This window comes from Asparagus officinalis, chromosome 5 (genome assembly GCF_001876935.1).
Source record: "Asparagus officinalis chromosome 5, Aspof.V1, whole genome shotgun sequence".
Classification (NCBI taxonomy): Eukaryota; Viridiplantae; Streptophyta; class Magnoliopsida; order Asparagales; family Asparagaceae; genus Asparagus; species Asparagus officinalis.
In genome coordinates this window covers 11924715-11995994 of record NC_033798.1, presented here as the reverse complement: position 1 = coordinate 11995994, position 71280 = coordinate 11924715, and the positions used below count along the sequence as shown (strand labels likewise).

The following is a 71280-nucleotide window of genomic DNA, read 5'->3' as shown; positions in this document are numbered from 1 at the left end:
GAATGTGAGATGAGTCAGATTTCCGATAGAAGTGGGGATCGGACCCGTGAAATTGTTCTCCGAGAGGTCTAAATATGTGAGCTGGGTAAGATTCCCGATGGAAGATGGTATCATCCCGGTCAGACCGAATTCATAGAAACCCAGAGTAGTCAGGTGCTTGAGATTAGAAATAGAGTCTGGTATGTTCCCGGATAAATTCATCCCAAAAAAGCTCAAACTTTGCAACGCATTGTTGCTTGGAAAATCCGGCAGATTCCCAGAAAGCATCGGATTCATTGTTAGGTCGAGAAGAGTCAGGTTGGCGTGTGATGTCAAGATGTCTGTCGGCAACAATCCTGCGACTCCAAATATATATACTATATAATAAATAAGGAAATAATGCTTGAATATAAAACTGATTAGATAAAGAAGTACAGCTTTACCTGGGAGATTACAGTCGCTCAAACCGAGCACTTGAAGGTGAGGCATCGAGGTGGACAAAGCACTTCCCCAGTCTAGGTTCGAGGACATGTCGACGCCGTCGAGACGGAGATCCCTCAGATTGCTAAGGTTTCCAACTAGAGTCCGGAAACTTGGATGGCAGAGTTGTGAGTAATTGCTGAGGTAGTATCCTTCCATGTAGAGGCCGTCAGGTGAGTAGATGACCATTGCAACGCTGAGGTCGAGGGAGATGAGGTTGGTTAAGAGAGAGATGCCGACAGGAATCTGACCACTGAATCCGGCTAATGAGAGATCGAGACGGGTGAGTTGTGTAAGGTTCTCAAACCCCACCTGAGGAAAGTCTCCTTGAAAGAAATTGCCGGAGAGGTCGAGAGTTCGGAGGGAGGTGAGATTGAAGAGGCTAGCACTGAGTTTACCATTGATACCACGTTGACTGAGGTCGAGGCCGCTGACGTGGCCAGATTTGGGGTCGCAAGTGACTCCCTCCCAGCCGCAGCAGTTGGAGCCAGGTTTCCATGAAACCGGGGGGCCGCGAGCTTTGGGATAATCATGTATTTCAATGCCCATGCCGAAGGAGACACCGTGTATTATGTCGAGGAGGGAAGACCTGTCGGATGGGAGGCAGTCGACGGTGGTATTGGTATGACGAGCAGCAGCGCATGCGGACGGGATCAGCAGCAGCGACACTATTAGAAATAGTATACAATGGACAAGTAGCCGATCAAGTATTGCAGTGCCCATGCTGACTAGTTAATTAATACTCTGATACCCAAAGGTGAATGAGCAGTTAACGGATATATATAAGTAGGGGGAGATCGAAGATGAAGACGGAAGATGGAAGGAGCAGGCTGGAGCGGTCTTCCTGGCTTGGCTTGGCTTGGCTTGGTGAATGGGATCGAGATTGGTAGCTATAGCGATCTGGTGGGAAGCAGAGGAAATTAAGAAGGCCCCCCAGAAAAGAGGGGGTTGGAGACCCCGGAACGATGTACGAAAGAGACAGCGTGGAAAATGGGCAGATAGAGTGCTGCTTCTTATGAAAAAGCCCTCGATCGATGCTGTACGTGTGAAAGAGCGGCGGGGAATGTCTGGGCTCAGGAGTGGAAAAGACTTCTAGTGTGGAAAATGTGGGACGACTGTGTGGAGAAGAACTTGAAAAAGCTGATTTTTGGGCATAAGTCGACTCATGCACAGAGGGCAAGTCGACTTATGCTAAGTCGACTGTAAGTCGACTTATGGCAAGTCGACTTATCAGGTTTTATAAGTCGACGATCTGTTCTCCAGTTGTTGTTTTTCGCTCTGCCAAGTCGACTTATGCAGACTGATAAGTCGACTTATGACGGGTTTTTTGGAAAGTTCAGGTTCCTATTTGCAGTCTGTTTGGGTTTCTGTTTTGGTATAAATACCAATACGATTTGAGGGTTTTGTAGGAGCAAATCTGGGGATTTTGGAGCACAGAAAAGAGAGATCTTTCTGAGCTATTTGTTAGGGTTATTGGTTGAGAGATTGAGAGATTTGTTGGTGAGATTAGTTGGTTCGTTTGAGCGATTTGTAATCTCAATTTGTACTCTCCTTCTCTATTAGTGAAAACCCTCCCCCTTCTTGCCCCGTGGACGTAGGCAATTGCCGAACCACGTTAAAATTGGTGTTTGGTTTGTGCATTGATATTGGTTTGCTTTTGGCCTTCTTTCTTCGGCGTTTGTTTTGGTTCCTCGGCGCCGCCGTCGGCACAACGAGTGGTATCAGAGCATATCGCTGTCGTTGGGCACTACAAGTGGTATCAGAGCTCGGGCAACGCTTGGGCTATTTGGAGGAGTGGATCGCTTTGGAAGTTCGTTTAGGGCTTCGTTTGGTGATAAAGGTGGGATCTTTTTGGTAAAAATCTCGTCTTTTTCAGTTTGGATCTATTTCTCGTTTGTTTCCGCATTGGTTTGGTGGTGCTTTGAGGATTATGGCCGAGAAAGAAGGAGTTGTGGGCAGTACTTCCGGCGTGAAGACCGTCCAAAGCTTGAATATCCACTCAATGAAGATTGATGTGGAAAAGTTCAATGGCACAAACAATTTTGGACTTTGGCGATGCGAAGTCATGGATGCGCTCAACGCGCAAAATTTGGAAGATACGTTGGAGTTGGACGGGAAACCGGACAACATTGATGAGAAGGTTTGGAAAAAGATGAATCGAACGGCGTGTGGTGTGATTAGGTCTTGTCTCACTCAAGATCTAAAGTATGATGTGATCAATGAGACTTCTGCTAAGAAGATTTGGGAGATCCTTGAGAGCAAGTATTTGACCAAGAGTGTGGAGAATCGCTTGCATTTGAAGAGGAGGCTTTACCGCTTCCAGTTGAAGAAAGGAACCTCCATTGGTGATCACATGAACCACTACACGAAGCTTCTTGCGGATTTGGCGAATGTAGACGTGGTGATTGAAGATGAGGACAAGGCGTTGTTGTTGTTGAGTTCCTTGCCCGACGAGGAATATGAGACCTTCGTTCTTACTCTTATTAATGGGAAGGCATCTCTTTCGTATAGTGAGGTCACCGCTGCACTTGTGAATTATCAGCTTCGAAAGAAGGATAAGGAGACTTCGTTTGAGCCGGTAGCGGGGGCGTTGGTCGCAAGAGCAAAGGGTCCAAACCGTAGTGGGAGGTCGCAGTCTAGAGGGGCACATCTTGGAGTTCGTAAGAATCAATGTGCCTTTTGCAAAGAAGATGGACATTGGAAAGCCGATTGCCCAAAGTTAGTTGATCGAGCCGGGAAGAATAAGGGAAAAGCTATTCAAGCTTCAGAGGCGAATGTTGTCAAGGCTAGTGGCAACGATTCAGATTCGGATTCTTCGGGCTACTCGTTATCTGCACTGCCGTCAGTTTGTGTTGCCTACTCTACAGAGTGGATATTGGATTCGGGTGCTACATACCACATTTGCCCTAGGAGGGATTGGTTCTCCAGCTTTCAGGAGTTGGAAAGAGGGGATTTCGTGCTCATGGGGAATGATCACAAATGCTCTATTGGTGGTATTGGTACTGTTCGGATCAGGATGAGTGACGGGGTGATTCGGGAGTTGGTTGGAGTGAGGTTCGTTCCTCAGTTGAGGAAGAACATCATTTCACTTGGAGCTTTGGAGGCAGTAGGCTATAGGGTGATCTTGGCGGATGCACGCTTGAAGGTTACATTTGGGTCCATGATTGTGATGAAGGGCGTCAGAAGAAGAAATTTGTATTATTTGCACGGAAGCACGGTGATTGATAGGGAAATGACGACTTCATCAGATTCGGCTAGACTGTGGCATTGTTTGGTGCTGGGGTATATGATTGGTAATGCCGTGCATTGGTTGTTGAGGAGTGCTTTGACCTGCAGTTTGAAGTCCTGTGAACCCATTGGGATGAGCAAGAAGACCGAGGTGGAGTTTGGCACTTCTATCCATCATTCGAGGGGTCTTTTAGGAGGGGTTCAGTCAGGCATTTGGGGGCCTTCCAAGGAGGCATCATTGGGAGGTAATCGTATCTTAGTTTCCGCAGTTGGTGATTGTTCTAGGCATTATTGGGTCACGACCAGTTTCCGTTGGTGTAAAGTCCTAGAAGTCAACAATAATTGGAAGAAGTGTATTGGCAGAAAGGTAACTCGTTGTTCTAGATTTAGTAGGAGTCCTTTCTTGCATTTGTGCCGAGCTCACGGCAATAGGAGACACTTCATTGGTGTGGAGACTTTGGGGCGACGAGATGAGATGACAGTTTCGATGGGTCGTTCCTTTCTGGAGGAGGATCGGCGTTGGCTGTCGAGCATTGGTTCTGGTGCTTCGACATATTTGGGTCATCTTAGTCATAGGTCGCCGACTGCTGCATTAGGAGTTATTGGATCTGGTGGAGCTGCTTCAGATTTTGGGTTCGCGTCGGATATTTGGATACCCAGTATTTGGTCACATCGAGGATGTGAGATTTGATCCGATTGCGCGTTTGGGGTTCGGAGGCTCAGTTGATTATCGTTTGGGAGCTTCTGATTTTGTTCTGAGCAGGTATGTCACTTTTGACTCTCGGCAGGGGGGGGGTTCGGAGGCTCAGTTGATTATCGTTTGGGAGCTTCTGATTTTGTTCTGAGCAGGTATGTCACTTTTGACTCTCGGCAGGTGGAGAGTGTTGATCAGATCGTTTGGATATCGCAGCAGGTGGAGAGTGATGCTACTCCACGTTGGGTGGAGATTACTCCACGTACTTCAGATCATACTGCGTCATTTGGGATTCCAGCTGAAGTGACACAGGTTGGGAATCATTTGATTTCGGATGCAGATGATAGATTGGTTTTGGACTCGGTTGTAGCTGGCGGACATGATTTGGATACGGCCATTGGTTTACCTCAGATGGAGGTGTTTGATTTGTATCAGTTTGGGACCGCTATCAGTTGCAGATCCGTCGGTGATATTGGGGAAGAGTTGCAGACTTTTCTATTTGTTTGAGGGCCTTTGGAGGTCGTTTGGTGAACTACGTGAAGGCTTGATTCCTTGGGCAAGAGGATACGTAGGCAGTCTTTATGATGCAGCCGATTTGGTGAGGAGGATACGTAGGCAGTCAGTTTTGATGCAGCCGATTTGGTGAGTAGATACCGACATTTGGGTGAGTGTTTGCACTTCCGTTTGGGTCTCAACTTGTGTGGATGGAATCCGTTGTCATGAGTTCGTTGTCGTGGCGTACTGGATGCAACAAGTGAGGCATTTGTTTTGGTTGGTGTCGGTTCAGTTTTGGTAGAAACTTCGTCGAGATGGAGAATTGAAGAAACCGCAAACGATTTGGTGAAGAACAGGTTTTGAAGACTACAGGAGTCACATTTGGAGCTTCACGGTCGACCGCGACGCAAGGCTGGTCGACCGCGAACGTGCACAGACTCTGGGAGGAGTCTGGCTTTGGCACGGTCGACCGCCGCGGTCGTCGGCGTTTGTTTTGGTTCCTCGGCGCCGCCGTCGGCACAACGAGTGGTATCAGAGCATATCGCTGTCGTTGGGCACTACAGACTGGGCTCAGGCGTGGAAAATGTGGGACGACGACGACGAAGACTTGGAAAATGCCCTCGATGCTGTACGTGTGAAAGAGCGGCGGGGAATGACTGGGCTCAGGAGTAAAGTCTAACATAGTGTGGAAAATGGGGTCGACCTTCTAGTGCCTTTTATTTATTTTTTTATTTTTTATTTTTGGGGGGGTGGGGAAGACCTTCGAAGTGGACAACAGAGCCCTTGATGCTGTGTGAAAGAGCGGACGACGACGACTAAGACTTGGAAAATGGGGTCGACCTTCTAGTGCGGAAAATGGGGTCGAACATAGTGTGGAAAATGGGGTCGACCTTCTAGTGCCTTTTATTTTTTATTATTATTATTTTTGGGGTGGTGGGGGCCTCCAAGTCAATAGTCCAACTATATTATATAAATTGAGTGGCTAAGATTAAGTTAATGATATGGTTAGTTGAAGGATACCTAATAAAATGTTTGTTTTTCTGATATAATTTAATGGACACGCTAACGTGTTGGAAACGTTTGCAAGAGACAGCGTGGAGAAGACTTCCACGGACGACGACGACGATGAAGACGAAGACTTGGAATTGAAGGCTTTAATTTCATTGGTTGTACGTACAATTCCTGTTCATTCGTTATGCGTGTTATAATAAAATTAATGAAAACTACAAGGGAAGATACTTAAACAAAAAACTATATACATTTGTGTCATATACACACAAAAGCCATGATCAGCCAATCTTTACTCAAATGATTGTACTACAAATATTTTGCATTCGTTATGCATCCAATCAAGGCTTTCTGGTTTTTTCTGGAACTGGGTTTACATGAAGAATATGAATTTAAAATTAAATATTTGCAAAGCTGCACCTATACTGAGGTGGAATAAGTTTGCAAGTGACGAGATGCAGAAGAACTTCCTTAGGCCCCATGAATTGTTTTTCCTCCTGATGACCATCCCATAATATAATTGAATGGCTACGATTAAATTAACTATGCGATCAATTTAAATATTCTTATTGATAATCATATGCTTGTTTTTCACAATATAGTTTAACAAATGCAAATGCAGCGATGTTAGTTCTGCAAGCAGATAAAATGAGGATTGCACATGACATTTAGATATTCACATCACGATATCTATACTTATACTTTTCTCAATAAAAAATATCTATACTTGTACACCTTCATCCAACATGGTGCGCTGTTATATAATAATCCGGAGCCTTTCATCATTATATTATTAACGGCTATGCTCATCAGTAATTCACCAGAGAATACCTTTCACAACATCTCAAGGACACACACAGCAAATTAAAAGTAAAACTATTGGATGCAGTAAAAAGGGTAAAACTATTAGATATTAGAATACAGTAACACAAGGCGTCATTAATAAGAAAATTAGGTATTTAAGCTAATTTTAAAAAAAAACTTGCACTATTATAAATGAGCTCAACCATCCCATCCGCCTCTTCAACGATAAGGAATACAAAAATACTACATATTGTGAGCAAACCCACGGTCCAAGGAGCATTGTCTCCTTAAATCATCCAAATACTAAAGTAAAAAGGTTACACAAACTAAAATTACACAGCAACTTATAACATTCATAGGCTGCTTTGCGCAAAGAGGGTTCAAACTGATACTTTACCTCTGTAAAGTTACCGAGATTAACAAAAAAAATTCTCGGTTGTAACATGAATCAATTTGAGAGTCATTGATCTATTAGGTATGTCTATCTAAGAACTCAATTAGAACTGAGAATGTAGCAAAGCCAGCTCATACGACACATGCAGCCTTCGGGCCACCTACAAAGGAAATAAACATATAATGGATTGGTGACATGTAAAATCCAACATATAACAAATGCACTGATTTATTCAGATAAAAAGGGTACATTTCAATTTATCGTAAATCAGATATTTCCGTGTTTAACAGTAAATGTATTTATACAAATTAAACATCATCAATGAAGAAAATTCAAAGTTCACTTATGACCTAGATGACCTGGCGCAAAAAAGTTTAAGGTTAACTGCAGAAACAGCCCTTTTACGTACTATGACAGTATAACCGCTTATATCCTCTAATCCTTTTTATTAGCACTTGCATCACGCGAACTCAGAAGACATATGCTCTCTTGCCCTCAATTTATAGAGCAATTCAGTATCTTTTCAGTTAAACTGAAGCAAGAGATAATTCATCATAGTATTCCCACATGAAACTACTAAATTGGGAAATAATGCCATCTCGAGTTAATGAGGTCTACGTGATCGTGCATTTGTGATTAACCTTCACATTATGATTTTGTTTTCATCCAACAGAAGTTCATAACAAAGGATTAAATGGTTAAGTATACTTATCCCTCCTTATCCTACAATGAACAAATCTAAGATAATTACGCAAAAAGATGTGCTGCATGCAAGGATATATTCAAGTTTCTGACATCACTGTTTACAAGTATAGGTAAGGCATGAAGTTGAGAATAAATGCAGTTCATTTTCCAAAATCCAGTGTTGAATTGTAAATAAAAAATAGTGTTAATTGCGAATAGACCACTGCACTATATGTTTTCATGTTTTCCATTAATTTTTTATGTGAATTCATGTTTTCCAATTGCTCAAGTTACACCCAAAAACTTTGTGAAATGGGAGATTGGTAGCTAGCGATCTGGTGGAGACCCCGGAACGATGTACGAAAGAGACAGCAGAGTGCTGCTTCTTATGAAAAAGCCCTCGATCGATGCTGCACGTGTGAAAGAGCGGCGGGGAATGACTGGGCTCAGGAGTAAAGTCTAACATAGTGTGGAAAATGGGCAGATAGAGAAGGAAGGGCCAATATTCGTTTTTGGAGTTTTGAAAAGTAAGGTGATGTTAGCTCATGTGGGGTGTATGCCTCATTCAGTTTTTTTTAATAGTCCAACGACGACGACGACGAAGACTTGGAAACGTTTGCAAGTCTTCCACGGCAACGACTTGGAAATGCTAGTTGAATTATCGGGCATGAATTATTGGGCGTGTTGGAAACGTTTGCAAGAGATAGCGTGGAGAAGACTTCCACGGACGACGACGACGAAGACTTGGAAACGTTTGCAAGTCTTCCACGGACGAGACGACTTGGAAATGCTAGTTGAATTATCGGGCATGAATTATTGGGCGTGTTGGAAACGTTTGCAAGTGACAGCGTGGAGAAGACTTCCACGGACGACGATGACGACGAAGACTGGGAAGGCTTTAATTTCATTGGTCGTACGTACAAAGCCTATCCATTCACTATGCACGTTATAATTAAAATGAAAACTACAAAGGAAGATATTTCATAAATAAATAAATAAACTATATACGTTCTGTTGTATATACAAAATTAGCCATGACCGACCAATCTTTACTCGAATGATTGTGCAAAAATAAAAATAAAAAAACTATATACGGATAAAGACTTATTACCTAGCAATAGTAACTAAATTATCCGTTAAGTATAAAATAATGATGCTTTTAGTTCATACTGACACAATTTAGCTATTATTACTCTGTAATAAGTCTTTATATGTTAAAATATAATAGCAGAGGAAATTAAGAAGGCCCGCCAGAAAGAGGGGTTGGAGACCCCCGGAACGATGTAGGAAAGAGACAGCGTGGAAAATGGGCAGATAGAGTGCTGCTTCTTATGAAAAAGCCCTCGATCGATGCTGTGTGAAAGAGCGGCGGGGAATGACTGGGCTCAGGAGTAGAGTCTAACATAGTGTGGAAAATGGGCAGATAGAGAAGGAAGGGCCAATACTATTCATTGAAATGAATGGTAATACTATTCGTTTTTGGAGTTTTGAAAAGTAAGGTGATGTTAGCTCATGTGGTGATGTTTATAGCGATTATACCTTTTGTCAATGCCAACAAACTGGATATTTTATGTATCCCTTTCATTCCATATATAATGAAATCCATCTTAGGATTTGTGGTTCCAACTTATCCCATAGATACCACTCACACGACATGATTTGGAGAGAGGAAAATGGAAGGGACAGTCTGGGACCATTCAAATTCCACTTTATCAAGAATAAAAGATGATACAAAATTTGAAGTCTTAAGTGATATCCTCTCTGCATGTATGCAAATATGGTATGACCTCCCACATGTTACAATCTTTTATTTATCTTCCCTTGTAGTTTTCATTTTGAGCGGTCTTCCTCAAAATGGGCAGATAGAGAAGGAAGGGCCAATATTCGTTTTTGGAGTTTTGAAAAGTAAAAGGTGATGTTAGCTCATGTGGTGTGTATGCCTCATTCAGTTTTTTTTTAATAGTCCAACGGACGACGACGACGAAGACTTGGAAACGTTTGCAAGTCTTCCACGGACGACGACCTGGAAATGCTAGTTGAATTATCGGGCATGAATTATTGGGCGTGTTGGAAACGTTTGCAAGTGACAGCGTGGAGAAGACTTCCACGGACGACGACGACGAAGACGAAGACTTGGAATTGAAGGCTTTAATTTCTTTGGTTGTATGTACAAATTAATCCTATCCATTCATTATGCGTGTTATAATAAAATGAAAACTACAAGGGAAGATATTTAAAAAAAAAAACTATATATGTTCTGTGATATATACAAAATTAGCCATGACCGACCAATCTTTACTCGAATGATTGTGCAAAAATAAAAATAAAAAAACTATATACGGATAAAGACTTATTACCTAGCAATAGTAACTAAATTATCCGTTAAGTATAAAATAATGATGCTTTTAGTTCATACTGACACAATTTAGCTATTATTACTCTGTAATAAGTCTTTATATGTTAAAATATAATAGCAGAGGAAATTAAGAAGGCCCGCCAGAAAGAGGGGTTGGAGACTATTCGTTTGAAATGAATGGTAATACTATTCATTGAAAATAGTGTGGAAAATGGGCAGATAGAGAAGGAAGGGCCAATATTCGTTTTTGGAGTTTTGAAAAGTAAGGTGATGTTAGCTCATGTGGTGTATGCCTCATTCAGTTTTTTTTAATAGTCCAACGGACGACGACGACGAAGACTTGGAAACGTTTGCAAGTCTTCCACGGCGACGACTTGGAAATGCTAGTTGAATTATCGGGCATGAATTACTGGGCGTGTTGGAAACATTTGCAAGAGACAGCGTGGAGAAGACTTACACGGACGACGACAACGAAGACTTGGAAACGTTTGCAAGTCTTCGACGGACGACGACTTGGAAATGCCAGTTGAATTATCGAGCATGAATTATTGGGCGTGTTGGAAACGTTTGCAAGAGACAGCGTGGAGAAGACTTCCACGGACGACGACGATGAAGACTTGGAAACGTTTGCAAGTCTTCCACGGACGACGACTTGGAAATGCTAGTTGAATTATCGGGCAAGAATTATTGGGCGTGTTGGAAACGTTTGCAAGAGACAGCGTGGAGAAGACTTTCAGGGACGACGACGACGAAGACGAAGACTTGGAATTGAAGGCTTTAATTTCTTTGGTTGTATGTACAAATTAATCCTATCCATTCATTATGCGTGTTATAATAAAATGAAAACTACAAGGGAAGATATTTTTATAGAAAAACTATATACGTTCTGTGATATATACAAAATTAGCCATGACCGACCAATCTTTACTCGAATGATTGTGCAAAAATAAAAATAAAAATTACTTAGTATGCATATGATGAAAATCCTTTCTTATTAGTCACAAAACTACCCTTTAATTTAGTAAAAAGTCCATGGCGCGTTATCTTAGCATCGATGGTGCTAATTTGAAGATTAAATTAGAGTTTAAGTAAGAATTTTTTAAATAAAATTTAGTGAAATAAAACAGTTCATGGATGTTATGTGCAACTCTCCAAAGTTCATAGGGGTTTGATGTCACAAAAAAATTTAATGGGGGTTTATTGCAACTCCCTAAAGATCATGGGGGTTTTCTGTAACTAACCCTTAAATAACGTTAGGTGTGGGGTCGAACATAGTGTGGAAAATGGGGTCGACCTTCTAGTGCCTTTTATTTTTTATTATTATTATTTTTGGGGTGGTGGGGGCCTCCAAGTCAATAGTCCAACTATATTATATAAATTGAGTGGCTAAAATTAAGTTAATGATATGGTTGGTTGAAGGATACCTAGTAAAATGCTTGTTTTTCCATATAATTTAATGGACACACTGACGTGTTGGAAACGTTTGCAAGAGACAGCGTGGAGAAGACTTCTATGGACGACAACAACGACGAAGACTTGGAAGGCTTTAATTTCAATGGTTGTACATACAAATCATGTTCATTCATTATGCATGTTATAATAAAATGAAAACTACAAGGGAAGATACTTAAACAAAAAACTATATACATACATTGTGTCATATACACACAAATATCATGATCAGCCAATCTTTACTCAAATGATTGTACTACAAATATTTTGCATTCGTTATGCATCCAATCAAGGCTTTCTGGTTTTTTCTGGAGCTGGGTTTACATGAAGAATATGAATTTAAAATTAAATATTTGCAAAGCTGCACCTATACTAAGGTGGAATAAGTTTGCAAGTGACGAGATGCAGAAGAACTTCCTTAGGCCCCATGAATTGTTTTTCCTCCTGATGACCATCCCATAATATAATTGAATGGCTACGATTAAATTAACTATGCGATCAATTTAAATATTCTTATTGATAATCATATGCTTGTTTTTCACAATATAGTTTAACAAATGCAAATGCAGCGATGTTAGTTCTGTATGCTTGTTTTTCACAATATAGTTTAACAAATGCAAATGCAGCGATGTTAGTTCTGCAAGCAGATAAAATGAGGATTGCACATGACATTTAGATATTCACATCACGATATCTATACTTATACTTTTCTCAATAAAAAAATATCTATACTTGTACACCTTCATCCAACATGTAGTACACTGTTATATAATAATCCGGAGCCTTCCATCATTATATTATTAACGGCTATGATCATCCGTAACTCACCAGAGAATACCTTTCGCAACATCTCAAGGACACACACAGCAAATTAAAAGTAAAACTATTGGATGCGGTAAAAAGGGTAAAACTATTAGATATTAGAATACAGTAACACAAGGCGTCATTAATAAGAAAACTAGGTATTTAAGCTAATTTAAACCCAAAAAAAACCTTGCACTATTATAAATGAGCTCAACCACCCCATCCGCCTCTTCAACGATAAGGAATACAAAAATACTACATACTGTGAGCAAACCCACGGTCCAAGGAGCATTGACTCCTTAAGTCATCCAACACTAAAGTAAAAAGGTTACACAAACTAAAATTACACAGCAACTTATAACATTCATAGGCTGCTTTGCGCAAAGAGGGTTCAAACTGATACTTTACCTCTGTAAAGTTACCGAGATTAACAAAAAAAAATTCTCGGTTGTACATGAATCAATTTGAGAGTCATTGATCTATTAGGTATGTCTATCTAAGAACTTCTCAATTAGAACTGAGAATGTAGCAAAGCCAGCGCATCCGACACATGCAGCCTTCGGGCCACCTACAAAGGAAATAACCATACAACGGATTGGTGACATGTAAAATCCAACATATAACAAATGCACTGATTTATTCAGATAAAAAGGGTACATTTCAATTTATCGTAAATCAGATATTTCCGTGTTTAACAGTAAATGTATTTATACAAATTAAACATCATCAATGAAGAAAATTCAAAGTTCACTTATGACCTAGATGACCTGGCGCAAAAAAGGTTTAAGGTTAACTGTAGAAACAGCCCTTTTACGTACTATGACAGTATAACCGCTTATATCCTCTAATCCTTTTTATTAGCACTTGCATCACCCGAACTCAGAAGACATATGCTCTCTTGCCCTCAATTTATAGAGCAATTCAGTATCTTTTCAGTTAAACTGAAGCAAGAGATAATTCATCATAGTATTCCCACATGAAAACTACTAAATTGGGAAATGATGCCATATCGAGAAAATGAGGCCTACGTGATCGCGCATTTGTGATTAACCTTCACATTATGATTTTGTTTTCATCCAACAGAAGTTCATAACAAAGGATTAAATGGTTAAGTATACTTATCCCTCCTTATCCTACAATGAACAAATCTAAGATAATTACGCAAAAAGATGTGCTGCATGCAAGGATATATTCAAGTTTCTGACGTCACTGTTTACAAGTATAGGTAAGGCATGAAGTTGAGAATAAATGCAGTTCATTTTCCAAAATCCAGTGTTGAATTATAAATAAAAAATAGTGTTAATTGCGAATAGACCACTGCACTCACCCGATTGTGGATGGAACCTCTGCAATTCTATTCATGCCGATTAGACCCCTTGAGTGAAAATTTTGTTACTCTTTTACCTTAGAAAGAGATTTTTTTTCTCTTTTATTTTTTGACAATCAACCTCCTCAGGTTAAAAGAGTCAAAAAATCACTAAGGGAGTCTATCTGTAACAATAGAACTACAAGGGGTCCATCTGCATTCAGTCAGTCAGAGAGGCAGGAATTTCGCCAAGATGGTGAATTGCTATTGCAACCCTCAAATCTAACTATTATTATCAAATTTCCTTTTACATCCTTAATTTCAAAGTTAATGTTTAGGTCATTTCAATATTAGTCCCTCTAATCTTTAATATTTCCAAAGTAGTCCCTCAAATCTTCAATATTTCAAAATTAGTCACTCAAATAATGAAATTTCTATTACATCCCTCAAATCATCACAATGTTTACAATTAGGCCACCTGGTTAACACCGGTTAGATTTAAAAAAATATTTATTTAAATTTAACTATTATTACCAGTTTCCCTTGACTTTTAATTATAAGAAACTGGACCCATTAAAAATCCTCATCGGTTCCCACTATGTATAACTAAAAATGATATCCTCAATCTAGTGACATGGTCTTTAGGTAAACGTTTTGTAGAAATATCTAAAAATTGTTGATCAGTGGAGATAAAGTCAATCTAAATATTCTCCTTAATAATGTGGTCTCTAACAAAGTAATGTCGAACAACTATGTGTTTTGTGCGTGAATGGTAGATTCGGATGTTGCTCAAGTTAATAGCACTCTTATTGTCACATCTAAGAGGAACTTTATTAAAGGTGATGTCATGATCCTACACATCTAAGTAAAAACATCCAAAGGGCTTGTGCATAACAACTACCCAATGCAATGTACTTAGCCTCTATATTAGAAAAAGTTATACAGTTTTATTTCCTACTAAACCAAAAAACCATAGAATGCTCTAAAAGATGTACCGTAACACTAACACTCTTCTTATCTGCATGACACCGAGTATATAACTATCTGAATCTAATCAAATCAAAAGCATTACACATAGGAAACCATAAATTGAACTTTTACGTGCCAATTAAATATTAAAAAAATCATTTACAGCTTTTATATGTGATTCTTTATGATTGGCTTGAAACTTTGCACACAAACATATAGAAAATATAATATCAAGATGAGAAGCAGTAAGATTAAAAGACTACCAATCATTACACCGTATCTCTTTTCATCAATTAGTTCTTAAGTTTGTAGAAGGACTCATTGGGATTAAAGTTGCTTTTAAATTATCCATATTGGATCATTTTCTCTAAACTAATCAAAGATGAAGCCAAAAACTCACAAATATGACATCATATATGCAATAATACAAATAATAACATGTGATAAATTTTAAACGAATATTTAATAAACAAACGAATCGAATATACATCTGGTCAAATTTTAATCGTTAGCAAACTTGAACGTGTTAAATGAACTACCGAATCAAATATGACTGAATAGTTATTTGAACAATTATCGAATTATTTGTTAATTATTTGGTTCATTTACATCCCTAGATGTAGAAATTTACATCACACTTTTAAAATATTATAGATTTGAGGGACTAATATTAAAATAATTCTTAATTTTATTATGGGGGCCACTCATTAACAATGGGATAATCAATCACTAATGTTAATTTTTTACGATGGGCACATTAGCATAAGCGACGAAACATATACGTCGCCAATGAGTATTGGTGACGGATTCGATCCGTGGCCAATAAGTATTGGCCATGGAATGCATCCGTAGCCAATAAGTATTGGCAACGGGGCAAATCCGTCGCCAATACTCATTGGCGACGGATGCGTTCTGTCGCCAATGTTATCCGATCCCGTCGCCAATGAGTATTGGCGACGGGAAAACATTGGCGACGGGGTTGTTCCCGTCGCCAATGTTTGTATTGGCAACAGATTCGAAACCATCGCCAATACCCCATCGTCAATACACAGTTTTTTACTAGTGAGTAAATATAATCAACAAGTTTAGGATTTACCAAACATGTCGTTTCTATATGATCGTTATGCCTTTTTTTGAACAACGGCAAGATGGCAACCACATTGTGCAACAAGCGAGAAGCCCCCACATATCACGCTGTGACTATTGCATAAAGCACGAAATTAAAAAATTGAGAAGGAGATGACAATTATATGAAGGTTTATGGTGTATATCGCCTTTAGTTTCATGAAAATCCCTAGATCTATAAATAAGGGATTAGAGATAAAATCCTATAGTATTCATTAGAAGTACGAATGCCTTATCTCTAAAATAATATATTATTCACCCATTGGATATCTATCTCATAACCATGACCAACAAATGCTTTGTGAAGTTGATACTATCGCAAACAAGTTTATCCGGAAATTTGCTTTTTTCTATTTCTAATCTCAAGTACTTGACATATTTGGAAATCTCATCCTGTAGGATGATTGGGAAGATACCTTCTTCCATTTCGAATATCAACTGGCTTGTATATTTAGATCTTTCATTCAATAATTTTTTAGGTGAATCCCCACTTCTATCAGGAACTTGACTGGACTGTCATATATAGATTTTAGTCATAACTTTCCTTCTAGATTTACCTGTGTCCTTGCTTACTCTTCCTAAGTTGAGGTACTTGAATCTCTATAATAACCAATTATTCAGTCCATTAGAAAAGTTTTTAAACCCTTCATATATAATCGATAACATGTATCAATTTGCATAAAAACAAATTGCGAGCTCAGCCCTTGAATGGGTCGACTTGTCATCTAACGAATTCAACGGAACGATGGAGTAAGACATGCTAAGGAACCTCACTTGACCTTTCACGAAATAGATTATTAATTCAAGAAGTTAGTGAAAATTATTCTGACAGATATACTAGCTTTGAATATGTAGCCTTGGCTCCGTGCAACCTTATCAAGGTGCCCGTCTTTCTTGATACCGCAATAGCAACTTCAGATCTTTCAGATAACAAGATTGATGGTGGATTGCTAGAATGTGGATATGGAGACTTAGCGAGACGAAGAAGTTGAATCTCTCCTTCAATAAATTCACACATTTCGAATGGCTACATAATCGTTCTGTAACAACGTCACTACTTCTGTTGAATTCTGCTCAAATGCGCCTCAAAAGGTAACTTTAGGTACTTCAGCATCGTCAAGGTATTTGGACTATTCAAACAATAACATCTCATCCGTTATCCGATCTAACATTTCCTCTTATTTTCTCTTCACACTGATGTTTTCCTAAAAAAACAATAATCTCACAAGAGAAATTCTGACATCTATATGCAATGTACAAGTTCTCCAAGTCTCGATTTGTCTAGACATAGTTTAAGCCGTCTAATCCCACCACGCCTTTAATAGCAATTGTCTTCTGGTGTTGAATCTTAAAGGGAACTAGCTTCAAGAGGCCGTTCCTCCATTTTTAAATGAAGGATGCATGTTGGAGAATTTGATACCTAGTGACAACCATTTTAAAGGTCTACGATCTCCTGAACCTTGCTCAATTGTAGGTTGCTAATGATTCTAGTCCTCCAAAATAATCATATGGATAATGCTTTTCCATTTTGGTAAGGAAATACATTTCATGGACCAATGGACATGATGGAAATACATTTCATGGACTGATGGACAAGATGGAAAGTCACGAGGCTAACGACGCATTTCCGAAACTTCAATATTTGACCTTTCCTCCAACCACTTGGATGGAAATTTACCTTCAAAATTTTTCAATAGCTTGAAATCCAAGAGATTATGGATCTTCCACGTATGATTATGAGGTTTTAGTCATAAATATACGCAATGAATTTATCGATATCTTATCCGTCTACTGATTTCTCAAGCAACAATTTTGAAGGTGGTATTCCTGAGGTGATAGGTGAACTCCAAAGCCCCGTCTACTGATTTCTCAAGCAACAATTTTGAAGGTGGTATTCCTGAGGTGATAGGTGAACTCCAAAGCCTTTACATGTTGAACTTTTTGAATAATGCTATCATAGAAGAGACTCCTCCAACAATTAGAAACACGAGACAACTTGAACAATGAGACCATCTACGAACTATCTATCAAGATAGATTCCTCAAGAACTTACTTTTTGGACATTCTTGTATTTTCTAAACCTTTCAAACAAGTTGATGAGAAGAATTCCTCAAGGAAAATAATTTATTACCTTCTCAACTGCATCTTACTTGGAGAATGGAGAATTATGTGGGATTCTGTTATCAAAACAATGTGGGAATATTTTCCCAAACACACCAAGCATAGTGCCACTTGCAATCTCTAATTATTCATCATCGAGTATTACATATATCATTGAGCTTGTACTATTTATCGGTATGGTTCTTGGAGCGGGCATGACAGCAGTCTTTGTACTTCAACTCTGGGAAAATTTTGGAAAAGAAAAAATATTATTAGTAATCAGTACCTAGATGTCCACGAGTTGTTAGCAATTCTAGTTATTGAGAAAATGATAAGATCTAATTAACTATTCATACTAAATAGAAATCGTTTTTAGGGATGATCTTGGAATTTTTTTCATTTCACATATGCAATAGCTATCGTATAAGTAGAGTATGAGTAAAAATTGTTAGCCTTTCTAGTATGTACTTTTTAACTCGCTAGCCTTTCTAGTATGTACTTTTTAACTCGCTGTCGTGGCCCGGATTGTTAGGATGTTCTAATATGACTCCAACAACCTTCTATTCAACTCCGACCTAGATTATAAAAAAGTATCTGCATTTTAGATCTTAGTCCCTCAAATGTTCAGTAGTTTTATTTTATCCCTTAAATCTTTGAATTTCTTATTAGTCCCTTATAGGGTTTTTGCAAATTAGTTCCTCTAGTAAACTTGTGTTAGATTTTGAGGGGATGTCCCTAAATCTAACTGTTTAAGGAGAAGTTATCATTTTACCCTTTTATTAAGTTCTTGACTTTTCTCTAAACTAGTTTAAAACGAAAAAAGCCCAAATTCATTGAATCATCTCCTCTAACAGTTAGAAAGTTACTCTGGCCTATTTCTGAGATTCCTAATGGTCATATCCCCTCTGAAAATCTATATAATCATCTAAACGAAGAGTAATTTGTTAATAAAGGGTGTTGGATTAGGAGCTAAACAACCAAAGGTTTGAAATTTTAATTGAAAAAACTAAAACATGACTAAGTTGCAAGACCTAATGGTATTTGAGGGAGTAATAAGCAATTCAAAGATTTGAGGTGCTACTATGGAATTATTGAAGATGTGAGGGACTAATACCTAAAAACCCTTTTGGTCGTTATGTTTAGTTTTTTTTTCATGATAACCACATAAGAGCAAGTGCAGCAAGCTCCCAGTTGGGAGTCCTAGTCAGCATGCTCTCAAAAGCTCTCAAGCATTTTAGAATAAAAAATTAACAAATTAAGCCTTGAGAGGCACTCCTTCTTTTATGGAGCTCCAACAAGCTCCTAGTTAGGAGCTCCAACAATATCAAAAAAACGCCTCTTCTATTTTAATATTTTTACCCATTAAAAAAACACAACAAAAGAGAAGCCTGCCCCCCAAGAAAAAAACGAAACAAAATCTCCGGCTTCCCCAACCCCAAACCCTCTCCCACAACATCTCCGGCTTACCCTCCAAGAACCTCTCCGGCTACATCCAGGAGTAATTTGTTAATAAAGGGTGTTGGATTAGGAGCTAAACAACCAAAGGTTTGAAATTTTAATTGAAAAAACTAAAACATGACTAAGTTGCAAGACCTAATGGTATTTGAGGGAGTAATAAGCAATTCAAAGATTTGAGGGGCTACTATAGAATTATTGAAGAGGTGAAGGACTAATACCTAAAAACCCTTTTGGTCGTTATGTTTAGGTTTTTTTTTCATGATAACCACATAAGCACCCGCACCCGTGACCCCCCCTCACTTGCAGCACCCGTGACTGACCCCCCTGAAATCGCGACTTGCCCTCAAACAACGACCCTCCCCTCTCCCGACCTCGCCTCCCCGCCGACCCCACAACAGAGCTTGCCTCCCCGCCGATCAAGCTCCGATCAAGGTTAACTTTTTTTAATTTTGTTGTTAATTTTTATGAGGGATATGAATTGGGTAGGATTAGGGTTTTGATGAATGATATAGATTGATTAGGGTTTATGATTTTGGATATGAAATTTTTTACTTTTTATTTTGTGAAATATGATGAATAATGTAATATGGGAGTTAGGGCTTAGCCATTATTTGCTTTTCAGTTGAGATTAGGGGTTTAAGTTTGATTTTAAATTAAGATTAATATTTTCAATTATAATAGATTAAGCTATCGTATAAGTAGAGTATGAGTAAAAATTGTTAGCCTTTCTAGTATGTACCTTTTAACTCGCTGTTGTGGCCCGGATTGTTAGGATGTTCTAATATGACTCCAACAACCTTCTATTCAACTCCGACCTAGATTATAAAAAAGTATCTGCATTTTAGATCTTAGTCCCTCAAATGTTCAGTAGTTTTATTTTATCCCTTAAATCTTTGAATTTCTTATTAGTCCCTCATAGGGTTTTTGCAAATTAGTTCCTCTAGTAAACTCGTGTTAGATTTTGAGGGGATGTCCCTAAATCTAACTGTTTTAGAAGAAGTTATCATTTTACCCCTTTATTAAGTTCCTTGATTTGTCTCTTAACTAGTTTAAAACAAAAAAAACCCAAATTCATTGAATCATCTCCTCTAACAGTTAGAAAGTTACTCTGACCTATTTTTGAGATTCCTAATGGTCATATCCCCTCTAAAAATCTATATAATCATCTAAATGAGGAGTAATTTGTTAATAAAGGGTGTTGGATTAGGAGCTAAACAACCAAAGGTTTGAAATTTTAATTGAAAAAACTAAAACATGACTAAGTTGCAAGACCTAATGGTATTTGAGGGAGTAATAAGCAATTCAAAGATTTGAGGGGCTACTATAGAATTATTGAAGAGGTGAAGGACTAATACCTAAAAACCCTTTTGGTCGTTATGTTTAGGTTTTTTTTTCATGATAACCACATAAGCACCCGCACCCGTGACCCCCCCTCACTTGCAGCACCCGTGACTGACCCCCCTGAAATCGCGACTTGCCCTCAAACAACGACCCTCCCCTCTCCCGACCTCGCCTCCCCGCCGACCCCACAACAGAGCTTGCCTCCCCGCCGATCAAGCTCCGATCAAGGTTAACTTTTTTTAATTTTGTTGTTAATTTTTATGAGGGATATGAATTGGGTAGGATTAGGGTTTTGATGAATGATATAGATTGATTAGGGTTTATGATTTTGGATATGAAATTTTTTACTTTTTATTTTGTGAAATATGATGAATAATGTAATATGGGAGTTAGGGCTTAGCCATTATTTGCTTTTCAGTTGAGATTAGGGGTTTAAGTTTGATTTTAAATTAAGATTAATATTTTCAATTATAATAGATTATTTACATGTGATGGACTATTGATTTTCAGTTTTGATGGCAAACTATATACCTATTATTTGCTTCTTCAATGGGAGCTCGGCGTCGGAGTGAATAGTATGCCTATGTATGAGGAAGGTTCTATGAAAATTGTATGCTATCTAAGTCATGTAATTTTGATGGAATGATGAAGGAAATATACAGAGTTACTAAAATTAATAAAGTAGAGCATGCAATTAAGGTGTTCTTCAACTGTCCGATAAATGAGAGTAGAACTATTGCCGTGGAGATTACCGACGATGAGGAATTGAATGACATGAAACAATTAGTTGAGAAGAAAGTGTCAATTCAGTTGTTCATTGAGAAGTATTCGATTCACGAATTTTCCCAAGTTTCACGACCTCAAGGAGAGTTTTCTCGGATGCTTGACTTAGACAATGAGTCGAGTGGTTTTATGACATCTCCAAGTCAATAGTCGTGGTTTCAACTACAACATTTAAGTGGGCATTCTCTTGGTGGTTACCACTCCTCGAGGACTTGGACACATGTGGTGCGTTATCGTGGGGTAGTGCCGTTTTGACGTACCTATATAGAGAGATGTCCAAAGTGGCTTTCATGAAAAACAATGACTTTAAAGGGTGTCTAAGCTTACTACAAGTATGGGCATAGGAGAGACTTCATTTGAAACCGAGACTATGCGTGAATTTACAATTAGATGGATAAATTCCACTGGGATGCAGGTATTATATTTTTTAATGTAGCAAATATAATTGTGATTATCATTGTGATACTAAATTTTGAAAACAACACAGATGGAATATCCAAAAATGTTATGATGAGACCCCGACTAGACAATTAGATTTCTACCGAAATGAGCTTGACCATATGAAAATTTTTCAGGTATCATTTCTATAAAAATGAGCTTTTTCTTCTATATATCAACTTTAATTTTAATGATATGCAACAATTATATGAAATACTTTGTAGATGGAGTGGGAGCTCTACACCCAATTTCTCAATCATCTATCTCCCGGTATGCACAGAATACCCAGTTACATGGAGAGCCATAGTTCCTCTAATATGTTTCGAGATAGTAGAAATGCATGTACCGGACCGCGTGCTTCGACAATTTGGTCTTGCACAATATGTTCCGGAATTTGTTGAAAAAATGGGGAGAGGAAGGCAAAGAAAGGAGGACAACAAAAGGACTGGGCAGCTGAGCATCAAAATTATATACACAGATGGCATGATAGATATTTTTGTATTATTGAGAAAATTGACCCAACTCCCCGGGAATCAGATTACTACACTTTGTATTGGGGGATAACCCGAAGATGGATACTCCATACGATCACAACACCAGTTGAGTTGCAAAAAGGATATGTGCCCCGGGGTATAGATGAGAGAGAATTAGTAAGTATTTCAGATTTTGATTTAAGTCCATTTTTATTGATATCTCAATATTGCTAACATGTGTTTTTTGAAAAATTTACAGGTATCAGCAATAAATGATGTTCAAACCATTGCAAATCGTGGCATGGAATTGGCTTGAGTAGGTAATATAGAAGTAAATATCAAATTTACATTCTGTAATTTAAATTTTAAAGTAATTTTTCTATTTCGAATTTTTGTAATTATCTCTCGCAGGTACATATCCCGAAGCACAGGATCATGTATCAATATATCAGTCAATAATGCGGAGGCTTCACCAAGCCTTACACCGAACTCACGAAGATCTTCATGATGGACGAGAGGTAACGCAATTCGTATACACACGTCAACCATGACAAAATCAAGGACGATGCAGAAACGACAATGAAGCTGAACCTTCCCAACGTGTTGACGATGGAGCTGGACCGTCACAACGACAAACGCAACCGGATCACGAACTCGTCGAAGATCGGGGTGGAGGAGGACGAAGACAAAGGAGGAGGATGAGAGTTCTTGGATGTATGTAAACTAATCATTATTGTTATATACATTACTAACATATTTTGGTATGTACATTACAAACCTATTTCATGTAAACTAATCATTATTGTTATATACATTACTAACATATTTTGGTATGTACATTACAAACCTATTTCGGGATGTGAGATGGTTTTGGATTTGTAGCCAAGACTGTGGTGTGATTTGTTGGATTTGTAAATGAGTTTGTGGTGTGATTTATGATTTTAGATTTGTAAATGAGTTTATGGTGTTATATAAATTGCATTTAAGTTTATACAGGGAATTGACAGGAAATGCAGCAGAAAACATGCACAGGATATGCACGGGACTACTAGTCCCGTGCATTTCGTTTTCTGTCTACGAAAAGCACGGGATGCTAGTCCCGTGCACTTTGTTTTCAGTTCAAAAATGTCTCTGCTTAAAAGTCGGGACTGATAGTCCCGACTTTTAAACAGATAGTTTTGAAAAGAAAACAAAATGCACGGGACGGCTAATCCCGTGCAATTCGAAAAACACTTCACCAGCAAAACCGACCCATTTCAATGAAAAGGGTCGGTTTTGCTGATTTTTGTTAGAAAATGTCAATTTTGCTGAATAGATTTTAAAAATGGGAGTTTTCAAAAATTTGTCCTTCCACAAATCATTAAAAATACTTTTAGATTCCAATTTCTTAAGCTATTTCAAAATTAGTCCCTCAAGTCATGAACTTGCTATTACTTCCGCTATTTCTAAAGTTACTTTGAAGTTAGTTACAATCAATAGTAGAGATAATAACTAAAAGTGCTAATTTAAACAGCTTATGAGAATATGACAGCAATTTTAATGATTTAATGCATAATTTCAAAATATAAATTACACAAGGCACTAATATGGAAAAAAGAACCCTTTTCTTACTTGTTTCCGGAGACTTTGGTTCCGCTCACCACCGGTATGACTCCAAACCCCGTCCCTAAAACTCAAACCTACCCTCTCTTTTCACGGGTCACGTTACCGTCCGGTGCCTACAGATGCTTTCGACTGACGACGACTCCCCCTCTCTCCCAAAATCCCCAATTCTCTATTTCACCCCTAAACCCTAACCCTAACCCTAGATCATGCCCCCCGCCGGCGGCGGCCGAGAGGACTGCTGGAGCGAGGGCGGCACCACCTGCCTCGTCGACGCGTGGGGCGACCACTACCTGTTAGACCCTAGAGGGCGGGTGAATAGGGTATTATGCTAATGTAATCCGATTTTATGCCAATAAAAACTAATTAATAAATATCGTAGCAAGTATAATATGTGACAAGATATATAAGCAAGGATATATAAATAACACAAGGGTGAAACAAACAAATGTAAACAATATAGTGGACAAACTAAATAATGTGACAATGGCTATATGAGCAATGAGCACAAAAAATAATGAACGCCAATGCAAACTCAAACACAATCAAATGATCACGGAGTTCGGACCTTCCGTCCTACATCTCCGCTCCCCACTCCCGGGGAGAAATCCACTATCACATCGGGTTTTCAACGTTCACCCGAAAACTTCTACACCTCACAATATCGGTTTTCAAAGCTCACTGATCAACGTTCACAATCACACTCATGCAATCCACTCTACACCCTCTAAGTGTTGGTCTCTAGCCCGTCTCTCCCTCAAGTGCTCGGAATTACGACCTAACTCTAGGCTTTACTACCGACGCCACTCCTCTTGGCGTCTCTCCCTCAAGTGCTCGGAATTACGACCTAACTCTAGGCTTTACTACCGACGCCACTCCTCTTGGGACAACCCCGTCTCTCACCACACACTCATCTCGGTGTACAAGTGTATTACAAAGTGTATCCTCACAATTAGGCTCAATACAACAAATGTTTGTTCTCTACTATGGATGAGAACACAATGAAGGCTCACACTCTAAGTCACACAAACCCACAACCCAAATTATACAATGTATGAAAATACAATAAGCTCAATGGTTGTGTGTGTAAGCAAAGAGTAAAACAATTATAAACTCAATATAAAACCTACCTTATGGAAATTAAGATTAAAAACACTAAATAGCTAGAATGGAGTTTAAGGAAACTTCTCTATAATGACAAGAGAGAGAGGGAGATGAGTTGAATGCCCAAACACCAAAGATTATCTCCTCAAGCCATTGTGAAAATTTCTTCACAAACCAAACTCTTAAACACACTTTTAAAACCCTTAAACAAACTTGTAAAACTCTTTAAAACTTTTCTCTTAGTTGGTGGGAGAGATAAATACAATGGGGTATTTATAACCTCACAACATACCAGCCCAAAGCAAAAGAAAGTGACCAAAAACCCAACCAAAAACAGAATCTGGAAATAGTCATTACTGTGCAACGGTCATATTTATAAGTCAACTTAACAATGGCATAAGTCGACTTGCTAGAGAAAAATAATACACAAAAAACTGGGCATAAGTCGCCTTGTATTCGACTTGCCATAAGTCGACTTATCCCATCTGATAAGTCGACTTATGAACATGCACATGGACTATGCATGTCCAGAAATTGACTTTCAAAGTGCCTTAAAAAATAGTAAATAAATTCAGAAAAATGTAAAACTTTAGGAAATGATTATAAACATGATAATAAACACTTATTTTTCAAATATGTCCAAAATATATTTTTGTCATCATTTGTAAAACATATTTTTGTCATTTGTCCAAAACATATTTTTCAAATTGACTTTCAAATTGACTTCCCATTTGTAAAACCTCATCATTTTTCAAATATGTCCAAAACATGAAAATATGAAACACTTATTTTTGTCATTTTGACTTAAACAATATTTTGAAACATGTATATATATTACAAAACACATTAGTTTTTCCAAAAGCAATAGAATATGAAACATGTGAAAGTGTATATGAATATAATTATTGTTTCATATCTACAAAGCTAAACCAAAACAAAACAATAAATATGAAATATGTAACTTCATATTTATATAAACATGAAAATCAAAAACTAAAATGTGTATATATATATAACTATATATATACATGGAAACCAATAATATGTGTATGTATATGATATTGAGCTTAGAGTATTAAACACACATAATATAACACCTAAACTATTTACCCAAACTTGTGATCTTCAATGAAGCTCTTCTAGGTGAACATTGCTGATGAAGCTTGAACTTAGATCTTGACTTTATTTGCATTGGCTTCATACTGATATTCCGCCAACCTTCATTTGATGTGATCGTTATGCCGCAATTTCATCCAACCTCCAACTCATTGTTTGTCTACGATAAATAAAAACACACCAACACTAGACAAACAATATTAGTTATAAATTATTTGTTAAAACATTATCAAAACAAAAAGGCCAGCGCTACCTCCATCTCAACCGCGGGAACCTCCGCCAGAGCGACTGGTCGGAGGTCGCCGACGCCGTCAACGACCGCTAGGATCTCCTCGGCCGACCGAGGAGGACCGACGTCCAGTGCAGGAACAGGATCGACACGGTGAAGAAGAAGTACAAGCTTGAGAAGTCGAAGCCCCCGGGGACCTCTCAGTGGCCTCTCTTTGATAAGTTCGATGCTTTCATGGGCCCCAGCTCGTCGTCCGCGGGCAAGAGATCGCCGGTGATCTCTCCGCCTCGGCGTCCGAGGCTGATGTTTACGGTTAAGCCCCGAAAACCTAACCCTAGTTCTAGCTCTAATGTGGGTGGATTTTCGGGTGGATCTTGGAGGTTTGGGCCACAGGAGTCGTCTAGTGAGAGCTCTGTTAGGCGAGAATGACAAAGAGTTGGATGGTGATGAGGGGGAGGATCGAGGGGGTGAGAAGAGGAAATGGGAGGGTTTGGTTGGATGCGAGAGGGAGAGGGGAGGAGGAGGAGGAGGAGGAGAAATGGGACAGCTTGCGAGGGCGATTGTGAATTTTGCGGGGGTTTACGAGAGGGTGGAGAGTGCGAAGCAGCAGCAGATGATGGAGCTGGAGAGGCACAGGATGGAGTTTGTGAAGGAGTTGGAGTTGAAGAGGATGAAGATGTTTATGGAGGTGCAGCTCGAGATGGAGAGGATGAAGATGAAGCGGAGGAAGAAGAGCAGTTCTCGGTTAGGTGAGATCAGAATCCGTTAATGTTTTTCTTGCTCCTTGGATGCTTCCTGGGATTGATTGGTTAAGCTTCAATGGTTTGCCTCTGTGTATGATTTGCCTTAGTAAGGAATGCTAATATCTTTTGCTACTGGCTTTTGATATCACCGAAAGAAATTGGTTTGCACTTTGATTGCAATATGTGATGTGAATTGGTTTTTTGCTAGATTGATCATAGTGTTTCTTAAAAAAGGAATTGGCACAAAGGTATTAGCATTTAAGTTGAGCATGTACGTATTTCTCATCTTATGTTTCTCTTAACATTATCGAGTTCAATGTGATGGTAGGAAGAGCATAGATTGAGAAATGATAAGGTAGATGGGGAGGATGACTAGATGAAAGAAATGAGGAAAGGGGATTTGAATTTTGGAAACATTAATGTAGATATGTCCCAAAGCTTTAGGATTGTCCACATAGATCCTATCATAGTCCTCTGATCGCATTTTCCCGTTAAAGAAAAAGGCAAAACTTAAGTTTAGTCCCCTAGTGTTTTAGCGAAATTTCATTTATGTTCTTAAACTTGTCATCAAAAGAGATCTTTAACATTAATCTCATCATCAATTTAAGTACTTTTTAAAGTTTTCCGTTGATAATTGCTTATGTGGCATGATTTTTTTTTGTCATTTTCCTTTTTCTTTACTGATTGGACACTTAGTGGACAGCTCTCTCTCATTGTTTTTTAAATAGACCAGAATGAATCCCTAATCCCCATTATCTCTATCATCTAAAGAAACCCCTTTTTAAACACTAAATCCCCTTTATCATTTAAAGAAACCCCCCTCTCAGACCCTAAATCCCCTTTCTCGAATCCTAAATCCCCTGTCTCCAAATTGAAATGAGTGCAAGCTTTAGTTTAGATAACATGTCCACTTATCATCGTGGGAGAAGGACTGCCATTATGACATCAAAGAAAAAGAGGGTGGGGGTGGGGGTGGGGGTGGGGAAGCAATGAGAGAATGTTCTTTTGGGTGTTCTGTGTGATTTTAGCTTGGTGTGAATTTTTAAGGTTAAGGGTGCCTTTTTGTTGATTTAGGATTTTGGAGAAAGGAGCAATTTTTTTGGGTGTTCTTCTGTTTGAGAATAGGGGCTGCAAAGAGAGTTACCATTTAAATTCCGGTCTATGTAAATGGGAGAGACCATGTGGCAAAGAGGAGAGCGAGAGAGAGAAAAGGCAGTCCAATCAACAAAGAAAATAAAAAGATAAAAAGTTTCTGCTGCATCAGCAATTGTTAACGGAAAAAATTTAAAAATACTTATGTCAATGACTTTCAAAGTCTATGGAGCCGTATGAAATTTTGGCTAAAACATTAGGCACCTACACTAAAGTTTTGCCAAAAAAGAATGGCACTAGCTAGGTCCATCTTTGACAAGTTGAATATAATTTTTAATCTAGCTAGTTTAATTGCATATGCATAATGTGCACGATATAAGAAATAGAAACTATATTAGTGTAGCTTCAAAGAAATTAATACAAAAATATTTTATTAAAAGTAATTTATATTACAAAACATCTGTGCAAAAACATTTTTCATAATTTATAGGAGTGGCTGTTTGTCAACTTGGGCATAATATTATTTCTTAATTTCTTAATTTATTAATATATTTTAAACATTAAAATGTATCTTTTACTTATTTATGTGGTGAACAATGAACATAACTTTTTGCTATGATGATTTTAAATCTTTATTCTCTCTTTTCTACACCATTCTATACATCACTAATTTGAATATCAAAAGAATTTCTCATGTCAACTCCCTATAAATCTTCTTCAACAAATCTTGACCATTGCAACTAATATTTAAAATATTATATTCCAAGATTTAGCATTAATAGAAGTACTTTATGATTTGAAAAAAAAACCACCTTACTTTTAAAATCTCTAGTATTTAATGTCTTTTTTGTACTTGTGGTTGAAAATTTCTATTCTTGAAGGGTTGTTATTGGAGGCTTTAGAGTTTTTATTATTATTAGAGTCGTTCCATTCAATTTTTTCTCAAATTGACCAATTTTCCCGAAACCAATCACAATTTTCCCTAAAAAATCAACTACGGAATCGTGAACTTCCAACATTCCTTCTACCCTTATTAAGATTTTTCTAGAGTAGTATAGTTATAGATGAGCCATTTCTTAGTCTTAAACTATCCAAGGATTGCAAACTCTAAAAAGATGATAACCAAAGTAGTACATGAACCAAGAGGATTCCTTATGAGTAATGAGGAAAGTTATGATAAAAATGGTAAGTCCACTTTGACATTGGCTTGGTCTCGCGCCAAATATTGTATCTGGTCTATTATGAATTTATGATGCATTGAAGTCCATAATGACCCCCCTGAGAGTTCGGTGGTGTGTCATGGATCTCATAAATGACAGAGAAATGAATATCAGAAGTCGGGCTTGCCATCACTCTTGTTTTCGTAGAGGAAGATATCATGTTTCTTGGTGGTGTTTGGCGGAAGGAAATAATGCTGGAATAGTTGATCATTAAATTGAATGAAGAAGGAATCAGTAGTTTGCATCTCAGAGCTAACCGTCAGTCTGCCTTGGCTATGACAAGAGAGAATATAGTAGATTCCTTAAGTAGGAGAGAAAAGTGTCGGCAACCTTGTTAGTCCGCCCTTTCTTTTACTTCATCACATAAGAAAACCCATGAAGCTTAGTGATATAATGATGTTGATGATGTTTTAAGAATCATGCCGGTCCAGTATATACGTAAGAGGTATGTAGTTGGTGAGTATAGTATAATGATTGACCATATATAGGTATTATCACTTTTTTGTCCGCGAGAAGAATGATCAACATTTCTTTGTCGTATGCAGAGTCTAGTTTGCCATTAACTTTTAAGGACTGGCTGATATAAGCAATAGGATGACTCTTATGCACCAATGTTGCCTTAATGCTGCCTTGTTAAGCATCATATTCAATGCGAAAATGCCTATAGAAGTCTGGAAGTTTGAGGATAGAGGAAGAAGTTAATGCTTTGCTTAAGTTATGGAAAAGTACATTGGGCCTCAATTGACCAATGTAAGGTGTCTGTGTTGGTTAGCGTAGTGAGGAACGACAATGATGTTGAATCCTCGTGAGTTCCACTGATCCCCTTAGAGCCTTTACAGTCTTTCGCACAGGCCTAAAGATAACTTCTATTTTCAATTATCCATTGCTATTCTTACCTACACGATCCAGATAGACAACTTGTAGTTGAGCAAAGCAACATCGGAGAACTCCATTGCTATTCTTACCTACACGATCCAGATAGACAACTTGTAGTTGAGCAAAGCAACATCGGAGAACTTGGCATATAATAGATGCTCACCAGATAGACAACTTGTAGTTGAGCAAAGCAACATCGGAGAACTTGGCATATAATAGATGCTCACTCAAGTCAAGGTGTGTAATACTAGTGTGCAATGTGTTTTTTTCCATGATGAGTTGTAGATTATTATGTTCGAATGAAGTGCTACTGTGCTAGAGATATCACTGAAATAAATCACTCATCAGAGATCGAAATGTAGTAAGCCCATAGCGTATGACTAGGTGCTTGTAGTGTCCAAAATGAGTCCTGAAAGTTGATAACCTGTTTAGGAATCCCGTTTAGAAGAGAATCTTAAGCCGTGCAACTCATCAAGAAGATCACCAATTAATTGAAGTATAATTTGGAAGTAATTATCAGAGAACTTGAGCTTGTTTGATGTCTTTGGGAAAATATTGATTAAAGAGGGAGGGAAGGGCAAACTTGTGTTGTTAGAAGAAATATCCCATGAGAAAACTGAGCAAGAAGTAGACACACACTTTAGTCTGCCGTTGTAAACTTAAGACGCACACTGTTGAGGTCAAGATTGACACATTTCAATTGAGCACATCCGTTATGGCGCCAAACACTTCTTGGTAATCATTAATTGTTATGACTAAAAAAGTCAGTCAAGAAGGAAATACTTTGCCCAAGGAGGTTGATATTAGTGCAACTGCTTGCGCAATTTATATCTTTCTTCCTCCTGCAATGTGAGCTATACATGGATTTGTATAAGCCAGTGAGAGGCTGAATTTTTAGACTAGTTGAGCATCAATATAATTATGAGAAGCCCTACTGGTAATAAGGATATATATGGAAATCCATTTAATGGTATTCAAGAGAGTTAAGGAATGTGAGATCCTTTCCTTGTATAGCATGTTAAATAATTCCGGACAAACTCTTCAAACTCAAGGACCTCCTTTGTAAGAGGGCTACCCTCATCACCATCATAGTCACTGGGCCATATTTAAACTCAAGGACCTCCTTTGTAAGAGGGCTACCCTCATCACCATCATAGTCACTGGGCCATATTTGTTCAACCAACATAAGCTGCTTAACTTGATACTTGTAGCCTGATTGGGATTTATTTTAGCTGTTCATGGCTACATATGCATAGGAATATGTGGTAAATGCCCTTCTGATGATTGCTTGTTCCGTATATTTATCTTCTGATGATGATTGTTTTGTTTTGTGGATTGGTTTTCCTTCAGATTTTGACAGAATTGTCAGAGCTGGTTTTATTCGAGTCCTGTTAGTTTTTTGGTGATGGAAGCAACTCAAGAAAGACCTTGTTATGGTTATTTTAATAGAGAAGGTAACCCTAAAGGAAATTAATGATAGAGTAATATTCATATAGCCGATCCAAAAGATTCGTAATAAAGGCTTTGTGCTCACCTATACATCATATCATAACAATGAAAAAAGAATGTAGATGCCTCGTTTTATCTTCACAGATACCATAGCTTTCTCAAATCTAATTGGCACATATTTGACATACATTTGACAGGGAGAAGATTGTAGGGCGAAATCCAGAGCACTTTCTTTTTTTGTCCATGCGTTCTGGTGCCTTTTAGGAGCTTACGAGCTAAATTCTACCTCTAGCAGCAGTGAAGCATTTGCTGGTGTCTATTAATCAGTATATATGAATGACGTATGATATTCTACCTCTAGCAGCAGTGAAGCATTTGCTGGTGTCTATTAATCAGTATATATGAATGACGTATGATACGCACTGCTTGCTATATTTTTGGTCACGTACCCCGTTCTAGTTATCAAAGTTTGTCTTTTAAAAAAAAAAAAAAAATCTAAAAATACCAGATTTCACGGCTGAATATATAAAATTTTAGTTTCGTGATAGAAGAGCTCCGTTGGGATTAACTGAGAAAATTATGTTATATATTCGGATCCTGTTACTAGGATTGTCATCCGCACTTCAGCAGAAAATTGAACTACGGCATGCAACGAAACGTCTCAGTGTTAGAGAAGTCTAAACGGCATGCAACGAAACGTCTCAGTGTTAGAGAAGTCTAATGAATATACAGTTAATTTACGTATTTGTATTTTACCGATAAAAGAATATGTCTACATATAGTGCACTAGAACTACCACTTTCTACCTATCCATGCACAAGAGGAACATAAATAGGGATTTCTAGAAACCACGGTAGTTACACAAAAACATCTCTGAATTTCAACTTATGTATAAACGTTTAAAGTGGGGTTGTGTTGCAATCAACTTCCTCCTAGTTAAAAATTTTATTAAAAATCCAAAATTACCCGTTCACGCTCAAGACATGTGACTGATTTTGTTAATATTTAGGTCTAGTTAAGATGCAAGTTACGTATCTTGAATATGATAATTTTAAGGCTATTCTTTTTTTTTTCTATACAATTAGACTTTTTGTAGATGGTTTCTTAGCGGGAAAAAAGGCTTATTAGCTGCACTTAAATATCACAAGGTTTCCTATTTTTACATTTATGTACCATGAGTTGGTTTTCTGGCAAATAAATATTATAAGTCAGTTTGAAATTGACATACTAGTCCCCTTAATCATGCAAACATGAAAATGTTCACCCGAATGTTTCTTAATTTTAAAACTTTATAACTATTAAAATTTATGTTAAATGTGCTATTAAGTCTTTTTTTTTTTAAAACATAACTTAATTCAATTTTAAAATAGAGATGATATACGTTTAATATAAATTTGACAAATATTAATGGTGTAGAAAGTTATAAAATTAACAGGTTAATGTTATATGAGAATATTTTGGTAAAAATTTTCACGTTTGTATAATCGAAAGTACTAACATGTTAATTTAAAAGCGACTTACTCTATTTATTTGTAAAAAAACCGGTTTATGATACACACACGCCGAAACTGAGAAACTTTATAGTATTGAAGTGCAATTTAGCGGGGGAAAACCCATATAAATAACTAGGGTTTCTTTAATCTTTTAATAATCAGGATTATTGACGGTGTGCAATAACGCAACGAATTTACACTTAACTCCTCATCTACACTGCTTAAACAATAATTAATACAAGAGTAATCTAAACCTAACGTCTAATCCAACTCTCCTTACTGACAAAAATACCCTTAACTCCACAACAAATCCTGCTCCAAACTTTTTCGTAATTACATCGAAACCACAGTGCCATTATCGTCATTAAAGTGCACCAGTGAGAAATCTCCGGATCCTGACACGTTGCTTTTGTCTTCTCCTCTCCCGCGGACGAAATCCAATCGCCCACAAAACGCTCGACGAAATTCCCACTCCCAAAATCTCACTGGATTTCGACTCAAAACCCTAACCCTAATGCCATGAACTGAATAGAACTCCAATGGCTTTATCTTCTCCGTTCAGCTCCTCTCTCCACCTCCGTCTCCGCTTCCCCCTCCCTCGTCTTAGGGCTTCAAAAACCACCAGATTCGTTAGGGTTTCGCCGAAATCGGTCAGATTCGATCGGATCCTCACGAGCGAGTCCGAATCCGAGATGACCAACGGATTCTTTGAAGCCATCGAAGAGCTCGAGCGAATGGCTCGAGACCCTTCCGAGGTGCTCAATGAGATGATCGAACGGCTCTCATCTCGGGAGCTGCAGCTTGTTTTGGTCTACTTCTCCCAAGAAGGAAGGGACTCGTACTGTGCATTGGAAGTGTTCGATTGGTTGAAGAAGGAAAGCAGGGGCGATGGGGAGACGATGGAGCTGATGGTTTCGATAGCTTGTGGTTGGATCGAGAGGTTGGTTTTGGGCGAGCACGCGGTTGATGTAGTGGTGGGGCTTTTGAATGAGATGGAGTGCGTTGGGGTCGAGCTGGGGTTTAGTATGGTGGAAAAGGTGGTGAGTTTGTATTGGGAGAGGGGAAAGAAGGAGGTGGGTGTGGAGTTTGTGAAGAGTGTGATGAGGAGAGGGGGAGTTGGAGGGTATGTGATTGGTGGGGATGGGGATAAGGGATGAGGTGGGCCGGTTGGGTATCTTGCGTGGAAGATGATGGTGAGTTTGCTTATGCATCGATTTAGATTCATTGCTGAGTTATCTTCCTTATTTTGAGCTTTGCAAAGTAAATTCCAAATATGATATGGACACAATTATTGATAGAAACAACAACAATAACAATCAATCGCAAATTTTTGGGTTACCTACATGAATCATATTCTTCTATTCATTTCTTAGACTATGTACTTCTAATCACTATAATATCCTACTTAGTAGCTTCACCAAGTTGACTTATGCCTACCTTTAGTGCTTCATGTTCCATTAATTATTATTTACCTTTCATGATGCATGTGGTTTATGTGGCACTAGTGTTTGGAAAGGCATTTTGAAATTCACTTAGAAACTTTTTGAATGATAAAAGATTCAAATCTCATAACTGAAGCTATCCCTTGGAATCTATGCCTCATCACTTAAAGCATAACTAAAGTGTGCGCTCCACAAACACCATGAAGCACTTCTCTTTTGAAGCGCACGTTTTAGACAATATAGGAGGATATAAAGATTATTTGGCTAAAATTAAAATGCTCCTAGCTTTTTATTTTCTTTCCCCACCAGGATTTTCCCTTTAATAAGGAAATTTAACTTTAGGCGCATGTATCTTTTAGCATGACCATCTGACTGGAAATAAGACATGTATCACTAGTACAAAACAGGACAGCCCAAACGGTTGGAACCGTTTGGGAAAACACAGTCCCAAACGGTTACAACCGTTTGGGCTGTAAAAAGAACCGTTTGGGCTAAAGTCGTTGGGGAAAAGTCTACCCCAACGGTCGCCCAAACGGTTACAACCGTTTGGGCAAAATCCCAAACGATTATAACCGTTTGGACAGAGTAATATTGTCCAAACGTTGCAACCGTTTGACCAGATTTCTGTCCAAACGGTTACAACCGTTTGGACTAATTTTCGGCCAAACGGTTGTAATCGTTTGGACTGTGTATTTTAATATTTTTTAAATTTTAACTATTTTATTTATCTACCTGTTTATATTTAATATACACATCTCACACAATGATTATTCAATATCTTACAATGAAATCAAAAACATATACATACACAAAAATGTCTCAAAAGGTGCTGAAATTCCAATTCAAATATATAATATAATATTAAAGATAAAACATATACATACACAATGATTACTTAATATCTCACAATAAAAAGCATCCAATTTTATATATTTGTCTCTAATATCCATTCAAATAACAAGAAAAAGATAATATAGAAATGCGAGAGCCAGCATCAAAGTTCTTCATGTAATGGCTGCACTCGAGGTCTTCTCTAACATATCCTTTGCCTACAAAATGAAACATGTAATAGCATTAATGAGATAATTGAGTTTTTCTTCTACACGAAGGAATACTTCAGTTCGATGAAATTCTAAATTGGTAAAGTGATAATATACAAACAAAAGAATTATCATATTATGAAAAAAAACTGATGCAAAACAAAGACAAGGGGTCTGTCCGAATCAGCGATTTAATTCGAACAACGCACCGTTTCGCCAAAAAAATGATATTCGGTAGGAAAATAATTTAAAAACAACTAATGTGACTGATGGATTTTAATAAGATTTGCATAAGTAGTGATCAATGTTGAAAAAAACGCGTTATTTAATTGCAGTATTCATTATCATTGTACACGTTCTAAAATCAATATCAAATTTTCAACAGTCACATGTTCAGTTATTCACAACTCACAAATTTAATTTAAGCAGTGAATATATGATTTCCTTTTTTCCTTCAGCTACAGTAAAAAATAATTGGAACGGAATAGTTGCATACTTTTAATTTGTTATCTTAATTACTGTAACTATTTTACTGTAAAATTAAGTTAATTAACAGTAAAAAATTAACTATATTTAGGTTATAATTTGGTTCAAGTATATGAAAATTAAATACTGTAAATTGTGATATATTGATTTGTGAAATATTGATAAGTAAAATGAGAGTGAGAATGAAATGTTTTTTTTCATTTTGATGATATATTGATTTATAAAATTGTGATGATATATTGATTTGTGAAATTGAGAATTGCGATGATTATTCATATTTTTTTTATTTTGAATGTTATATATCTATAAATTATTTAAATAACAATAAATTATTTAACCTACGTTACGCTATGCGTTATTGCTACTGTAACTTAACCGGAGGTAAGCGTTACGCTATGCGTTATCGCTATTTTCAACATTGGTAGTGATGAATATTTCCAATCCCGATCAATTTAATTGCAGTATTCATTATCATTGTACACGTTCTAAAATCAATATCAAATTTTCAACAGTCACATGTTCAGTTATTCACAACTCACAAATTTAATTTAAGCAGTGAATATATGATAAGAATTTAGAGATGCAATACTCATGCAATTAACTAATAAATTGAAATCAACGGAAAAATACTGAGTTGAGAGAAACGAAACCTCAGTGAATTACTATTCAGAAATGTTGAGAGAAATCCAAAAGCCCATTAGCTTCTACAGTGAAGCCCACAACCCAACTTATCAACAAACCCATCAATATATTCTGATCTCTGTTCTTCTTCGATCTCAGGGAAGGGAAGCCGACGGTTGTTCGGTGCAGCTTCGATCTGAGGAGAGGTGGACGGTGGCTGCTCGAGGGCGAAGAACGATGGCTACTGTCGACGGTTGAGGGAGAGCAGGGAGGAGGGGACCGCAGGGTTGGGGTGGCGCTGGATGTCGACGGGCGCCGTGAGGAGGTGCCTGGGATGGCGGTGGCTGTTCGACGGTGGGCTGAGGGTGGCGTAACGACAACGTGGACGACATGATGGCGCGGGCGAAGGGCAGGACGTCGTCGGTGAGGCTGTTCGGAGGTGACGGAGATCAGGGGGTCGTCGGGACTGTTGGAAGGTGGAGGGGAGTAGGGGTGTTGGCGAGTGGAGGCTGCTCGTTGTTGAAGGGGGGCAGGGAAGTCGGGACGATGACGGCTTGAAGTGGGGCTTGCGGCCTGTAGAGAGAGTGATGACGGGGAGATGGGGTGGTGGCTGATCGGAACGATGGAGGAGAGGAGAGCATAGGGGCTCTAGGTTTCACACCCAAATTAAGCCAACCCAATTTTCATTTCAATTTTCAATTCGTTCAATGATTTTTCATTCTGATTACAGCAATCCTTTTAAAAGAAAAAAATTACAAATTTGGAAATCTCACAGAATCCCTCAAATCTCTCACTGATTAACTACTAAATTAAACAACAATTCAAAATTTAAAAATTCAAAATTTAAAAATTAAAACTAAGCTAGTATGGAAGATTTTCAATTCTTGTTCTCATCAAAAACTCTTAACATTTCTGTTAACAGAGCATTTTCATGATCCTTGCAACTTCCTATAATTGCTCATGATATATGATTATAGTTAGTTTGCAACTCCATGGGAGCATGAGGATCAGTTAGAGTTGCATACAAAGATTTCACTATCAGATTTCTTCAGAACGAATGGTCACTATTATAAACTTGCTTGCGTTTTCGTTCCCTTCTGGGTGGCTCAATCCAATTCTCACTAACAATTTTCTTAAAGTCCACCTTGTTTTCATCCTTTGGTACAAGTCAGAAATAATTAGTCAAGCAATAACTATCTAAAATATATGACATTAGTCAAGAGTTAATGTATTCATAATAACATAGAAGATCATAAAATGCTTACACTTTTGGTCGGCCAATCTGCCTTATTGAATAACTAAAGCATCAAAAGCAAGCTTCTTATATGCCCTCTCAATAACTTTTTCCTCAATGGTGTACGGCGATATCAAGGGGAAAATGACAGTAACTTACAAGAGATTTCACATTAACATAAGAAGAGTCAGTAAACTTCATTTAGTAAAGCTAAATCAGTGCAAAACCGGAACACTTCTTTCTTTTGATCAATTCTATGTGCACAATCTTGGGCTTGCGGATCAACTTGCGGATTCCTGAGATTAATAACAATAGGACACCATATTGAGAACTGTGCTAAATAGTAAAACGACAAAAAAATACAGAAAAACATGTCTACCAATCACTGTCATAAAGAATAACCACATTGGCAGTGTCAAGGTTAATCCCCAGCCCCCTTGCTCTTGTTGAAAGCAAGAAAATGAATTTTTTACTTCCTGGCTGATTGAAGGCTTCAATCGAAGCATCACGATCTTCCCCACCCGTATTCCCATCAATACGACAATACTTATATCCACAAAACATGTTATTGAAAAAAATATGCAGCTGAAAGAACAATTAGCCTCACTATTTACCAACTCCTTAACATGCCTTAACCAAAACTAGTATAGGACCCTACATAATTTTTAGGCAAAGGAAACCATAAAATGATATTGAAAGATATGCAATGGAACAAATAATAATAATAACTAACCTCACAATTTATCAACTCCTTAACAAGCCTTAAGCGAACCAATTAACTAACCTATATTTTAAGCATGTATCATGACTTACCATCTCATCAGCAAGAATGCCATTGATGCCATTTTCATTTAATCGTATTAACCAATTTAATCCAGCAAGATGATAGTCTCTCATCTTCCCCTGTATACTTGCAATGAAAGTGTAACATTATCAAGGGGGAATTTCTTTATTTCTCAGCAAAAATAAGAGACCTCTTCTCTACTCATATGAACTGTTCAGATTTTTTTTAGTTATGGAAAAATTCAAAGAACCCTTAATTGAACAGTTGTCACCAGTTAGTAGGCATTAAGTAAAATTAATATTCAAAAACTTGGGATAAGAGAATGCAAGTCAAGACTGCATTTGCCCCAAACATATGAACCTAACAAATTGCTAGATTTTGATTTTTGACATCAATTTTTCATCTGTTTTATGTTTGGATATGAAATTCAAAACTAGATAATTTGTCAGTTCAGGGGCAGTATTGACAACCAAAACACTCTCATTAAAAACCTACACTGAGTGGCACCCGACCAGCCCACATATATTAACATTTGAACCGCATGGATAGGTGAAAAAAAAAATGCTTGCATACACAAATAAGTTGAACCAATCAGCTGCTAGCATTACAGAGTAGCACTTACAAGATGGTTGCAGAAGCAGACGAATCCCTCTCGTACCAGCCAAACCATCTTCTTCCTTGAGATATTCTTCATCTTCTTCCTCCTCAGTAAGTTTGGATGCATGGCGGCCCCTACGCAAGTGTAAAAAATACATACAAACATCACATGCAAACATCTACCCGGATTATAACATGTAACTGTTACTATCAAAACAAATAAGCACCCAAAGAGAAACTAAAATGTCATTTTGCATATTCATCTACCAGTAATAAACGAAAAAAACATAGGCTCGGTGAGTAAAATACACTAGATTAGGAAGATATATCAAATAAATTCACATTGTAATTGTTAAAACTCAAACGTAACCATGCATATCAAAACCGTTAAGCAAACAAAAGGATAAGCATCTGTGGAGAACCATTTCACTTCTTGTAATCTGTATACATAAACATACTTCCCTTTCGACTTCTTGACCACATGGCACTCATGTCCTATGTCTGGGTAACACTGATTTTACGAGATAGAAAGCAAAAGCAGCACTGTGACAGGCACTTCAAAAGGAAATTAATAAGTATCATGAGCTATCAATGACTAGATTGCATTGGCAGTACAGTTGTATACACTGCCGAAAATATTTAGATGAAAATTATATTTAAGACTAAATGTACCTTTTTGTCATGCAAGTCCTTATCAAGATCTAACAATCTTGTTTTAATTCTATTTGTGAGGCTGGCAGCCACGTTTTCGCTGAAAGGGGCATCAAGAAGAAACCCAAGGTTATGCTTACCAATAATCTTTTGTATCCTTGAATCACGTTCATGCCTCGATGATATGTGAGCCTGAGATACATGCAATGTCAACTGCATATCATAAAAGGTAAATGTGAAACCAATGAAGCATAGAAGCGGCACATTAAATCAGCTTTAGCTTGAAGTTTCCCGATCTCTCGCATGGACTCATTAATTGTCTGTGAAAATGTGGAACTTCTGGTTTCTTCATCATTCATCTCTCTTTCCAGCTTACTAATTTTAGACTGTAGTAATGCGATCCTTTCTTCAAATTTGCTTTGCCATTCTTTTAACTCATCATCAGTATCTAAAAAAGATGAAAGAAGAGAAAAGTCATTGAAGAAGCCGACAAAAAATTTAACATGCATACTACTGAAAAGATAAATGCATGTAAAGCAACAGCTAGTAGTATTGCAACCTATGGAGATGCAGAAGAATGAGAATCATTGCCCCCATTATCAAACAATATCAGAGTAATCGAAAGAACAACTCATAAAACTGTTGGAAACCTCAAATGGACAGAATGAGAATAAACAACAAGGGAAATAAATATTTCGCACGTTTGTACAACAATCACATGTTTGTATATGTTCAATATGTAAAGGTCAGGTTTCTTAGCCGACCTTCATTTTCCTCAGCAAGGGCAACATACTGTGTCTGTTGCAGCTTAAATAAAGTGCTTCTCGCAGTAGTACTCGTTGAAATCTGGTCTAAGAGTTTCTGCAATTCCTTCAAAGTAGTTTCTGTATGTAAGATTTTGTCCTCTACACCTTGAATGTTCCTCTCCATTTCCTTAATCTGTGCTTTTAGGGATTCACTTTTCTCCTGCTCCTGGGATATACTATCCCGGAGCTGGATAAACAAATTTAGTTCTATTTTAGCATATATTAAAATAATAAATGAACATAGAACACGAAAACTAAGGTCATAGATATGAGAGAATAAAAAGATATAAAAGAAATAACATGTTAGAAAGGAATACAACCTTATGAGCCGCATCCTTCAGAGTTTGAAGATTCTCTAATTTCAACTTGTAAGTCTTTATCTCGTGTGATCCTTGTGAAGCTTTTTTATAACCTCTAGAGCTTTTGTATAACTATACAACACACAAAGATAAAGTGGGATCATATTGTATGAGATCAACATTCATGAACACAATAACAAAATAGCCGGCTTGAAATTCAAATGCATGGAATTTCTTTTATAAAAAAATATCAAAAAATCGATCGCAAAGAAGAAAATTCAACATTGAACAGAATCGCTAAAAGACTCACAAAATTATACTAGTCAATATGAACTTGTAGAAATAAATCCAAGTCAAAACACAAATAAACAGGACTAATTTCCCAAACAATAATTTTGGAAACCCTCATTATAAATAAAGCCTGTCGGTAGCAAAATGCTCTACCAAGACAAAAAAAATTCAAGATATTCCATTTAACCTTGAACTCTTACTTTCCAACGCGTAACAATAAATTTTCACAAAGATTATCTGATATATAAAAGCACCCACGTCAAAAATTTGAACATTTATTCTTCATTGTTAAGGGAAAGAACACAAATGGGTCATGAATCCAAATAAATTCAAGTGCCATCATAAGGGGAAGGGGGCCTCATTGATTTGGGTTATTGGGTCTGTTCTCTCTCTACCATGGACTCCAGCTGCTGGTCCAGCTTCTTCACCTCGAATCTCGGCACTGTGGCTTCAGCGGAGGAGCTCAAGGCTTCGGCCGCTTTGGTTTCGGCTTCGGCGACCATTGCGAACCTGGCGGAGACAGGGTGGGGGGGGTGGAGAGGCTGCCGGTGCCACACCCAGCGTCAAAGACGGAGACGCCGACGAGGGGCCCGTCATCCTTAAGCATCTCTAGGGTTTTCTCGACGGTTTTGGAGTGGCTGAGGCGGATGTCGAGCTGGACCTTGTTGACGCCGTCGGTGGATTTGCCGTAGATTCTTGCGCCAGCGCTGGAAGCCAGTGTTGTTGAAGTAGTTGCGGACAACCTCTTTGTCGTTGAGGCCGCCGAGCGCTTCGGATTGTTGCTGGCGGCGGCGGTCGGGGTCGGAGAGGGATTTCAGGGGATGGAGATGACGATGGTGATGAAGACGAGAGGTGGATTTTTGGTAGATTGAAACGAGGGATTTGAGAGATTGGGGTTAGGGACGCGGGGATTTTAGAGTTTGGGTGAAATTTTTGGGGGGAAGGGGAAATTTTTGGGGGGAAGCGGGTTTAGTTAAGGAAGAAAATGGAGAAATAGATATGTTTTATTTTAGAAAAGAAAAATAACCAAATCACCCAAACGGTTTAAACCGTTTGGGCTAAACATCCCAAACAAGGCCGCCGAGCGCTTCGGATTGTTGCTAAACATCCCATAAGGTTTAAACCATTTGCCGATTGCGTTTGGGATCACCTAACAGTCCTAACGGTTCCAACCATTTGGGTTTTGTTATCTCAAACGGTTTCAACCGTTTGGGCTATTTTCACTTGTCCAAACGGTTCTAATAACCATTTGGACTGTTCTGTTTTGTACTAGTGTATATCTTATACATGTAGCTTAGTTTATTATAATTTGCGCTATACTTAGCATATTTAATTCTTATTTACTAATCATGACCTGAATGTATTTATAGTAAATTTTTACGTCACTACATGCTATATGTTTATAGCATTTAAAATTTTAAAATTATATACGCAACTTTTAAGGCTTACGCCTTATGCTTTGAAGCTTACACCTCGCTTTATAAAATGGTCTACCACTTTGCTCAGTGCTTCTGCTATTTTGAACATTGTGTTGAACATGATCAGACTATCTCAAATTCTTAATCAATTCTCTTTCATTTTATCCTTAATAGAAACAAATGTACTTATTTCTTACCTTATCGTTTAAGGTAAATCCACAAGTCTATCATATCATTCCTTTTCCTAAACACTTACTTTTTGCATATGTTCTTTTCGATTGTCATATATTTTGATCCATAAAGCATTGTACTTATAATTGACTATAGAATTGTCCTTGTGTTTATTTTTATTCCTAAGTTATTTGATTGCAGGAGCAAATCCCCAAGTAAAATATCTAGGATATTATATCAGAAGAAAAAAATCAGGTTCTGACGTATTATAGAAATTTTAGATTATGTAGCTCAACATAACTCAAATGGAAAGAGCGACAATAATGATAAACAACAGAGCATTTCTTCCAAATCTTTTGGGTTGATTCATGAATTATATTCTTCGATTCTGTTCTGTTAAGGGTCATCTTCTTTATTAAATAAACCACTCATATTATTCTAATTTCATTCTAGCCAAGTTCTCTTAACCTACCTCCAGCCTCCTTGCTTAATTAAAATAAAGTATGTAAAAAGAAAACCATAACAGACGATCATATTAATGGTTGGATTGAGGGAGCATATCTTTGACACAACCTAAATTTTTGTCGACCTTCTTTGCATGTTCTTTTTTACTTATGTGTCACAACATTTTACTTTGTAGGGAATAAATTATTTTCTATACTAGCTAATTTGTTTCTGATTTAAGAGAATATTCTGTATATTTTGGTGATGGACTAACACAAGCATATATCATACTTCATCGGTATATGATAAGAACCACTTGGAGATAGCACTTAATGCTACTGAAGGTATGCATTTATTGATTTGAAATTAAGGTTGATATTCTTTACGTTTTGCAGTTGATTTGTATGTTGATTTAGAAGTTTTAACAGCCTCTCACATTTGTATTTTTCATTGGAATTGCATTTGATGCTAACAGCACATTGCAGATATTTCAGGTCACTGTCCTAGCTACTCCATGAACGATCTTGAACCATTACCTTATTTGATTTTGAAAATATATCTAAAAATATTTTGAACATGTTGAAGAAGAAGACAAGCATACCCTTTTGTTATTTGACCTTTAGTCACCTTTATATTTCTCTGCATCTTCGACCTTTTCGAGCTACCTCTACTAATATTTTCCATATTAAATCCATGCTTACCATATTGTTTGATATGATAAATGAATGTGGACAAGTATTACATGCACTCTATCTTATGCATTAAGTGGCATGTTCAATTGCATAGAAAATCAGTACTCCACCATATTGTATGTACCCAAATTAAATAAAGCTGATGTACCAAATTATGAGTCTAGGTAGGGGACCAAGACTAATGATTTTAGTAAAATATGTTCACATTGTTATCCATTTATTCACATTGTTATCCATTTAATCATATGATGACTGTCGTTTTGCTGTGAGGAGATAAGTTAAATCTTATAAACAAGGAACGATGAGTAACTTGGTGCCATTTTATTCCATCTCCGTCCTGAATAAATTGTTAAGTTTTAGTTGATTTTACCTGGGTAGAAAAATTCCGAATTAACCGGCTCTTTGATAATCTTTAAATTCTCTCAGGTAGATGGAAATTACATGGGTGCTGTCAAGTTAGTAATCGAAGTCAAGGAGTGTGGACTGAACCCTGATGCTTATGGCTAACTTATTGCATTAACTGTATTAGTCAAAGAGCAGAAAGAGTTCTCAAAAGCTTTGCACAAGTTAAAGGCATCAATGAAGTCAGGCTCTATTGATGTACTCGATGATGAGAATACAAATCATATCGAGAAATATCAATCCGATATCATAAACTATGGAGTACGATTATCAAATTGCGCAGTCCAATAAGGAAGCTCTGTAACTGCCGGTATAGTTCATGAGAAGCTCCTCGCAATTTACACTTGTGCTGGATTAGGGCTGGAAGCTGAGAACGAGCTATGGCAAATGAAGCTATCAGGCAAAGAGCCTGACAAAGAACTCTGTGATGTTGTTCTAGCCATTTGTGCGTCTCAAAAGGAAGTTAGTGCTGTTAACAGATTGCTTGCCATAACTAAGATTATGGGTTCTGGTCGAAGGAAGAAGACTTTCTCATGGATACTTCAAGGGTATGTTAAAGGAGGGAATTATTTGGATGCTTCAGATACTCTCATGAAAATGCTTGACCTTGATTTGTGTCCTGATTATTTGGATGGAATTTCTGTGTTGCAAGGATTGGGTAAGAGCATAAAGGAATCTGGTAGTATTGAGCTCTAGATGAAGCTTTGTAAGAGGCTGTCTGATGTGAAACTGATTGGACCCTGTCTTGTGTATTTGTATGTACATAGATACAAGCTGTGGGTGGTGAACACGCGCTGAAGACAAAGTTGTTGGGCACGGAGTACTGTATATATAAGTCGGAGAAAATATTATACAGGTGTATAGTTTCATATGTTTGTTATGTAATACATAGTGATGTTTGAAAGCCTTTTTTTTAACGATATTCAAGGGATTTGAAGTATTGATTGATTCTGGATGAGGATTCTTTATAATTGTTGGATTTATTACTGTGAATAAGATGAATGGTGATTTGATGATGTTGGTCTTTCTTTATGAGACAGCATAAAATGTAAAGCAGACATTGAGAGTGCATCTACTGTTGCTTATGAAAATTGTGGTCTCGAATTCAAAAGTAATGTTTAGCTTATGAAAATTATGCTCTCAAATTCAAAGGATGTTTATTTAGCAAATTACTTGCTTTTGGTTATTAACATTATCAACTGTGAGCTTTCATCAAAATCAAAAGGCAATTATTATTGACGAGAGGATCCAAATCCAATAATGCCAACATCTAGCATTTATAAAAAATTGTCGAAGTAACATTTTAGAGCACAGAAATCACAGCGATGTGTACATTCTTTTGAAGGAAAGTATACCCATTCCAAACATCAACGATTTAAATAGTGCTAAATGATTGGGGTTTGAAAGTGGCCAGCACACTTATTTTATGCGTACTGCATTATGAACAATGATTCTCAGATTAGAACACAATAGACACATTGTAGTGAGCTACAAGCCATTTTATTTATTTCTTCGTATCCAATCTAAGCTTCAGCAACTATATTTAAAAAACATGAAAAGCTGAAAGATAAAAAAGGGGCATTTATATTTAAAAAAGCTTCAGCAACTATATTTAAAAAACATGAAAAGCTGAAAGATAAAAAAGGGGCATTTATATTTAAAAACCATGAAAACCTGAGAGATCAAAAAAGGGCTCACGAATAGCTAGATGTTGGTAGTATTTTGCCTTTTCCAAAATTTCATTTGCACATTGCGAAGCACAAAGGTCACTGCAAATCCCACTCCAAATCCCAAGCCGATTAATAGCGCAAGTACAATGATATAGGTTGACGGTGATGAATGGTCAGAGGATGTAGGTTGCACTGCACTTGTCTGATTTGGGCTTTCATTGTTGCATTGCTTTGATAATGGAATTCCACACAGCCCATCGTTATCTAGGTAAGAAGCGTTCGAAAATGTATTGAACTGGTTACTTTGAGGAATTCTTCCTGTTAGATTGTTGCTAGAAAGATTTAAAGAAGCTAAGAATGTGAGAGAAGTCATTTCTTGAGGAATCTGTCCAGACAAATGGTTTGCAGAAAGATCCACTCTTTCAAGTTGCTTCATGTTTCCAATTACTAAAGGAATCTCTCCTGTGAGAGAATTTCCTGATAAATTCAACATGTGAAGGCCTTGGAGTTTAGCGATCACCTCAGGAATATTACCATCAAAACTGTTGTTTGAGAAATCCATATATGTATATGATATCGATAATATTCTCTGAAAGGAATATTCATTCCCATTACTTATGACTAAAGCGTCATAGTTATAACTGTCTTTATCAGTTATGCTTAGATTCATAGTGGAGAAACTCATCATGGACTTTAGATTGTTGAAACAATTTGAAGGCAAATTTCCATTGAAGTGATTGGAAGATAGATCAAATATCTGCAATTTTAAAAATGTGTTATTTGCCTCAGGACTTTCTGTAACTTTGACTTTCCCACGAAGTGCATTTCCTCGAAGAACTAGGACAGAGATGTCAACCATTTGTCCCAACCAAGATGGAAAACCTCCAACAATCTGATTGTTCCCAAGGTCTAAAACCATTTGTCCCAACCAAGATGGAAAACCTCCAACAATCTGATTGTTCCCAAGGTCTAAAACCTTTAGCGACCCACAATTGAGCAAAGTTTGGAAAACCTCCAACAATCTGATTGTTCCCAAGGTCTAAAACCTTTAGCGACCCACAATTGAGCAAAGTTTGAGAAATTGGACCTTTCAAACGATTGTCACTGAGGATCAATGCCTCCAGCATGCATCCTTTACTAAAATGTTTAGGAATTGCCCCTTGAAGTTGGTTCCCTTTTAGATTCAAGACTGTAAGAGATTTCACATCAAATAGACAAGACGGGATTGAGCCACTCAAACTATTGTTAGACAAGTCGAGGACTTGGAGATCGTGTGCTTCACAGATGGATGCTGGGATTTCTCCAGTAAGATTATTGTTCATGAGCAGAAGATGAGTGCAGTTTAAAAGATAGGAGGAAATGTTAGTCAGGATAACAGATGAGATGCTATTGTTTGAGTAATCTATGAATTGGAACGACGTCGAGGGAAGAAAAATTGGTCCCCTAAGCGAGTTTGAATGGAGATCAAGAGCACTATAGGCCGTAAAACCATGTTTCCAAGAGAGAATATGTGGGCCTTCGAAATGAGTGAATTCATTCATGGAGAGATTCAAATGATATCCCTCGTCTAATCCCCAAATCCATTCTGGTATTCCGCCGCCAATCTTGTTATCAGAAAGGTCCAATGTTTCGAGTTCATGTTGATGTCTTAGAAAGGCAGGCACTTTGATGAGGTTGCATGAAGCCAGGCCTAAATAACTAAGCCTGGGAAAGGTGTCGGAATAATTAATGCCACTAACTTCTTGTATAGACAATCGATTATTCCGAGAGAGGTCGAGGAATGTTAAGTTCGGGAGGTTTCTTATCATGCCGAGCTCCACCGTTCCACTAAAGTCGTTTGATGATAGTTCGAGGTAGCCGAGGGCTGAGAGCTTAAACAAGGATGTTGGAATCTGTCCTTGAAGTTGATTATAACCCAGAACTAAATATATGAGATGAGTCAGATTTCCGATAGAAGTGGGGATCGGACCCGTGAAATTGTTCCCCAAGAGATCTAAATATACGAGCTGGGTAAGATTCCCGATGGAAGATGGTATCATCCCAGTAAAACCACAATACGAGAAATCCAGAGTAGTCAGGTGCTTGAGATTCGAAATAGAGTCTGGTATACTACTCCCGGATAAATTCATTTCAAAAAAGCGCAAAATTCGCAACGCATTGTTGCTTGGAAAATCCGGCAGATTCCCAGAAAGCATCTCATTCCACGATAGGTCGAGAAGAGTCAGGTTGGGGTGTGATGTCAAGATGTCTGTCGGCAACAATCCTGCGACTCCAAATATATATACTATATAATAAATAAGGAAATAATGCTTGAATATAAAACTGATTAGATAAAGAAGTACAGCTTTACCTGGGAGTTTACAGAATCTCAAACCGAGCACTTGAAGGTGAGGCATCGAGGTGGACAAAGCACTTCCCCAGTCTAGGTTCGAGGACATGTCGACGCCGTCGAGACGGAGATCCCTCAGATTGCTAAGGTTTCCAACTAGAGTCCGGAAACTTGGATGGCCGACGCCGTCGAGACGGAGATCCCTCAGATTGCTAAGGTTTCCAACTAGAGTCCGGAAACTTGGATGGCGGAGTTGTGAGTAATTGCTGAGGTAGTATGATTCCCAGAAGAAGCCGTCAGGTGTGTAGTCGACCATTGCAACGCTGAGGTCGAGGGAGATGAGGTTGGTTAAGAGAGAGATGCCGACAGGAATCTGACCACTGAATCCGGCTAATGAGAGATCGAGACGGGTGAGTTGTGTAAGGTTCTCAAACCCCACCTGAGGAAAGTGCCCTTGAAAGAGATTGTAGGAGAGGTTGAGAGTTCGGAGGGAGGTGAGATTGAAGAGGCTAGCACTGAGCGTGCCGTTGATACCACGGTTACTGAGGTCGAGGCCGCTGACGTGGCCAGATTTGGGGTCGCAAGTGACTCCCTCCCAGTCGCAGCAGTTGGAGCCAGGTTTCCATGAAACCGGGGGGCCGCGATCTTCGAAGGGATAATAATAATCCTTGACGAAGGAGACGCCACGAATTAAGTCGAGGAGGGAAGACCTGTCAGATGGGAGGCAGTCGACAGTGGTATTGGTATGACGAGCAGCAGCGCATGCGGACGGGATCAGCAGCAGCGACACTATTAGAAGCAGCATACAATGGGGAAGCCGACCAAGTGTTGCGATGCCCATGCTGACTAACTAACTAATATTTTAATTAATTAATACTTTGATACCCAAAGGTGAATGAGCAATTAACGGATATATATAAGTAGGAGGAGAGAAGATGAAGGAGCAGGCTGGAGCGGTCTTCCTCGCTATAGCGATCTGGGAAAGCATATTTAAAATACTTGTCTATGCTGTAACTTTGACTTGTGGTTGTGGGTGACTTTGAGAGTCATATTAAAGAAAAAATTATGTAAAATTATTGCTCATTGGAAGACCTTTAGTATGGAGGTGTCATCTTTTATTGACACATAGTATAGTTATATCATAATTAAATGTTTTAAAAAAGACAAAACCCCTTACTACACCCCACCAAATTTGTTGTAGCTGGTCTGAACAAGCCCATATTAAATTCACCTCCGACGACCGAATCTGCTTCAAGGTCAAGTCCTCGTTTGATTCTTTTGTCCTACACAGACTAATTGGATCCAAATATTATACTTTTACTAGCCATGGTCCTACCCTGGTCTCAAATAAATATTCTTAATCATCAATAGAATAGTTTCCTTGATGTGGACTGATGACCTTTTTAATTAAACATAATGGAGCATTCTTAATCATCAATAGAATAGTTTCCTTGATGTGGACTGATGACCTTTTTAATTAAACATAATGGAGCATTAATTTTTGCAGTTTCTCATTAGAACTTGATGTGGACTGATGACCTTTTTAATTAAACATAATGGAGCATTAATTTTTGCAGTTTCTCATTAGAATAAGAAATCATCAATGGATAGAAAGCGCGTTAGATACAGATTTAAACATGGCACCAACCTAAATAGGTATTTCAATGTCCGTGCTGAAAGAGACACCACGAATTAAGTCGAGGAGGGAAGACCTGTCGGATGGGAGGCAGTCGACAGTATGAGCAGCAGATTTGAAGGATGGCAGCATAATTAGTATTACTACCAGCAATAATAGTATAGAATGGGGAAGCCGACCAAGTATTGTGATGCCCATGCTAACTAACTAATATTTTAATTAATTAATACTTCGATACCCAAAGGTGAATGAGCAGTTAACGGATATATATAAATGGGAGATTGGTAGCTATAGCGATCTGGTGGGAAGCACAAGGAAGCAGAGGAAATTAAGAAGGCCCGCCAGAAAAGAGGGGGTTGGTGAATGGGAACGATGTATGAAAAAGCCCTCGATCGATGCTGTACGTGTGAAAGAGCGGCGGGGAATGACTGGGCTCAGGAGTAGAGTCAACGTAGTGTGGAAAATGTGGGACGACTGGGCTCAGGCGTGGAAAATGTGGGACGACGACGACGAAGACTTGGAAAATGCCCTCGATGCTGTGTGAAAGAGCGGCGGGGAATGACTGGGCTCAGGAGTAAAGTCTAACATAGGGGCTGTTTGGTAGGCTGCAACTGGAGTGGTTGCAACTCCAGTTGCATGCAACTAGGTCTAATTTGACCAGTTGCATGTGTTTGTTTTGCTGCAACTCACAGTTTCAGTTGCAACCACAGTTGCAAAACAACCCTTAGTTGCAACATATGACTTACGTCCAAAATGGTCGCAAGTCATAGTTGCAACTTAGTTGCAACTGACCTAAATTTATTAAAATCAAAATCATTACTTAATATTTCAAAAATAAATTCATTAAAGGTTTAAAATAATCTTTTAAATAATTCTTATTATAATAATTTCTTCAAAAACGTTTAAACAAAACAACATCAATCTTTTAAAATAATTATTATTATAATAATTTCTTCAAAATAATATGTTAGTTTTTAAAGTAATATATTATCTTTAAAATAATATATTATTTTTTAAAATAATATTTTTTTAAAAATAATATATTTTTAAAAATAATATATTTTTTGAATAATATATTTTTTCTAAAATAATATATTTTTTGAAAAATAAAATTTTCCAGGAATACTATTATTTTTCTAAAATAATATATTTTTTGAATAATATATATTTAAAATAATATAATTTTATATTTAAAATAATATATTTTTTGAACAATATATTTTTAAAATAATATGTTTTTTGATTAATGTATTTTTAAAATAATATAATTTTCTAAAAATAATATATATTTTAAATGATATATTATATTATTTTTAAAAATAAATTATTTTTTAAAAATAAATTATTTTTTAAAATATATTATTTTTTAAAATATATTATTTTTTTTAAATATATTATTTTTTTAAAATATATTACTTTTTAAAAAATATTATTTTTTAAAAATATTTTATGAGTTGCATATGTTGTTATAAGCATAATCAAACAGCTGCAACTATAAGTTGTAAATTTTAAATTTTAAACCAAACAATTGTAATTGTAGTTGCGTGTAAGAAGAGTTGCAACGTCTCAGTTGCATGCAAGTGACACTTGCATTGCAACTCCAGTTGCAAACAACCAAACGCCACCATAGTGTGGAAAATGGATTCGGATCCTCTCCACTACAAAAAAAATAGTGGAGGGACCACTACATAATCATAGTCATTGATTATTTAGTTGATGGTTATGATTTTTTCTTTTAGTGCAAATTAGGAATGAGTGTAATACATGGGGGTATGGTAAGTGTTAGATTTCGATTGTATCATAACCGCCTACTAAATAATCAACGCTTGAGATTAAAAGTAGTGGTCTCTCCACTACTTTTTTGTAGTGGAGAGGATCCAAATCCGTGGAAAATGGGGTCGACCTTCTAGTGCCTGGTAGGGAATTAAGAGCGGATCTCTAGGCAGATAGAGAAGGAAGGGTCAATACTATTCATTGAAATGAATGGTAATACTATTCGTTTTTGGAGTTTTGAAAAGTAAGGCGATGTTAGTTCATGTGGTGTGTATGACGAATTTTTTTTTTTTTTTTTTTTTTTTCCTTTTATTTTTTATTATTATTATTTTTGGGGTGGTGGGGGCCTCCAAGTCAATAGTCCAACTATATTATATAAATTGAGTGGCTAAAATTAAGTTAATGATATGGTTGGTTGAAGGATACCTAGTAAAATGCTTGTTTTTCCAATATAATTTAATGGACACACTGACGTGTTGGAAACGTTTGCAAGAGACAGCGTGGAGAAGACTTCTATGGACGACAACAACGACGAAGACTTGGAAGGCTTTAATTTCAATGGTTGTACATACAAATCATGTTCATTCATTATGCATGTTATAATAAAATGAAAACTACAAGGGAAGATACTTAAACAAAAAACTATATACATTTGTGTCATATACACACAAATACCATGATCAGCCAATCTTTACTCAAATGATTGTACTATAAATATTTTGCATTCGTTATGCATCCAATCAAGGCTTTCTGGTTTTTTCTGGAGCTGGTTTTACATGAAGAATATGAATTTAAAATTAAATATTTGCAAAGCTGCACCTATACTGAGGTGGAATAAGTTTGCAAGTTACAGAAGGAGAAGAACTTCCTTATAGGCCCCACGAATTGTTTTTCCTCCTGATGACCATCCCATAATATAATTGAATGGCTACGATTAAATTAACTATGCGATCAATTTAAATATTCTTATTGATAATCATATGCTTGTTTTTCACAATATAGTTTAACAAATGCAAATGCAGCGATGTTAGTTCTGCAAGCAGATAAAATGAGGATTGCACATGACATTTAGATATTCACATCACAATATCTATACTTACACTTTTCTCAATAAAAAATATCCATACTTGTACACCTTCATCCAACATGGTACGCTGTTATATAATAATCCGGAGCCTTTCATCATTATATTATTAACGGCTATGATCATCCGTAATTCACCAGAGAATACCTTTCGCAACATCTCAAGGACACACACAGCAAATAAAAAGTAAAACTATTGGATGCGGTAAAAAGGGTAAAATTATTAGATATTAGAATACAGTAACACAAGGCGTCATTAATACGAAAATTAGGTATTTATACAAAAAAAAACTTGCACTATTATAAATGAGCTCAACCACCCCATCCGCCTCTTCAACGATAAGGAATACAAAATTACTACATATTGTGAGCAAACCCACGGTCCAAGGAGCATTGACTCCTTAAGTCATCCAACACTAAAGTAAAAAAGTTACACAAACTAAAATTACATAGCAACTTATAACATTCATAGGCTGCTTTTGCACAAAGAGGGTGCAAACTGATACTTCACCTCTGTAAAGTTACCCGAGATTAACAAAAAATCTCTCGGTTGTACATGAATCAGTTTGAGAGTCATTGATCTATTAGGTATGTCTATCTAAGAACTTCTCAATTAGAACTGAGAATGTAGCAAAGCCAGCGCATCCGACACATGCAGCCTTCGGGCCACCTACAAAGGAAATAACCATATAATGGATTGGTGACATGTAAAATCCACATATAACAAATGCACTAATTTATTCAGAAAAAGGGTACATTTCAATTTATCGTAAATCAGATATTTCCGTGTTTAACAGTAAATGTATTTATACAAATTAAACATCATCAATGAAGAAAATTCAAAGTTCACTTATGACCTAGATGACCTGGCGCAAAAAAGTTTAAGGTTAACTGCAGAAACAGCCCTTTTACGTACTATGACAGTATAACCGCTTATATCCTCTAATCCTTTTTATTAGCACTTGCATCACGCGAACTCAGAAGACATATGCTCTCTTGCCCTCAATTTATAGAGCAATTCAGTATCTTTTCAGTTAAACTGAAGCAAGAGATAATTCATCATAGTATTCCCACATGAAAACTACTAAATTGGGAAATGATGCCATATCGAGTAAATGAGGCCTACGTGATCGCGCATTTGTGATTAACCTTCACATTATGATTTTGTTTTCATCCAACAGAAGTTCCTAACAAAGGATTAAATGGTCAAGTATACTTATCCCGCCTTATCCTACAATGAACAAATCTAAGATAATTACGCAAAAAGATGTGCTGCATGCAAGGATATATTCAAGTTTCTGACATCACTGTTTACAAGTATAGGTAAGGCGTGAAGTTGAGAATAAATGCAGTTATATATTCAAGTTTCTGACATCACTGTTTACAAGTATAGGTAAGGCGTGAAGTTGAGAATAAATGCAGTTAATTTTCCAAAATCCAGTGTTGAATTGTAAATAAAAAATAGTGTTAATTGCGGATAGACCACTGCACTATCACCCAATTGTGGATGGAACCTCTGCAATTCTATTGATGCCGATTAGACCCCTTGAGTGAAAATTTTGTTACTCTTTTACCTTAGAAAGAGATTTTTTTCTCTTTTATTTTTTGACAATCGACCTCCTGAGGTTAAAAGAGTCAAAAAAAATCACTAAGGGAGTCTATCTACAACAATAGAACTACAAGGGGTCCATCTGCATTCAGTCGGTCATAGAGGCAGGAATTTCGCCAAGACGGGTCCAAATTTTAATAATCAAACCCAATAACACAAATATTTTGCGCATTTGATTAGTATTTAAACATCATTACATAAAAAGACTGTCAAAATCAAAATTCAAGTTAAAATATAGTATTACAATAATATTCTTCTTGCTTTCAGTTCTTGAAACCATTTCATTACATCTTGTTCATCAATGCTACAAAATATTTCATATAAGTTGCCAACAATCATTCATATAAATGTCTCTCATTCGGTTTCCAAGACATTCTTAACAATTTTCAATTGCTGAAAATGCTCTTTCAACGATTGTTGTTGAAACAAGCAAGATTACTGCCAATTTCTTCAACTTGAACAGTGAAGGTTATAAAATCATGATGAGTAGCGACATGATAGATATAGTTAATCTATTTCTAGAAAAAAAATGTAGGATAAAAATTGACCAATCAAATCAGTTTTTCTTTATCAAACAAAGAGAACGAGTTACGTGGTTCAACACATGTCACTGAAAAAAGAAAATCCAGACTACGATTATCAAAATGGTTGCTCAACTCTTGAGATAAAAATCAATAGACATATTGATCAATTCACTTTATAGTGATGGAAATTTGTACACATTTGAACCCATGCTTTGGTCCACCGACCAGAAGATCATGTTCTATATTCAGGATCGAGAAAGCGAAAGCTATGAGAAAGTTTAGAGATAGATATTATTACATTTTACTCTCTATAATTTTATTAACTATCAAGCACCCCTATTCATGCAATATTTCATTTGTCAAGCGGGGTCCACTGCTGATTTGGCCCCTTAGTAGCTTCGCCCATGTCCGCAATTAACCCTAAAAAACAAGGTGTCACCAACATTGTAGATTGCCCCAATTTGTCTCTATAACACATGAATTTTCAAAGTTTCAAAGAGAGTTAAGGAGGTTGGAAGTCCTGATGTTTGTAATCTTATGGTTTGTGAATTGTAAGGCTTACTCCAATGTTCAAGAAACTCTAACGTCACTTAGTATCAGAACAAAAACATGATACTTATAGTTAATATGGGATAATATCTAAAGCCTTTGGTGATATGAAAAGAGGTTTTGACAAATATAACATGTCCCAAAAAAAAGTACTTATCTGGATCATTTAGATTGTGGTAAAAGCCTTTAGAACAGCTATACATGTAATTTAAATCAAGTGTTTTGAGAACTTCTTGCTAGGAAAACATGATATAACAAAGGCGGAACATTAATATCATGATAACTAATCAAATTTGATAAAGGAAAAGTTTAGAATTACCTCAATCGATATTCCAAAATATCCATCGAAATCTCAAGATCCTGTCTTGAAAGCTTCCTCAAAAGAAAAAGACTTCAATCTAACTCACCCGTCACAGCGAGGATGCAATACAAAAGAGATAGGATCCTTCAATTTTTAAAAACTTAAAGTTTCCTCAAAAGAACGTTTATGGGTTCAAATAGTACTATAAGTTTTCTACTTATTTTATTGTGTTTTGCTCTATCCATTTGCCCTTCTATTTATAGGCAAAGACAAAACCCCTTAAGTTCTCAGTCTTTTCTATGTGGGAGTATTCCCAAATGAGAACAAGTGTCAAGCTAAGAGAGAAGTGTCAAAACAAAGAATATTTGTCATAACAAGCATAACGAATTTTACATTAAAACCATCTTGAGTTCTTATTTTTCATATTTCTATAAATAGAAATATTTGTATGGCAGTTAATCCTCTCTATTGACATTGGTGAAACTGATTGAATTCTCATATTGAAAGCCAATTATTTTACAAGTGCTATATTAAACCTGAAATAGTGGATTACTAAATTTCATTTAGGAAAACAATGGATATCTATAGAGGATCCAGTATACACATTATGATGAGTATAATTTATTATGCATATCTCATGAAGCTGTAAAACCCTATCGACGGGTGGTTTTAAAAATATTTTTAGATTTTATTTATTTATTATATATTGATAATTTTGAAATGAATTTTGTTCGTGAGAATTGTTATTTTAGGCATGAGTAAATAGGTGAATTGTCCTGCTCAATTAAATTGTCTAAAAATAAATAAATTGATACTCGAGGGAACTGAATGTAAGATAATATTTTTTAAATATTTATTCTCATATTATGAAAGAGCTTTTATGAACAATTGGTTGGATAGGGACTTGACTGTTAAATTAAAATTGTTAATTAAAAATAATTGGCTTTTAATACGAGAAACTAATTGGTCTCACAAATGTCATTTGAGAGGATTAAATGCAATACAAATATTTTCATTTGTAGAAATATGAAAAATAAGAACTCAAGAGGATTTTAATGTAATATTCCTTAAATTTGTCATGACAAATGTCCTCTGTTTTGACAATGGTCTTTTAGCTTGACACTTGTTCTCATTTGGGAATAGTCTCACATAGAAAAAAATGAGAACATGAGGGGTTGCCCTTGCCTATAAATAGAAGGGCAAATGGAAAGAGCAAAACACAGGAAAATGAGTAGAAATTTTTGAACAGTACTTGAACCCATAAATGTTGGTTTGAGAAAATTAAAAAAAAAAGAATCCTATCTCTTTTGTATTGCATCCTCATGGTGACGGGTGGATTCGATTGGAGGCTTTTTTTCTGTTGAGAAAGCTTTCAAGAAAAGATCTTGGTACTTCAATGAAGATTTTGGAATAATGACTGAGGTAATTATAAACTTCTCCTTTATCTAATTTGATTAGTTATCAGGATATAAATGCTCCACTTTGTTATATCTAATTTCCTAACAATTTAAATTTAACAGTCAAGTTCCTACCAACCAACCATTTATAAAAGTTACTCCATAATATGAGAATAAATATTTAAAAAAATTATTATCTTACATTCAGTCACCTTTAGTGTCAATTTATCCTTTTAGACAATGTAATTAAGCGGGATAATTCACCTATTTGCTCATATCTAAAATTGTGATTCCCGTGAAGAAAAAATCATTTCAAAATTATCAATATATAATAAATAAATAGATTCTAAAAACATTTTCAAAACCACCTATCGACAGGGATCCACGGCTTTATGGGATATGTATAATAAATTATACTCATCATAATGAGTATATTGGATCCTCTATAGGAATCTATCATTTTCCTAAATGGAATTTAGTAACCCAATATTTTAGATTTTGTAGCACTTGTAAAACAAGTTTAACCATCAGATCAAATCATGCTAAATAAACAAATTGAAAATGATTATATCATCAAGTCTAAAGGACCATGTAACAATTTGTATTCTCCATCTCTTAGTTGACAAGTCTTAGAGAATTCAAATGCGGTCTAGTGCTACACGCATCACAATGTGGGCTTATGACATACGCCTAGGGTCTCACCACATCTCACATATCGGTGTCATGCATAATAACAAGGTTATAACATAGTTATCATTTACTAGTTATAGGCTAAGCACATGTTTAAGAAATCTCTAAATCACATCTCAAAGCAAGTGATTATCACAGTGCATGATCTAGCCATACAATTTCTAAGGATAACATAATAATTATATAAATAATATCCAAAGAATAAGCGCAACCATAAAGAGTTTATTAACATTCAAAAAATATTATGTAAGTTCTATTGGATCTGCATACCATACTACACTAGCACTGCTACCTCATGGATCAGGATAATTTTGTGGTCTATTATCAGGAACTGTTCACATTTTAACTATTTTTCGATGGAGAAAAGGCATTCATAATGCATCTTTTTCTCGTAAAGCTTTCCAAACATGTAGATCAAAGAGCATAGGTTGGCTCATTCAATTTCATTGCATAACATGGACTATGATATTTGGACATAAGTAAGTTTTCCTATGCATTGGGAGCAAATCAAACAAGGCTTGATTGTTATGTGATGCAGGTGGATAATACTCATTCACAACTTTACAACACTCCATATACATACAATGTAATAGGATATCCTTAAAGTTGCTTATTTATTCTTCTTACCCAATCAATCATAAATTTTTTCTATAAAGACAGTTACCTCTAGCAGACATAGCTCCTCCTGTGACACAACCGGCGACAACTGTATTTGTCATATCATGTTTTGCACGTGCCTGAAGCAAACACACCCATAAAAAATGAAGACGGAATCTAGACAGAAAAGCACTTCAGTAGAGTTCTTTTTTCCCCTTAAAGTCTTGCTTACCTTCTCGACAATGCATTCAGCAGCTGAGAATGTGAGGCCCATAATTGCAAAAGCCTTGGCAGAACCCCAGCTTCTTCTTCCCATCTGCTTTGCAGTGTATATAAATTGCTGCTTTGCACTCATTTCCTCTTGCATCAAAGGATTATCCAGAGCCCCAAGAAATAGACCCATAAACAAACCAAGCCCACCTCCTAGAAAAGCCACACAACATGTAATTTAGTACAGGAAGCCAAAGAACACTTTGTGGTAGAAATCCGAAGAGAAACTACCTTTTTCAGTAAAAAGAAAATTCCTCAAGACACTAAAATATCTAAGAGTGAAATAAACTTGGCAGTGAAAAACTAGTTAATTGAAACTTCAGGATGTACTACACAAAATAGAAAAGATTACTGAAAGTTGACTGGTTGACTATCACTCAGACAATCATTTGAAACAGCTTGATTAGAAATAAGATGGTAAACTCCCCATAGTGAAGGAGAAAACAATAAGAATACCATAGAAAGAACTAAACCTAAAGAAAACATCTGTTGATAGCCTGCACAAGAGAGAACTAAATTTTCTACAATGTGATAGAAATGGATAAAGAGAGATCAGAAACGAGCAAAATAAATAAATAAATATGGGATACTAAGGAACTTAAGCAATTCTCTCAATAAAGTTCCAATTCCCTGCAGAACTAAAACATCCTAGATTTGATGAGGAATGAGATTGTAAAGTCCACCCTCATACTCCATCTCAAACAAACATTTCATTTATCCAAAACTTCCCGGGATAACCATTCAAATACTAGCAAAGTTCCTCAACTAATTTTTTGCATAAATTCTCACACTTTCTCAAATCAAGCACAATTTCGTATTTTTGTGGTCAATATCTCAAACATATCCAGATATCATGAAACAAAGGTCATAAAGCACTAAGTAATCTGAATCTAAATCTTCTAATAAACTAAACCCAGATAATGCCCAATAATCAAAACGCAGCCTTTACTTATTATTATTTTTTATATAAAAAACTATTCTCTAAACAAACACTAAACTCAAATAGCATACTTCTTAAATGAAGGCTCAACTGAACAACAAATTTTAGATGTTTTTCTCAATAAATAACTTCTAAAATAAGAGGTATTTTTCTTTATCTTTTTTTTTTTGAACTAATGTCTGAAAATTGGAGAAAATAAAAAATACCCATGACTCCACTAACGACGCTTCTAACAGCGCAATTGTTCCAAATGTCTTGGCCTCGGATCTCTTCCATCGTCGGCATCCTTATGGGCTCCACCGCCGTCTTCTCCGCTTCATTTGGGGCCTCTTTGGGATCCGAATCTGAGTCCGCCATTGATGACTAAGCTCCGAATTATGAAGATACAGGTGTAAATTGAAGAGGAGAGATTGATAGATGGACTTATTTGCAATAACTTATTAATTTTTCCCCCCTTCTTCAAGCAAAGAGGGGGGTTTTGTGGAGGCTTTAGGTTTCGCAAATGGGGCGGGTGCGGCTTTTGTCTAGATCCCAATTTTACAAACTTTTGTGGAGGCTTTAGGTTTCGCAAATGGGGCGGGTGCGGCTTTTGTCTAGATCCCAATTTTACAAACTAGTATTTGATTCGAGCCTAATTAGCACTTAAATACCTCATAGTTTCCCCTACCTTGCACTTATCTACCTCCACAGTCTCTGAAATCTGCTCTTTAATATTTTCTGTTATGCAAATGAGATAACTCTTTTCTTATAATTTTCTCATGTGACACTCGCAAGTTGATTTGAGGGCTCTTTTTGGGACTTCATGTTTTGTTACTTCATTGTTAAACCCACGATAATCATTGGGTAGGTTTAAAATATAGTCAGGGTGGTTTTGACATTAGATTCAACCCCCCCAAAAAAAAATTTAGAGTCAAAAGTTCTCAAATTAACTTATGACAGTCTTCTCACATGGGAAAAGTCGGGATTTTTTTTCATAGCTTTCATATCAGATGGTACTAAAATGCAATTTTATAAATTTTAAGGTATATAACTGTTGCCAAAAGCAAGTGAGGATATATAAGTGCAAAGTAGGATCAGGTACTTAAGTGAGGATATATAATTGATGCTAATTTTATAAATTATTATAAAAAAAATTTGGTTTCCATTTTTATTTGATTAATTAATATATCTACAATATTTAATTAAAATGATTTTTTTATTGGGTTAATGTGGTTTTCTTTTTCTTTTTTTTAAGAATTTGAAGTATCATTTGAGCATAATTGAAATTTATTTCTTGGTATTTATCATAAAAATCTGAAATTTAGATTTTGGGTAAAAAGTCAATTAAGAAATTTCAACTATCTCAAAATTAGTATACAACCTAAACTAATGATATTTATGAAGTGTCAAAAATCGTGTTGTAATAAGAACTAAGTTTACATCGGATAATAATATGTAAATGCTCATATGAGATTCGCTTAATGTTTGAATGCTAAAAATTCAAATATTTTGATCATTATTCATCAATGAATAGTTAGATGAATAAATAATGATCGAAATATTTGATGATCATTTGGTCTATCTTCCACCCAAAATTGCTAATGATAAGTTCTTATAGCCTGATCTCTAAAAACTTTTCTCACCTCCACCTCTAGACAAGTTGACATGCAATCAATAAGCTATCAATGACATTGTTATTTTCTTTTCTTAAAAAGAATGTCCTTTTGAACAAATATTTTAACACAAATGATATTCTTTAATACCTTGGCCACACCATTCTCATCGAGCATTCTTACAATGAACTGAGAAAATCAAGCTCAAGATCTTTTTTTGCTTGTATCTGACTGTATTTTCCTCTTCGTATACATTCATACATGACCAGTTTACAAACAAAAGTAAACTGCTCGCACCGTAGCAAAAATCATTAACCTCGCATCTCCAGTTAAAACCAGAGTCCAGAAATTAGGAAACAAGTGATACTGAAAACACCAATTATACATGCAATGCTCGCAAAAGATGAGCTGATAAAAGTGACCAAAAAGATGTGCAAATTGCCTGTACACAAAGGTGATATAGGAACATATACATGCGAAGAATGGCTTGTGATAAAGAGCATGACACCAATGAATCTCAAATTTATACAAAATCTTGGGGGTGGACAAACACCCTAAAAGGACTCCTAAAAGAAACAAAGAATAGGCAGGAAAAATAAATTGAATGATATCTGTGAAGAACACTATTTGTTTATTCTCATTTCTCATCCAAGAAATATGTGATGTAACAGAACATTTCCTGATTTGTTGTCGCCATTGTGGTATTTCTATGAGAAAAGCTTCTTACTAGCTTTTTACGACTCATATCAGTGTTTTAGGAATCTGATACTAGATGGATTTTGGTGTTCTCCGGCATAAAGTTGCAGACCGAATCAAAGTTGTGCTTTAAATGAGGATTGACAATTTGTTCCTGTGAACATAAAAAAAGGTCCATCAATGCAGAAAAATGGAAGATTATCTTTTTCAGGACGCTTAATTGGTAGGTTTAGTCATACCTTGAAGACCTCTAAAGGGCAGAAATCAATATTACCACAACCCTGCCAACAAAGTAATATTGAATGTTGATATACCAAACAAAAATGTGATTACACCAACAAAAAGTTGTATGTTGAAGCACTTAAGTTTTATGTCTGATACCAAAACCAAAAGAGGAAATTTGTACTTTAATGCTGGAACAAAATCCAAAATAAATCATAAATCTCATACAAGCATTCATTTACACATGCAAGCGAACATAAAGAAAAAGCTAAAATAACCAACATTGTTTTGTCTGAAATTAACACAGATAAAAAAAATCCTCTGATAGAAGAAATCACAGGGTCAACAACAAACTTAAAGTGGATTCAAGAGCAATATAGACCAGGCTGCATCATGCATTTTCAGAAACCCCAGAAATATTCGAGTCTTGAAAGAAGAAGATCTATCCAGCATTTTCCAATAAAATGCCCCCCTTATCCTATATAATAAAAGTAGATACCTACTACATAACATTTTAAGGAAGAATTTTCACGGTTTAAAAAGGAAAGGAACAAAACAAAAGCTTTTACAAATGGACCTTACCGGTAAACGAACAGGAATTTCATTGTGCAAAACTTGTACAAAATACTTTTTCCTCCGATCTTCAGATGAAATGACCTTAGTAGAATCATCACTATGACAGGCATACAAAACCAACATAGTATTTCCAGCAAAAGGTGCTACAACGCTGCCCTTCCAGTTTCTTTTCTGGGGAGGTTTAGAAGGTAAATCCAGTGGTTCTTCCCTTTGTATTTGCTCAAATTCTAAAACAAAATTAAACCATGTAAAAGTATATTTATAAATTTTTAAGAGACCATCTAAAGGAGAAAGTTCCATAAAAACTGATTGTACAATAAAATAAGGTTTAAAAAGGGTATGCTAGATATACCAGATCCTTCAAGAAAAAGGCCAAGAAGACAGGCAAATGGTGCAACAGTCTCAGCATGAGCAAAACGGAGTCTTGCCTTCTCAAATGTTCCTGGAGTATGGTTTCCTGAAAGTGCAATAAAATCTCTTTTCAGTAAAAGTGTAAACCATTTATCGTAACTAGATTCGGATATTCGCTGGTCTCGATCATGAATCACTAAATGAATGCTTTAAACCAAAATGATGATACAACCAAGACAGATCTTTCAATGTGAACAAAGAGCTTGTTCATTAGGTGGGTGAAATTTTCATGTAAAGTTTCTGGAGATCTAGACCTATTGATGAGGACATTGCACAGCCTCCACTTCGCACATATTTTCGTCGCCATCGTCGTGTTGCCTCAACTCATATGTGGCTTTGATCTTGAGAAGGCTTGGAGTTTAGCTAGTGTTTTTTTTATTTCCTCTTTATTGTATTTGCTCAATAATTTTAGTCCCACATCGGATATGGGAGTGAACTTGTAGTTGTGAAGGCCTATTTAAAGAGGCCAATTCTACGAAATAAGGCAATGAATATTTGAAGAAAATTTCGTTTCATTTGTGAAACTTTGGGTAATTGATTTGATCTCTAAGATTGAGTCAATGGTGGTGAAGCCAAGGCCCGGGTTGCGATTCGTGGTCATATCTTGTTAATCTTTCAAACCCTAGCTTTCCCCAAATCTTTGTTCTTCCCCAAATTTCCCAAATCCCTTACATAAAACCCTAAAATTCCCATCGTCCCGCATCATTTTGGTATCAGAGTGTATCATTTTGGTATCGTCCCAAATCTCTTACATAAAACCCTAAAATCTTAGTGTTGTGAGGTGCGCATTAGCTCAACCTAAGGATAGTGACGACTGGCGTAAATCTACAATTTTTCACACAACCACAAAGATCAATGACAAAAATTGTCGAGTCATAATTGACAGTGGAAGTTGTGTTAACGCCGTCGCCTCCAACATGGTGACTGTACTTGGATTGAAACCTGTTCCCTATCCTCAACCATATAAAGTATCTTGGGTGAATACTGCGTCTATTGAGGTTAAAGAACGATGTCTTGTCCCGATCCAATTTGCTACTTATTCAGACAAGTTTTGGTGTGACATTGTTACCATGGATGTTGGGCACATCATTTTAGGTAGACCCTGGATATATGATCTAGATGTCACTATCTATGGACGATCAAACACTCATTCATTCGTTCATGATGAAAAGAGGATCAAGTTAGTTCCATCACGACCTGCCCCCCCATCTGCTCCTAAACGGACCGATTCTTCCAACAATCAAAGAGGACTAAATTTGATCAGCTCCAAGGCTCTAGACAAGGAGGTCGCTAAAGGGTCTACCGTTGTTGTCCTTGTTGCTAGGGAGATTACCGAAAACTCCCAAGAGCAAATTCCTTCTGCAGTAACTCCAATATTAAAGGAATTTACAGATGTTTTCCCGGAAGAACTCCCAAACGCTCTACCCCCGATGCGTGACATCCAACACGCTATAGATTTTGTTCCAGGATCTAATCTTCCCAACTTGCCTCATTACAGAATGAATCCAACCGAACATGCTGAACTCAAGAGGCAGGTTGAAGAACTGTTGACTAAGGGGTTCATTAAAGAGAGTTTGAGCCCGTGCGCTGTGCCGGCATTACTAACCCCTAAGAAAGATGGTTCATGGAGAATGTGTGTTAATAGTCGAGCAATCAATAAGATCACCGTGAAATATCGGTTTCCTATTCCCAGGCTAGATGATATGTTAGATATGATGTCTGGAACCACCATATTTTCCATAATTGATTTAAAGAGTGGCTACCATCAAATTAGGATTCGTCCAGGGGATGAGTGGAAGACAGCTTTTAAGACGAAAGATGGTCTATACGAGTGGATGGTCATGCCTTTTGGGTTGACAAATGCTCCCAGCACCTTCATGCGAGTTATGACTCAGGTACTACGACCTTTTATGGGTAAATTTTTGGTCGTTTACTTTGATGATATCTTAATTTATAGTAAATCGTTAGAGCATCATATTGACCATCTTAGTCAAGTCTGTCTCACTTTGAGGAAAGAGAAGTTATTTGCTAATCCCAAGAAATGTGTTTTCATGACTGACCAAGTTATATTTTTGGGATTTGTTGTGTCTTCTCAAGGGGTTTCTGCTGACCCTCAAAAGGTTCAGGCAATTGTAGAGTGGCCCGAGCCCCGGAGTATCCGAGATGTAAGAAGTTTTCATGGGCTCGTAACTTTCTACAGACGATTTATCAAGGAGTTTAGTGCTATCATGGCCCCAATTACGGATTGCCTGAAAAAAGAGGAATTTCATTGGTCCGAAGAAGCTGCCACGGCTTTCAAAGAAATTAAGCAGCGAATGACCGATGCACCTGTTATGAGACTTCCTGATTTCTCTAAGGTATTTGAGGTCGCGTGTGACGCCTCGGGCATTGGTATAGGTGGAGTATTGAGCCAGGAGAAGCACCCCATTGCCTACTTTAGTGAAAAACTTAGTGGTGCTAAGGTGAACTACTCTACCTACGATAAGGAGTTCTATGCGGTTGTACAATCATTACGCCATTGGCGACATTATCTTTTACCACAAGAATTTGTTATTTATTCGGACCATGAAGCCCTTCGGTATCTTAACTCTCAAAAAATACTCAATGTCAGGCGTGCTCGATGGGTTGAATTTCTACAAGACTACACTTATACCCTCAAACACATGGCTGGAGTTGAGAACAAGGTGGCTGATGCACTCAGTCGTCGAGCTTGTCTTCTAAACCGAATGAGTGCGGAGGTAGTGGGTTTCGAAATAATCAAAGGGGAGTATGAATCATGCCCCGACTTTGGAGAGATTTTTGTTTCTTTAAAAGGAGTGACTTTCGAGATAGATGACTTTTTGTTCCAAGATGGCTATTTATTTCGATTTCGCAAGTTATGTATTCCGCGTACTTCTTTGAGAGATTATCTTGTTTGGGAATTGCATGCGGGAGGCCTTGCTGGTCATTTTGGTCGTGAAAAGACTATAGAGGCGGTAGAAACTTTGTTTTACTGGCCAAGCCTTAAAAGAGATGTTACAAAGTTAATAGGACAATGTCGCACTCGCCAATTAGCTAAGCAACGTAAACAAAATACTGGCCTGTACACACCTCTCCCGGTTTCAGATCGTCCTTGGCAGGATGTGAATATGGATTTCGTGTTGGGACTTCCTAAAACTATCAGAAAACATGACTCCATTTTTGTAGTTGTGGATCGCTTTTCAAAGATGGCCCACTTCTTGTCGTGCAACAAAACGTCTGATGCTTCCAAAATTGCTCGGATTTACTTTGATGGTGTGGTCAAACTGCATGGTTTGCCCAAAACCATTGTATCTGACAGGGATGTGAAGTTTATGAGTTATTTTTGGAAAACTCTATGGCACAAGATGGGAACTAAACTTCAGTATTCGTCTGCTTTTCATCCCCAAACTGATGGTCAAACTGAGGTAGTTAATAGGAGTCTAGGCAATCTTTTGCGCTGTTTGGTTGGTGAGAATTTAAGAAATTGGGATCTTCTGTTACCCACTGCAGAGTTTGCATACAATAGCTTAGTCAATAGGTCTGTAGGCATGAGTCCATTTGAAGTTGTGCATGGTTACAAGCCTAGGAAGCCTATAGACCTTATTCCCATGTCGCATCATCCTAGGGTGTCCGAGTCAGCAGTTGCATTTGCATCACACATTCATGATTTGCATCAAGAAATCAACAAGAAAATTCAACACATTCATGATTTGCATCAAGAAATCAACAAGAAAATTCAAGAAAGCAATGAACAATATAAGTCTCATGTTGATTTACATAGAAAACATCTTGAATTTAACGAAGGTGATTATGTAATGATCCGGATTCGCCCAGAACGGTTTCCTCCTGGAGCCGTCAAGAAATTACATTCTCGTAGTGCTGGACCTTTTAAGATTATCAAGAAAATTAACTCAAATGCTTATGTAATCGATTTACCTCCAGATTTTGGAATTAGTTCGACATTTAATATTGCAGATTTGGTAGCTTATAAAGGTCCTCCTTTTAACCCTGAAAATCCACTTGTGGATCTTGATGAGCCTACCCCTGATCCTTTCCTTGAGGGACCCCCATTGTCACCACTGCCTACTACTTTTGTCCCATTTACAGCTGAACAGATTGATAGCATTCGGGATGATCAAATCATCTCAACCCGAGATGGTGGTTGCAGACGATATCTAGTACGTTGGAAAGATCGTCCTGAATCTGATGATACATGGATTACTCGTGAGGACCTGCAGCGCCTGGCTCCAGATCTATTGGAGTATTATGAGGGCCAGTTGGGGCCTTACTCGACAGGGTCGAGTTCTTCCCACCCCGGGGGAATTGATGAGGACATCGCACAGCCTCCACTTCGCACATATTTTCGTCACCGTCGTCGTGTTGCCTCAACTCATATGTGGCTTTGATCTTGAGAAGGCTTGGAGTTTAGCTAGTGTTTTTTTATTTCCTCTTTTATTGTATTTGCTCAATAATTTTAGTATTTGTTTCATTTGTGAAACTTTGGGTAATTGATTTGATCTCTAAGATTGAGTCAATGGTGGTGAAGCCAAGGCCCGGGTTGCGATTCGTGGTCATATCTTGTTAATTTTTCAAACCCTAGCTTTCCCCCAAATCTTTGTTCTTCCCTAAATTTCCCAAATCCCTTACATAAAACCCTAAAATTCTCATCGTCCCGCATCACCTATGATGAGAAATTTAGTAACTTATGCGTCAAACTTTCAAACAGAAAGCTTTTTCTGAAGGTATAAGAGAAAGAAAGATAGGACGACCTTTCAATTTTATTTTCTAATAAGCACATAAGATTCCAAACATGAGACAACTAAGTGCTATCCAGAAAAAGAAAGCAAACAAAACAAAACAAACCAAAACAAAAACACACACACAGACGCATTGTGTGCACGAGCGCACGAGTGCACGACAGGTTATTGTAAAGTAGGAACTTTTCATGGCAGATTTAGACAAGGTTGTGATCATAAATTGTAATTGGCAAAATATGCAGACTGTGTTAGAATTGGGGGTGAAGCCCAAACCTGCAGGCGAGCTTCTCCAGGCAAGGATGAAGCTCAGGCGAGGTCAGCGGCTGCAGGGGGAGCTTGAGATCCAGGCGAGGTCTCGACGAAGAGTTGTAGGCGAGATTGATCTCGTGGCGGGTGTGTGCAGGGTGTGTGCAGACGAGCTCGTGGCGAGCTCGAAGCGGATCAGAGGCGAGCTCGAGAACCCCTTGCAGGCGAGATCCAAACGCGAGCTCGAAGGTCTGCAGGCGTGTCCATCGCAGGCGAGCTCGAAGTCCAGAAGCAGGCAAGCTTTCTGTCAGGCGGAACTTGAGCAGGCGAGCTCGCGAGTTGTAGGCGAGCGGGGGTGCGACCCACGCAGGCGAGTTCGGAGGGATGGGCCAGCGACAGCCTGTCGCTAGCTGGCCCTAGGGTTTCCCTAAAAAAGGGAAACCCAAAGCTCCTCCCCTCGATGGCTACTCCCCATTTTTCGGCGGCGGACTCAAAAACGCAGCGGTGTTTTTTCTTCTTCTCCTCTCGTGGTTTTTCCAAGCTCTCAGATTATTGAGGAGAATTTATTGTGGGGCAATATTCTCTATTTAAGAGATAATTAAATAGGGGTATTTGAGAGAAAGAGAGAGTAATATTATAGCTATAGTATTAATTTGTATTTATTGAGAGATCTCAAGTTTGAGATCTGTTCTTGCTTTGTAATTTCTTGTTGGTTAATAAAAAATTTACTGTATGGCTCCCGAGGACGTAGGCAATTGTCATACCTCGTTAAATCTTGGTGCATCTTCTCTATACTACGTTTCTGCTGTTTTAGGGGTTTCGGCGTAAAATTCCTAACAATTAGTATCATAGCGTGAAACGATCTAGAGGAAGTCAGATTCAAGTAGGAGCGATGACCGCAGATGAAGAAAAAGTAAAACTTGAGAAGTTTGATGGATCAGATTTCGGATTCTGAAAAATACAGATAGAGGATTATCTGTATCAGAAAAATCTATATCAACCTCTCTCGGGGAAGAAGTCGGAGGGTATGAATGAAGAATATTGGAATCTTTTGGACAGAAAAGCCCTCGGAGTTATCAGATTGACATTAACTCGCAATGTTACGTTCAACATAGCGAAGGAGAAGACCACGACGGGTCTTATAGCAGCACTCTCAAATATGTATGAGAAGCCATCAGCCTCAAATAAAGTCCATTTGATGAGGCGGTTGTTCAATCTGCGAATGGCGGAAGGTGCTTCGGTAGCACATCATCTCAATGAACTCAATACAATCACGACCCAATGAAGTTCAGTTGATATTGAGTTTGATAAGAAAGTTCGAGCGTTGATCCTTTTGTCTTTCCTACCAGAGAGTTGGAATGCTACAGTCACAGTTGTGAGTAGCTCGTCAGGAAGCAAAAAGTTAAAGTTTGACGACGTTCGTGATCTGGTTTTCAGTGAGGAGATCCGACGAAGAGAGTTGGGTGAAGCTACAACCTCTTCAGTCTTGCATACAGAGTCAAGAGGTAGAAATTTAATCAGAAAAAATAGGTCAGATGACAAGATGACAGGAGATCCAGATCCAGGAATCTCAGCAGCTCGAAGGCTATCGAGTGTTGGAAGTGTGAAAAAACCGGGCACTATAAGAATCAGTGCAAGAGTGCACAAAGGGAGTGGGAGGCAAAAGCAGATGCAAATATTGCTTCCACCTCAGGAGGAGATGATGCATTGACATGCTCTTTGGAGAGCAAGGAGTCGTCTTGGATGTTGGACTCTGGAGCATCATTTCATGCTACTTCTCAGAAAGAATTCCTCGAGAAGTATATCCCCGGAAACCTTGAAAATGTATACCTTAGTGATGATCAACCATGTGTCATTATTGGCAAATGTGTAGTGAATATTAAGCTGAATGAGTCAGTATGGGAGCTGAAGGATGTCAAGTATATTCCCGATCTAAAAAGAAACTTAATCTCAGTAAGCCAATTGGCTAGTGAAGACGACTTTTCATGGTGATGATTGAAGAATTTCAAAAAGCGCAATGACGATTGCCAGAGGCATGAAGACTGATACCCTGTATATGACAGCAGGTGCACGTTGTTTGATCTCAGTTGCAGCAGGTAATGGGACTTCAAATCTGTAGCACCAGAGACTCGGTCATATGAGTAAAAAGGGGATGAAGATTATGCACACAAAGAGAAAACTCCCAGGTTTACAATCAGTAAAGATTGATATGTGTGAAGAATACATACTTAGAAAGCAGAATAGAGTTAGCTTTCAGACAAGTGGCAGAACCCCTAGGAAGCAGAAGCTAGAGCTCGTTCACTCAGATGTTTGGGGATCAACCACCACCACGTCTATTGGTGAAAAACACTACTTTGTGACTTTTATCGATGATCACTCTCAGAAAGTGTGTGTCTACTTTCTGAAGAATAAGTCAGAAGTGTTTAAAGCTTTCAGGTGATGAAAAGCTATGGTCGAGAATGAGACCGATCTGAAAATAAGAAAACTCAGAACAGACAATAGTGGTGAGTATGAAGACACCAGATTCAAAAAATTCTGCTATGAGCACGGGATCAAAATGGAAAGAATCGTGCCCGACACGCCTCAGCAAAATGGTGTAGCTGAGCGGATGAATAGAACGTTGACAGAGAGAGCCAGAAGCATTCGGATACAGTCAGGTCTACCGAAGCAGTTCTGGGCAGAAGCAGTCAACACAGCAGCTTACTTGATCAACCGAGGTTCATCAGTTCTATTGGAGCT

General features: G+C 37.3%; 6 protein-coding genes, 1 long non-coding RNA gene and 1 pseudogene across 20 annotated transcripts in view; 3 read left to right on the top strand and 5 right to left on the bottom strand.

Moving 5' to 3' along the window:
• The window catches only part of LOC109841523 (leucine-rich repeat receptor-like protein kinase TDR), a 1291-nt gene extending 109 nt beyond the window's left edge, over positions 1 to 1182 (bottom strand). Inside the window, exon 1 of the mRNA XM_020410486.1 lies at positions 45 to 1182. Within this exon, the coding sequence (XP_020266075.1) occupies positions 45 to 1182 (1138 nt within the window). The remainder of the gene's footprint in view (positions 1 to 44) is intronic.
• Positions 22439 to 23135, top strand: LOC109840146. Its single transcript, XR_002246810.1, has 3 exons — positions 22439 to 22548; positions 22631 to 22691; positions 22783 to 23135. It is a non-coding gene; the product is annotated as an uncharacterized LOC109840146 (long non-coding RNA).
• On the top strand, positions 26420 to 37527 carry LOC109842930 (trihelix transcription factor ASIL1-like). 2 transcript variants are annotated; one of them, XM_020411855.1, is made up of 2 exons: positions 26420 to 27171; positions 37044 to 37527. In XM_020411855.1, exons 1-2 carry the CDS (start codon positions 26772 to 26774, stop codon positions 37082 to 37084), a joined length of 441 nt encoding a protein of 146 aa, XP_020267444.1. In that variant the 5' UTR covers positions 26420 to 26771; the 3' UTR covers positions 37085 to 37527. The 2 variants fall into 2 exon arrangements, with proteins under 2 accessions (XP_020267444.1, XP_020267445.1); XM_020411856.1 differs by lacking the exon at positions 37044 to 37527 and adding an exon at positions 32000 to 32115.
• LOC109842927 lies at positions 33467 to 45724 on the top strand (annotated as a pseudogene).
• On the bottom strand, positions 35401 to 42061 carry LOC109842929 (DNA repair protein RAD50-like). 10 transcript variants are annotated; one of them, XM_020411847.1, is made up of 7 exons: positions 41884 to 42061; positions 41277 to 41387; positions 40915 to 41143; positions 40415 to 40598; positions 39525 to 40342; positions 38932 to 39021; positions 35409 to 35786 (listed from the first exon to the last, which is right to left on the bottom strand). In XM_020411847.1, exons 1-5 carry the CDS (start codon positions 41887 to 41889, stop codon positions 40201 to 40203), a joined length of 672 nt encoding a protein of 223 aa, XP_020267436.1. In that variant the 5' UTR covers positions 41890 to 42061; the 3' UTR covers positions 35409 to 35786; positions 38932 to 39021; positions 39525 to 40200. The 10 variants fall into 10 exon arrangements, 9 of the variants coding, with proteins under 9 accessions (XP_020267443.1, XP_020267436.1, XP_020267435.1 ...); XM_020411846.1 differs by lacking the exon at positions 35409 to 35786 and adding an exon at positions 37539 to 38414; XM_020411850.1 differs by lacking the exon at positions 35409 to 35786 and having other exon boundaries at positions 38801 to 39021; positions 39525 to 39634; positions 39958 to 40342.
• LOC109842931 (receptor-like protein 12) lies at positions 46310 to 49538 on the bottom strand. Its single transcript, XM_020411857.1, has 3 exons — positions 48694 to 49538; positions 47356 to 48606; positions 46310 to 47225 (listed from the first exon to the last, which is right to left on the bottom strand). The coding sequence occupies exons 1-3, from the start codon at positions 49511 to 49513 to the stop codon at positions 46378 to 46380; spliced, it is 2919 nt and encodes a 972-aa protein (XP_020267446.1). The 5' UTR covers positions 49514 to 49538; the 3' UTR covers positions 46310 to 46377.
• On the bottom strand, positions 53463 to 60563 carry LOC109842858 (mitochondrial import inner membrane translocase subunit TIM22-4-like). 4 transcript variants are annotated; one of them, XM_020411762.1, is made up of 5 exons: positions 60248 to 60563; positions 59064 to 59254; positions 58899 to 58971; positions 56166 to 56218; positions 53463 to 53834 (listed from the first exon to the last, which is right to left on the bottom strand). In XM_020411762.1, exons 1-4 carry the CDS (start codon positions 60396 to 60398, stop codon positions 56199 to 56201), a joined length of 435 nt encoding a protein of 144 aa, XP_020267351.1. In that variant the 5' UTR covers positions 60399 to 60563; the 3' UTR covers positions 53463 to 53834; positions 56166 to 56198. The 4 variants fall into 4 exon arrangements, with proteins under 4 accessions (XP_020267351.1, XP_020267349.1, XP_020267350.1 ...); XM_020411760.1 differs by lacking the exon at positions 56166 to 56218; XM_020411761.1 differs by lacking the exons at positions 53463 to 53834; positions 56166 to 56218 and adding an exon at positions 54527 to 55717.
• The window catches only part of LOC109843642 (multiple inositol polyphosphate phosphatase 1-like), a 14338-nt gene continuing 5161 nt past the window's right edge, over positions 62104 to 71280 (bottom strand). The window contains exons 7-10 of the mRNA XM_020412600.1: positions 63480 to 63584; positions 63134 to 63354; positions 62569 to 62610; positions 62104 to 62483 (exon numbers count right to left, since the gene is read on the bottom strand). Of these exons, the coding sequence (XP_020268189.1) occupies positions 62388 to 62483; positions 62569 to 62610; positions 63134 to 63354; positions 63480 to 63584 (464 nt within the window). The 3' untranslated portion in view covers positions 62104 to 62387. The remainder of the gene's footprint in view (positions 62484 to 62568; positions 62611 to 63133; positions 63355 to 63479; positions 63585 to 71280) is intronic.

Coding starts and splice junctions, on each gene's coding strand:
- LOC109842858 (XM_020411760.1), bottom strand. CDS start 60,398: ATGGCGGACTCAGATTCGGATCCCAAAGAGGCCCCAAATGAAGCGGAG. Junction 59,255..60,247: donor CGTCGTTAGTGGAGTCATGG/GTATTTTTTATT, acceptor TGGCTTTTCTAG/GAGGTGGGCTTGGTTTGTTT. Junction 58,972..59,063: donor CTGAATGCATTGTCGAGAAG/GTAAGCAAGACT, acceptor TGTTTGCTTCAG/GCACGTGCAAAACATGATAT.
- LOC109842931 (XM_020411857.1), bottom strand. CDS start 49,513: ATGGGCATCGCAACACTTGGTCGGCTTCCCCATTGTATGCTGCTTCTA. Junction 48,607..48,693: donor GAGATTCTGTAAACTCCCAG/GTAAAGCTGTAC, acceptor TTGGAGTCGCAG/GATTGTTGCCGACAGACATC. Junction 47,226..47,355: donor GAACAATCAGATTGTTGGAG/GTTTTCCAAACT, acceptor AGATTGTTGGAG/GTTTTCCATCTTGGTTGGGA.
- LOC109842929 (XM_020411847.1), bottom strand. Junction 40,599..40,914: donor CCTTGCTGAGGAAAATGAAG/GTCGGCTAAGAA, acceptor CATCTTTTTTAG/ATACTGATGATGAGTTAAAA. Junction 40,343..40,414: donor CAAGCTAAAGCTGATTTAAT/GTGCCGCTTCTA, acceptor CATGTATCTCAG/GCTCACATATCATCGAGGCA.
- LOC109842930 (XM_020411855.1), top strand. CDS start 26,772: ATGTGGGTGGATTTTCGGGTGGATCTTGGAGGTTTGGGCCACAGGAGT. Junction 27,172..37,043: donor GAAGAGCAGTTCTCGGTTAG/GTGAGATCAGAA, acceptor CTTCGATCTCAG/GGAAGGGAAGCCGACGGTTG.